Raw genomic sequence first — 60,948 nt, 5'->3', positions numbered from 1 at the left:
ACAAGTGCATATACTCAATGCTAAGTGTACACAGTTTTTAAAATCTATTTTAGATTATCTAATTTTCATTATAATTCAGGATCATCAAGAACAGTATTTTGATGTCAGCCAGAGTTTTTAATAACTCCTTTAAGCCAAAAGATGGACCTTTTCCCAAGTAATTTGTAAACTTTTGGGCTGAAGCAAAGTGTGAGAAAAGACTGGGAATTTTAGAGCCGCTGATCTCAATAAGGCAGGACCTGTTCCATTTTGGATCACTGACTTTCTAAGTTTTCTTCATAAAGATGGATATTGTAACAATCCAGAAAGTAATTTAGTTTCTAATGGAAATTTAGACTTAGTTAAAAAAATCCCACTGATACAAATCTAAAATTAAGTAATTTATTTATAAAATAACAAAAATTTATGAATAGATCTGTTTATTGTATTGTGAAAATGGTCTCAGTACATATGAGAAACATTATATACTTTCAGGACAGCATTCAGAACTATTAAGACAAAAGACAAACTATAATTTTTAACTCATCCTTGATTTAGGGGAAAGGCTATAAATTACAAGCTGGAATGCATTCAGCATGAACTCAGAATCCTATATAACATAAAGTATGAAAAGAATACAAAAGATGCTGAAGTCTAATAAGCCCACACCTAAATTTTAACCATAAACCTCCAAGGACTTTTTTATTCATTCTTATAGACTAATCTTCTTTTGAGACAGGTTGATTTTATCTCCAAGGCTCAAAGCCATTCCCTGTAAAGAAGAAAGTAGATGTTTATTTGCTTTATCTAATTCTGTGATGTTGGGGACTAACCCAGGGCCTATACACACTGCGAGAGCACTCCCCAAACTGAGCTATATTGCCAGACTCAACAAAGATGTAATTACTGAAACAATGCCCAAATAGTAGTTGACAACAGCTTAATAAGGCTCCATTCATTCAATGATATCACATACAACATGGAATCCAAACACTTTTAGTGGGTTGATTTTAGTGATGTTGATGCGTACTAGATTTATTTATGCCATACCTGTCAAAACTCTGAAGAATCTGTTCCACAAACATCACACAGGAATCAATGTTTTAGTAATTAGAGTGAGCCGTTTTAAATTAACATCAGCTAAGAACACACACACACACACACTCTCTCTCTCTCTCTCTCTCTCTATATATATATATATATATATATATGTATTTTTATCTCAAACAAAAAAAACATGATTATGACAGAAGACATTAAACTATTGAAATAAGAAAGACACGAATTCTTCCTCCCTTTATTCAGCTCAGAGATGTTCTCAAAAAAGAGATTGTTACCTGACTCTTTGCACGAATTCTTATATGGCCAGTAACAGCGGCATCTGGTCCCTGGTGAACTGGCTTCTCAATGCTGACATTTGCAAGTGCATCCTCTCCAAATATAGAACGAGCGTACAGGTTGGCTGCCATAAAGCCACAATAGCCAGAAAGGGCCTGGGAGAAATGTGTGATAAATTCAATACGTTCCTAGAGAATTACACGCTGGCAAACACAAGGAAGCTATTGTTTAAAGTCTTCTGTGTTAGAGGGTATAGGATCGTATGAACTTACCAAGGCTAAAAACAAACATGTATGTAGAGAGAATTCCCTGTGCACATTACATTCAATACACCTGACTCTGAAGAGAACACTTATTCAAATCTGTACTTACGTATCCAGTGCTTATTTACTTATTTGCCTCTTGCACCAGGCTTTTAACTTCAATAAAGAAAGACTTCTTTTGCTGCAATTGCTGCACTTAGTAACTGCTGAAGAAACTAATATATGAACTAAAACCTACTTGTTTGGCAGTAAACATGTTCGTTCTCTCTCTCTGTCTGTGTGTGTGTGTGTTAGTTATTAGATGTCAAGCAAACATTTTATCACTGAGCTACAGCTACCCAGCTGACAGCAGACTCTTTCAGACTTTAGAATTTTCTGGTAAAATTTTACCTTCTCTGGAGTCAGGCACTTCATGTTGGTTGACTTTAAGATATGCTGTAAATAGTCATTTAAATCAATCATATTGGTGCTAACTGTCACCTGCAGAGGAGAAAAACTCAATAAATCTTACAATGAAAGTTGTGGATAATTGTATTTCACCCTAGAACTGTCTTCCAACTATTTAGGGGAAGAGTAGGCAATAAACAAGTGACCCCCACAAAATGGCCTGCATCAGAGCAGTGCTTTCAGACACAGGTACTCACTAGACCACCAGGAAAGAGAGATCAAGGAAAATCAATGGTCTGGCCACAGACCTCACACAGCCTCACAACATTAGAGCCAATGGTAGATTATCAACCAGACACAGAAGAGGGGGAATCTTGTCTACACTGTCTCCTATTAGTTACAGTAACAACTAGCTAGGCCTGGCGATCACACCTGCAGTGTCTGTGTTTAGAATACAGGGGCTGAGGGATAGGCACTGGAGACTTTCCTGGACTACAGAACATGATACAGTCCCAAGATTCGAAAAAGAACTGCCAATCTATTTAATTCACAACAGCGAATCACTAAAGTACTTGCATGATTTCTAGTTAAGTTAATTCACAGTACAGATAATAAACAACCGTTTGCTTTTCACTTCTGGTGCTTTTTAGTGGGAATTATTTCAAAGAACTCCTATCACTAGTCAAAAGAAAGACAGGTAAAGAAAGCCTCTCAAGGACTAACTTTATTTTCCCATTCAAATTCGGCCCACATCTGACGGAACTCAGCATCAGTGCAAGTTGCAGGCTGGATATAGTCCATGATGTCAATGTGGATGTCACTGAGGACCACACAGTTCCTGTCACTTGCTGCTCCAGACACATCATAAACTGTAATATACATACAAAAAGATCCCCAATCAAAGGGTAGATGTTGGTTAAAAACTACAAATAATTATGTACTAGCAAATATTTATATATACCAGATTCTAAGTGCTTTATAATTATTATCAACTGACCAGTCCATCAATCCTACCTTACCGTTTTCTATCTCCCAGATTAAGAAAGCAGAGTAGTCAAAAGTTGCCCAGGTTTCGCAACTGATAAGCAATAAGACTTACAACTAAGGATTTAGGCTCAGGCACACTTTGCCTTTTGTTGTTAAACAGAGTTCAGTGGCGAGAGTGGGACAGGTACTGTACTAGACACACAGTAGTCCAGTATTCTTATAGTTGGGACCTAGCTAGAAAGCTATTTTTTTCTAATACTTGGATCTATGTTGCTGAAAGTTGGTAACATAAGATCATCTGTCTCGATGATGGTCTTCCATAAAAGACAGTCTGGGACCACTGTGACGGGACATGCCTATAATCCCAGCAGCTGAAGCTGGGGAAGTGGTGTCACTTTACTTGAGGCCAGTCTGGGCTACCCAATGAGACCCTGTTCCAAAAAGCAAAACAAAATAAATTTTAAAAAGTTATGATCTGATCTCCTGAGTAAATTGGGAGCATGGGTACCATGGGAGAGGATAGAAAGGGATGCACGCCTTTAATTCCAGCACTTGGGAGGCAGAGGCAGGCGGATCTCTATGAGTTCGAAGCCAGACTGGTCTACAAGAGCTAGTTCCAGGACAGGCTCCAAAGCCACAGAGAAACCCTGTCTTGAAAAACCAAAAAAGAAAGAGAGAGAGAGAGAGAGAGAGAGAGAGAGAGAGAGAGAAAGGGACAGGGGAGTATGTGAGGGGAGTAGAGAAAAATATATAGCTCAATAAAAAGAATTAAAAAATGTCACCGGGCAGTGGTGGTGCACGCCTTTAATCCCAGCACTCAGGAGGGAGAAGCAGGTGGATCTCTGTGAGTTCAAGGCCAGCCTGGTTTATAGAGCTTATTGTAGGACAGCCAGGGCTACACAGAGAAACCCTGTCTCAACAACAACAACAAACAAACAAAAACTCTATTAGGGTCTACTTTTCTTTGAACTTCTTTTTACTTTCTGGGAAAACTGAGGGTTACCAAGAATGTTTTCCTTTAGTTTACAGCCCATATCTAAATGCATACCCCTAAAGGCACCCTCACCGTCTCCCCTTTATTTTCTTCTCAGCTATGATCCTTCCCTGTGTTCAGGATCCCACTCCACCATAATTATCTCTTTTAGTCTTACATCTGTACTTTTTTCCTTCTGCCAACTTTGTTACCTGCAGTCTATTCATAGACTGCAGGATTTCTTAATTTGTTCACACTTTTTGCTGGTGTGGTTGCACACACGTGCCTGCACAGCACTCTTCATCCCCTGCTCAGTCTCCAACCACTGCTGCCCAAGACAGACCACAGACGTGGTCTATGACCAGTGCCAACAAACCCGGACGCCTGACTTTCAAGTTCTGTGTTTCTTCAGGTACTTTGTTGAAAACTTACTTTTCTAGACAAACTTCTACCACGATACCAACATCCCCACCCCTCCTATTAAATATTTATAATTCAGATTTTTTTCAAATTCCAGACTCATGTATTACCTCCCGTAAGTATACTTAGATTTGAATACTCAATTTGCTTAAGATCAACCCTGTGCTCCTTTTTCCTTTATCAGCCATCTAATCGGCTATGTAAGGGCTACTTGAACCATTTCCTCTATGCTCAATAACTGTCTCTTTAATCGACTGCAGTCAGCCTCCTCTTCACTCTAGTCACTGCTCCTCGGTTTGGGCCTCTCCCCGCATTACGTTTCTTCAACAGCCCACACAGGCGATCTTTCTGCATCGTCACAGAAATAGTCACATATCTCATTGGTAATCCTCCAGTGTCTTCCTGTTTCATGGATAAATGCTTAAATCTTTCACAGGGCAAGCAGGGTACAACTTTCTCTGACATTCCTAATTTATCTTTTCCTAACCACTTTCAGACCCGTTCTAACTGCCAGGCTATCAATTTGTTCTGCCTGCACTCGGAATCATCTGTGGAACCCTTACTGAGCGTTTAAAATCCAACTCAACATGAGCTGGGAAGCCTTTCCTAACTTTTCCAATCTCTCTCTCTTCACATTTTTCAAGACAGGCTTTCTCTGTGTAATAGCCCTAGCTATCCTGGAACTCGATTTGTAGACCAGGCTGGTCTCAGACTCACAGAGATCCACCTGCCTCTGCCTCCCAAGTGCTGGGATTAAAGCTGTGCACCACCACTGCCCGGCCTCCCTCCAATCTCTTACACCAATCACTTTGAGGACTGACAAATCCCTTCATGGACTCACACACTGCTTCTCATACAGGCTTCTTCCATAGCGTTCAGTATTATGTTTGGACATAAGTGTTTACATATCTGTTTTCTCTTACTTGACCTTAAACTATCTTAAGACAGATCTGTTGTTCCTTACTATGGTAGATTATCCTTATAATAGAAATTTCTAGAAAATATATATATATATATTTTTATAAAAAAAAAATATATATATATATATCTTCCTTTTTACAGCTTCTCACATGATACTGAGCCCCGAAAGTATGTTGTGTATCAACCAACCCTAATCACATCTTGTCATTATTTCTGTCTCCTCATTTTGACTCATGGTTTCTTGAGTACCATGAGTCTATGTGGCTCATTCTGGTATATCTAGAATATAATTCAAAAGCTTGGTTACCATAGAGAGTACCTTATGAATAAACAGATTCAGGTTCTGCCCTCAAGCCATGTCAATGGCTGCATACTACCACATTCTTTACTAAAAAGTATTCAACTATTATACACTATATAACAGAATCATACCTATATTGCCAAAAATTATTCCATTTTCTGTTGATGCTACCTTGACATTAGCTTTAATATTTGCAAAATCATGAGGAGCAAGAGTCAAAGGAGAAGGTTTTTCTACAAGTTTCAGATCCCCTAGGAGAAAAAAAAAAGGTTTGGATATAGTTAAAAACACATATATTAATCATAAAACAGTATCAGAATCTTTGTAAGTTAATAGTTTCTAGAAAAATCGGAAGTGTGTGATTCAAATATTATGAGAAAAAAATCAGGAAATACTCTAATATCCTAGGCAATCACATTAATCTTCATAACCTCTATTAAAGGGTAATAGACATAATTCTATATTCTACAAAGAATAACTATATTCAAGAGTGGGAGGGGTACTTTGAATATATCATTTTGTTTTCATAAATGAATATGAGCTTCTCAGAAAGCTTAACCCATATACAAGATAGTCTAAGCTATATACATCATCACAAAGGAGTAACACACCCTGCTTAAGTTTAAGTTTTAACTAAGTGAACTACTTGGTAAATGTATTTTTATTTATTTGAGACAGGGGGCTGTGTAATCCAGGCTGGTTTGGAACTGGTTATGTAGCTGAGAATAACCTCTAACTCCTGAAATTCCTGCCTCCACCCAAGTGATGGGCATACAATCTCGCTGGGTTAATGTGATGCTGGAGATGGAGCCCAAAGCCTTAGGCACGCTAGGCAAGCAGTCTCCAAATTCACACAGCTACCAGATCAAACTCAGAACTGAACCAAGAACACAAGTCAGTCAGTATGACAAAGGTTCAGAAAACTGGTAATTTAAGGAGACAAAATTTTAAACCTTAAACTAAGCCTTGATTAAACAAATGCCATAAAGCACTGAAAGCTCTGACCCTTTCTCAGTAATTCATCATGAAGATCTGTCGTTAAGATACAGTTCCTCACCTAGAGTAGCTAATTCTAACGTGCAGTTCTGCAAAGTATCACTGGTTTGGTTTACAACAAGAACATCCAGGACAATATCATACTGATTGACATGAACATAAGCTTCTGCATACACAGGATCCGAGAAACCTGTCAACTGGGTGACCTGACAAAGCAAAAATAGACATAATCAAATCAATGAAACAATTTAGCCTGCTGAGTTCAATCCCCAGGATCCACACAGCAGGAAAGAACTAAATCCTATTCAGCTGTACTCTAACCTCAGATGCCTGCCAGAATGGTGGCCCAGTGGATTAAGGGACTTGCTGCCAAGCTGGACAATCTGAACTCTACTCCTAGAGTATACTCCCAAACCCACAAAACAAATAAATAAATGTTAATAAACAAATTTTTAAAGAAAATTCTGTTTAAATACTGTAAACATCCTGAATAAAAAAGACATCATTTTATACTCAATGAAAAATTCCAGTCAAAAAGAACAAAAACACAGTGATTCCACTTGTCTGAGCAGTAGTAGTTAAAATCAGAAAGAGAAAGTAGTCTGGTAGTTGCCAGGAGCATCAGGAAATGGGAATGGGGAGCTACTGTTAAATGGGTATAAAATTCAGTTTCACAAGATAGAAAAGTTCTGGAGATGGTTGTATAATTTTTTTTTTTTTTTTGTTTTTGTTTTTGTTTTTCGAGACAGGGTTTCTCTGTAGCTTTGGAGCCTGTCCTGGAACTCCCTTTGTAGACCATGCTGGCCTCGAACTCACAGAGATCCGCCTGCCTCTGCCTCCCGAGTGCTGGGATTAAAGGCGTGCGCCACCACCGCCCGGTTGTATAATTATGTAGACATAAGGAACACTACTGAACCACATACTTAAAAGGTCTCAAACAAGGGTGCTCAACCTTGTGTGCTGGGTTCAACCCTCACCAGTGGAAAGAAGCAAAACAAGACCAGGTTAAAACAGTAAATTTTATGTTCTATAATTTTTATCAGATTAAAAGAGAAATCTAAACCAGGTGTGGTGGTGCATGCCTTTAATTCCAGCACTTGGAAGGCAGAGGCAGGCAGATCTCTGAGTTCGAGGCTAGCCTGGTCCAGAACAGTTAGTAGAGCTATCAAACAGAAAACCATGTCTCAAAAAGACAAAACAAAACAAAACAAAACAAAAGAGTGAGAGAAATCTAAAATATGTGTAAGTGTAACACTGTTGCTAACAAGTTCTAATTTGTTTTTTTTTTTTTTTTTCAAACAAGGTCTTGTTCCAGGCTGGCCTCAAACTTGAGATCTTGCATTCTCAGCTTCCCAAATGCCAATTCTCAGTTTTGAAAAAAAGCTTTAGCAGAGACAGACGGATCTCTGTGAGTTTGAGTTTCAGGACAATCAGAGCTGTAACACAGCTCTCAAAACCCCTGTCTTGAATTTCCCCCTCCCCCAGAAAGAGAGAGAGAGCTTTAGCAATTCCAATTATGCTACTGATTTTTATTTATGATAGTCAAATCAACTTTAGACCGTTAACTCATCTGACAGGTAAGGGATAACTAGCTCATAGAGTGTCTTTTTGCTGGGTAGCTCAGACTGCCCCTGACCTTGAAATCTTTCTCTAAATGCTGAGATTATAGATGTGTTCCGCCAGTCCTGGTTCAAATAAAGTCACAAGGACTTGGTAAAAATGGATACTAGGACTGGAGCTCCAGTTCAGTGGACAGTGTTTGCCTGTCCTCATTAAGACCCTAGACACACAGCACATGCTTGCATGTGCGCGCACACACATGCCCACATATATCCCTCGATTCTATATAGCTAGTTATTTAATTAAAACAACAACAACAACAAAATCACACATGCACAGCAGGACCAGCCACTTCCTGATTACTATATTCTTAAGTAGCCAATTTAAATAACTTTTCAACTGGGCATGGTAGGACAGGTCTTTAATCTCAGCACCTGGGAGAAAGCTCAGCAAGTGTCTATGAGTTTGAGGCAAGCTTGGTCTACATAGCTAGTTCAGATGGACAAGGGTTACACAGTGAGACCCCCACCTAAAATGAACAACTAAACAACAAACAATTCATATTACTGATACTGCGTTACCTTATTAAGTTTGGATGCTAGGGGATCTGCTGCCTCTTTCCTTTGTGTATTACCCATTGCTGCCAACAAGCTCAGCTGAAACTGATCTTCCTTGCAGTTTATTTCATTCTTGGCAGTTAGTTGCATGAAGGAAATGGGGTCATCAGGTTGTACTGTTACATTCCTCTTCTCAGATTCTTTCTGTGTTGGAGAAGCAATACACACGTCTTTGTATATGGAAAGAAATTTTTCACAGGGACAGACTCATACACATACAGACTGAAAAAGCATAAAATTAAGGAAAAAAACCAACTTATAAAGCATTTTATGGACTTATATATCCCTTACCTTTTGGGATAGCTTCTCTTCTTCAAGTTTGGCAGATAACATCTGGGAAAGAGACTGCCGGCATTCCTTATTAAAAATGTCATTCATTAAAGGTGAACATTCAGACAAGACCTTGAGGCACAGGGAAATTCGGTCTACATCATCATCAGTAATTGGCTTCTTAGGAAGAGAGGATTTTCCCAAATGAAGGATAGTTGCCATGAGCAACATAGCCTCCGCAACAAAAGACTACAAAAATAGAGAAATTGATTATTGCTATGATTCAACTGCAGTAAAGTCACTCAAACATAACTGTCAGACAATTCAAGAATTCACCAGAATTAAACCTGAAATTGCCTAGATTTTATTTCTCTTGTTATTCCCATATCCTTCTACCTGCTTTGTTCTGGCAGTTTTCTAAGGCTTCACTGACTCTTGGTTGAAAAATAGCAAGGACTTTGGAACGATTTCCTCTTTAAACACACCAAAACAGCTGAAAGAATAATGCACTCCAGCAACTGCTGACTTTTTAACCACACTTGCTTTGTGTTCATGTTCATGTGGGTGGGTGCACGCATGTGGAGGCAGAGGTCAACCTCAGGTGCTGTATCTTAGGTGTCATCTTGCTTTTTGAGACAGAGGGTGTCACTCTGAGACTTGGGGCTCATTGATTAGGCTAGGCTTGCTGGCCAACAAGCCTCCACTCAGATTACAATCAGTCACTGCACCTGACTTTCTACATGAGTGCTGGGGGCAGGACCCAGGTCCTCAGGTCTGTGTGATAAACACTTTACTAAGCTAGCTCCCTGATCGTCCATATTTGCTTTCTTATCAACTCATATACATACCTTTGGTTGGCCATATAAAAATAAGATTCTTTTTTTCATAAATATACTAGCAACTATTTACTAAGAATGAGGACAATTTCCTATAAAAACAAAGTATTGATTTCTTACTTGATACTGAACAAGGTCCAAATACTATACTCTGAATTCAAATAAATCTTCCTAAATCACTTTGAAATGTTTTTATCCTACTTTTAAGCCAGCATCAGCTTCACACATTTTATCAACTACTATCCAGTCTCTTTTATACTATTTATCAGTTTCCTGTTTTGATTAACTTTTAATTCAATCTTTGTGAATTGTCTATCATGCACACCAATCGCACTCATCTGTCCATCTGTACACACCTTCTGCCCTTGCAGCCTCTCCCACAAATGAAAACAAAACAAAAATTAAAATTAAAAAATGCAAATTAAAGAAAACCAACATTTCACAATGGAAGCTGTGGTATGTCACAGTATGTCACACAGTATACCCTTTTGCTCAAATAGCTTTACTTGCAAATGTTTGTTGCAATGAGTCTAGTTCAAGGCCTCTGGTTTCTGCTACATTATTAATACAGAATCTGTACCGGAATCCTCTTGGATATCCTGTTGTTGTGTCATGAAGATCTTGCAGCTTTGGATCTGTAGGGCTGGCACCTCCATGAGCTCCAGAAATTCTTGGATAAGGTAGACTTTGGATCTGAACCTGGATGGTAGCTGAGTCGGTCAGTCTGCCTGTTCTCCGATGCATGTACCACCAGGGTCAGCTCTCCTACTTTGTTCAGAGGAAGGGAGGAGCCAGCTCATCCAATCTCACACTTTCCTGACCAGGTCTCCCAGACTGTACAGATGAGGGGCAGGACCAGTTCTGCACTCACACTGTTGCACTCAGGGAGGGGGGGCCAGCTCACTGGCATCCATGCTATAAGGGCCAAAGAGGGGGACTTCCTCCCAGACCCTGAATTAGACACAAACCACACCCAAACACCTATTTCCAGAGAGAGAGATCCTTTATTAAGCAGGGAAGAGAAGATCTCTTCAGGCGCAGCACGGGGAAGCCAAGGCAAGCCCCTGGGCACAGCTCTTGCTGGTCGATGATCTTTGTCATCGTCTTCCTCAACGTCGATGAGGAAGCAAAGGCGCGCCCCGGGCACAGCTGTCGGTGGTCCTGGGTGTCACGCACCCCAGGCGAGCCGTCGGTGGTACTGGGTGTCGAGGCGCCGTAGAACCGGGAAGCCGAGGCGCAACCCACGCGAGCCGTCGGTGGCACTGGGTGTCGAGTCACCGTAGAACCGGGAAGCCGAGGCGCAACCCACGCGAGCCGTCGGTGGCACTGGGTGTCGAGGCGCCGTAGAACCGGGAAGCTGAGGCGCAACCCACGCGAGCCGTCGGTGGCACTGGGTGTCGAGTCACCGTAGAACCGGGAAGCCGAGGCGCAACCCACGCGAGCCGTCGGTGGCACTGGGTGTCGAGGCGCCGTAGAACCGGGAAGCCGAGGCGCAACCCACGCGAGCCGTCGGTGGCACTGGGTGTCGAGGCGCCGTAGAACCGGGAAGCCGAGGCGCCGTAGAACCGGGAAGCCGAGGCGCAACCCACGCGAGCCGTCGGTGGCACTGGGTGTCGAGGCGCCGTAGAACCGGGAAGCCGAGGCGCAACCCACGCGAGCCGTCGGTGGCACTGGGTGTCGAGGCGCCAAGGCGCAACCCAGGCGAGCCGTCGGTGGTCCTAGGTATAGAGGCACCGTAGAACTGGGAAGCCAAGGCGCGCCCAAGGTGAGCCGTTGGGAGGCCCTAGGTGTCAGTCGCCCTCGCAGTAGCACTGGGAAGCCAAGGCAAGCACTGGATAACCAAGGCAAGCCCCGGCGCAGCCCTAGGAGAGACCCCGGCGCAGCCCTTGGTCGCCCTTAGCTGTAGCACAGGGAAGCCAAGGCAAGCCCCGGGGGCAGCCCCCAGTGTCGTTGCTTCCTATCTCATCTCTTTGGGCGCAGCACCTGACCCACTACAGGGTGGCCCAGGTGCAGCCCTTGGTGGTCGTCGGAGTCATCACTTCCTCACTACCAGCCGAGGGGTCCCTTGGGTTTCGTGTCTGCTGCTTCCTCAGTGTCTCATCTCTTTTGGCGCAGCACCAGGACCCCAAAGACACGGCACATATGCATGTGGTACATATAAAGACAAGCAGGCCATATATAAACATAAATTAAACAAACATCTGGCCTGGGGAAGCACCGGCAGAAAAGAAGGTAAAATAAGACTCCAAGTTTGTATCCTGCCTTCAGAAGAAGGAAAAGAGGTAGGAATGTTAAACCAGTGTCTGAAAATACTATGACTAAAAATTTCCTAAATCTATGAGAACTGTAAACCCTAGACCCCAAAGCTTAATGAAGTATAGGGGGAACATAATGAAAACTACACTAAGCTATGAACAAATCAAATGTTAAAAATCCATGATAAGAATAATATAAAGCTGGGTGGTCATGGTGCACACCTTTAATCCCAGCACTTGGGAGGCCAGCCTGGTCTACAAAGGGAACTCAAGGCCAGCCAGGACTACTATACAGAGAAGCTCTGTTTCAAAAAACCAAATAAATAAATAAAAATAAAAAATAATTGACTTTTTGGGTTGAGACAGGGCTTCATTCACATAGCTAAGGCTGACCTCCAGCTCCCTCTCTAGGGGAAAACGATCTGGAATTCCAGATTCTCCTGTCTCCACTTCTCAGGTAACTGGGATTAAAGACAGGTGCCACCAAGCTCAGCTCAAATAACTGACTTATTTATGACAACGTATAAAGACAATGTTACAGACACACACACACACACACACAGTACTTTAATTTAGCCTTAAGGAAGGAATCCTGATATAAAACATACGAACCATGAAGATATTAGGACAAGTGAAAGGACAGGTTTCCTGAATGATTTCTTCTAAATACTGTACCTAGAATAAGTAAATTTCTACAGATAGCTGAGTTGGTCCTGTAGGTAAAAGCACTTGCTATACAAGCTTGACAACCTGAGTATGGATCTTCAGAACTCACATGAAAAGCTGGACACAGTGGTAGAGGTCTAATCCCAGCACTCCTACCAGGAGGTACCAGGTTGAGGCAGGAGAATCCCTTTAAAGGCTGTGGACCAGCTAACCTGGGGCGTGAAATGCAATGGTAAACAACAAGAAAGGCCTACCTCACACTTAAGGTTGTTTTTTTGATCGCCACATCCATGCCACAGTACACACGGGCATATACTAACACTATACCACAAACACACATGTAAATATTTAAAAAATATAATATAATATAATAAATGTGACTGGGGTCAGGAAGCAATGCAGAGTTACTGTTTACTGTATATAACATTTCCTTCTGGGATGATAAATAAAAGCACCAGGAGGGATGATAGCCATGACTGCTTAACATGTGAATTTACTTAAGGCCACTTAACTACACAATTAAAAATTGTTAAAATGGTAAGGTTTCAGGCCATGTATCTTTTAACCAGAATCTTTAAACTCGGGAAAAAGAACTTTGGAAGGTGCTTGAATTTTGTCTTGTTCCCAGCTCTCAATATCTGATCATTTCTCATCTTGATCCAGAAAAAAATATTGGAAAAGGGATATTTATATTTTTCCTTTTTTTTTTTTTTTTTTGGTTTTTCTAGACAGGGTTTCTCTGTGGTTTTGGAGCCTGTCCTGGAACTAGCTCTTGTAGACCAGGCTGGTCTCGAACTCCCAGAGATCCGCCTGCCTCTGCCTCCCGAGTGCTGGGATTAAAGGCGTGCGCCACCACCGCCCGGCTATATTTTTCCTTTTCTCCCTGAGACCAAGGAAGGCTGGCTTTAAACAGACTTTCCCACCAAAGCCCTCTCAGTGATTTACAAGTATGTGCCACCACACTGGCAAAACTTATGATACTTTTCTAAAAAAAAAAAAAGAGGGTTATGAAGCAAAATAAGCCAAACTCAGAAAGATAAATATACTATGTTTCTCTCAATATGGGACCAAAATTTAAAATGTATAGTGTGTGTGTGTGGGGGGGGGGGTTAATAAAACTGGAAAGAGAATCATGATAGGGGAGGAAAGACCTTAAGGGAAGGAGAAAAAGAACAGTGAAAGTCATGTGACATGAAAGCAGAAGGGACACATTGCTTAGGAAAAGAACCAGCCAGAGGACAGACAGGGGGCACGAGGGAGGAGGGTTTGGTCGGCGGTATGTGAGGCAGTAAATTAGAATAAATATAATGACACCTATGAAATACAATAGTGAAGTCCACTACTTTGTATGCCAACTTAAGAAATTAATTTTTAAAAAGATTTGTTATTTACAACAAAATAATGATGTATCATAAGTTTATAATGGATATGTGGGTATGAAATGTAGGACAATATTGAAAAGGGTTGGTAGTGTTTGTAAAATGGAAGCACACTATTGTAAATGAGAACATATCCAGAACTTTCAGAAGCTGTAATTAGGTACCAACTATAGATGGGAACTATTTAAGAGATATTTTAAGACAAAATAGGCAACAACAAAGATACTACGGAGAAAAAGCCATTACTATCACCAGCCAATGAGTAACCCTCGCCTACAGAACTGACTTCATAACCCCTCATCAGACTAAACATATTATTTGGATTACTTTGTCAATTTTATAGTCATGTTATACTACTGTGTCTGTTTCACCTACTAAGCCACAGCCTCTTTTATGACATGACTTTTAGCATTAACTTTGAGTTTTTCACTGTTCAACGGAGTAGACACTCAATAGTCAACTACTGGATAAATAAAGAATAAATGAACATACGTTTTGCTTTTTCTTCTCCTGAACCAACGCTACATAGCGTAACGCAATCTTGGTCAGAGTTGTGGCAAGGGAAGCAGCAACAAAGAAATCTCCATCCAGGAGGAACCCTCTCAAGGGTGGTCTGCAAAGAATGAACAAACATGAAGCTCCAACAAATCCTAAAGCAGCTCATAGCTTTTGCATAAATGGTTCAGACACTTACTGTCTCTCTTTGGTGAAAGGACATCAGTTAAATCCCTTGTTAATTCTCAAAATGAAAAAGAAAAATAGCTAGCCAGGCAGTGGTGGCTCACGCCTTTAATCCCAACACCCAAGCAGAGGCAGGTGGATCTCTATGAGTTCAAGGCCAGCCCGGTCTACACGAACTAGATCCAGAACTAGATCCAAAGCTACAGAGAAACCCCATCTCACTAACACTTTTCTCAAATAAGTCAACATTCCAAAGAAGAGAAAGAAAAGGATGTCTAATCAGAGACAGATCTCTGGAGTTAATAAGCTACTTCCAAGGGCCAGCTTCTCTGCCCATTCACAGTGCTGCTTACAGGGCTCTCTAGATCTGAAGTTGTTCTTCTTGAAGATGGAGACAGCACACACTCTCTCAAAGGGTTGCTGTCAAGACTATGACACAAACTACTTAGTAACACATAAGGAAAATTCAATAACATCGTACCCATCATTTTTCTCATCTTTTTATAAACACAGAGAGCAAAATAAAGACAAAAACCATCCAAATGCTACTTTATGGATTAGAAATGGACAATTTAGACATCTGCCACTGCTCCAGTAGGGCTCTATTTCAAGAGAGAAATGAACAATAAAGAAAAAGAAATGGAGCCAGGCGGTGGTGGCGCACGCCTTTAATCCCAGCACTCGGGAGGCAGAGGCAGGTGGATCTCTGTGAGTTCGAGGCCAGCCTGGTCTACAAGAGCTAGTTCCAGGACAGGAACCAAAAGCTACGAAGAAACCTTGTCTCGAAAAATCAAAAAAAAAAAAAAAAAAAAAAAAAAAAGAAAAAAAAAGAAAAAGAAATGGGAAAAACTTCAAAATATCTTTCTGATACTGATAAGCAAACTAAACTTAAATAGCAAAATAGCATTTCCTATGTAAGTAAAATGGTTTTTGTTTTGTTCTGTTTTGCTTTTTGAGATAGGGTTTCTCTGTGTAGTCAGGGAACTCAATCTGTAGACCAGGCTGGCCTCAAACTCAGAGATCTGCCTGCCTCTGCCTTCTAAGTGCAGGATTAGAGGTGTGCGCCACCACTGCACAACTGTAAAGTAAGTTTTAATAGAATATTTACTTCACTGAAAACAACAGGACAAAGCACTAAAATCACAGAGACAATTCATAGGGGAAACCTTATAAACGTACCTTCTTTGAAAGACCTTAAATGGCAAACACTTACATTTAAGCATCAAGAACTATTAAGAGAAAGAAACCCCAAGAATAACAGTACAGCAGTTAAGTGGCAGAGCATGGATGCTGTTACCTGTCTTCTTCTTTCTTGGTAGGTCTAGAGCTGCTGAGGGCACTCTGAGTTGCATAGGTGCCCATCTCTGTAACCAATTTCTGAACTGGCCCAACAGTAATTTCCTCTTCAGGCTTTAATTCACCAGCTTCTTTCTTTATTTCTGACTCTACAATTGGGATCTAAAAGCCAATTGAAAACTTGATTTAATAGTATCAGCAGTAAAGTTACATTGAAATAGTTGATCAACTTTCTATAGAAGACATTTTCCTGAGGGAATGTAGCACTCTGCTCTCCGTTTTCTTTCCTTTCCAGGATAGTGTAGCAGAACAAACTTTAGAGCTGAGGACTCTGATCTGAATTGCCACACAACCACTTCCTACTTATATGATGCTGAATAACATAATGAAATAATTTTGAGCGTCATTTCTTAATCTTAATGGGGAATCTGAATTCTTTCTGAATAACTCCTTAGTAGAGAAACGCATATGACAGTGTTTAGAAAAGCAGGTGTGCACTGGGCCTTATTCCTTATTTCTTTCCCTGAAATATGAATCTAAACAACACTTATCCTTTTAAAATGAAAAGTATAAATAACGTCACCAACCATCCTTTTAGCTGATCAAAGGGCTATGATACAGTTTTTTTTTTTAACACTTTACCTTAAATTTCTCATGTAGGTAAGAACTCTAAGAGTCTTTAAATTATAACTTCTTTTACTTTAGAGATTGTAACAGGCTATTAAGGAACTTAAAGTGAAGGTCTCCGAGCTAGAGCTAATTACTAACAGTGATTGGTAAGAGAATCCACATTTCTTGACAAAGTAGTCCATTGTTCTTTGTATTCTATCATGAATTTGTTTTGGTGAAAAATGTTCCAATATCAGTACACAAACAGTTTAAAGTTAGCCTTGCTCTGAGACATTCTTTCCAAACACATCAGCAACAGTAGACTTTACCAGCTGCTGCCAGGCATGGTGATGCACATCTTTAATCCCCACACCCACAAAGCAGAGGCAGGTAGATCAGTGGATCTTTCAGCTCAAAACCAGTCTACTCTATACAGTGAGTTTCAGTCCAGCCAGGGTTACATGGTGAGACCTTGTCTCAACAACAACAAAAGGAGTAGTTGCACAGACCATTCTGTTCAAACAAGATCTCACCCAAAGGTAAATAAACAATTTGAACAGGTATTATGTTTATCATGGAGGCAGAGAGCACTTCTAGTTTTCCACAGCTCCTGAGGCTTATTTATCTGGATAATTAAAATAAAATTTTCCGTGTTCTTTAGCCCAACAAAAACACAAAAGTGAACAATCACATAAATGTCAATTGCTGGTGTTTGTTTGTTTATGCTAGGCCTCGAACCAGAAATGCACTCTACCACTAAGCACTGCCAGCCCGGCAGGGTTTTCTAAAGCACAAACCAACACCGAAGTAGAATTTACTTAAGTAAGCACGCACCTCCCCAAGGGACCTGCGGACCTCAGTCATCACACTCTGAATGTCTTCCTTTGTACTACAGTATTCTCCCAGGATCCACAATGCTCCTCGATAAATCCTAGAAAAATAATATAAGATCTGAAATATAGACCTGATGCAGAAATGGTTCTCGGTGAATTTAAGCTAATGCAAGAAAACGGAACTTTGTATTTTGATGGAGGAGAGTTTTATAAAGACTGTAACAAACAGGAAGCTTTGTTTTCCTCCAGAAATCACAAGAAAAAAAAGCTATTCTCATCCACTGTATTAGACACATCCTAAAGTCAGTGAGTGAAGCAGTAAAAGTACCAAAAAATGTTTCCCACAGCCTTCATTCAGGAACAATTAAAACAAACTTAGCTTTATGAGAAATGTATTATTTGTTTTAAATTCATTACACTTTTTATCTGTAATCACTTCAAGAGAAAAGTGTCAAGCAGAATGAGAGGAAAAACAAGCTAGGGTGGGTTAGCTCACTGGCATGGTGCTTACCTAAAACATACAAGGGCTGGATTTGATCCCCAGCATAAAAAATATAGGAAGCAATGACAACCAGTTGTGTTAGGTACACATCTGCAATAGAGGCACTCAGGAGGCCGAGGTGGAGGCCAACCTAGGCTATACAACAGTGCTCTGTCACAGGAACAAAACAATTCCTCCATCCCAAAATGTTAACAAAGACAGCAATAATTTTCCATTTTAAAATGTTAAAATGACTCCAAAGCCACAGAAAAACCCTGTCTCGAAAAACCAAAAAAAAAAAAAACAAACAAAAAAAATGTTAAAATGAGCCGGGCGGTGGTGGCGCATGTCTTTAATCCCAGCACTCGGGAGGCAGAGGCAGGCGGATCTCTGTGAGTTCGAGACCAGCCTGGTCTACAAGAGCTAGTGCCAGGACAGGCTCCAAAGCTACAGAGAAACTCTGTCTCAAAAAACCAAAAAAATAAAAAATAAATAAATAAAATGTTAAACTGGATGAAATTTTGACTATCCTTTTCTCTAAGATTTTAACTGATTTTATTCAGAAAAATAAAATCAATCTCAGAAACTAAAGCTCCAGAAGATTATAATTTTTTCTCATAAATGGGACATATCTTACTACTCTCATACATATAAACAGACATACATAATATGTGTATACATGTGCAAATGTATGTATGTATCTCACATTATTGATCCAATATTGCACTGGTCTCATCCTATTTATCTAAGTAGACATAACACAGATCTCTTATGGTTTATCCATTAAATGCAGTAAGAAGCAAAGTTGTATTTAACAACCCTTTCTCATTATCAAAGGCTATCTGAATTTAACATACTGTCAAGATTCAGGATGTGGCTTATATCCTTTTTTTCAATAAATGTTAAGGGTGACATAAATAATAGGAATCCAAAAGAAGATTTTAAGTACACCACTTCAAAAATATGCTTCTTTGTCATTCTGGGGTTCACAATATTTTAGATGTAATCAGAAAAAGAGAAACCTAGTAAAAACAGTCCTATACATTATGATGGGGATGATGATGTGCAGAAGTTATTTATTTTCTACTGAATGATTCGAGATGCTCAACTTTACACTTAAATGTATTTTAAACTTACTTGACAGATTTAATGGCATGGAAGACTTCCAGCATCTTCTCAACAATCAGCATTCTCAGGTTGTCAAAGCGCTGAATAGCTTCACGAACAAACTCCAAGACATCAGCAGCTGCTGCTTCATTACTGTCACTGAGAAACTCCATGAGCTAACAGAAGAAACAGGACAAATAGTTACATAGGACCCAGAAAGTTAGGTAAAGTCAGAAATAACTAATGAACAAAGAATAAAAGATCCAACATCCCTGTGTGCAGCAAAGATTCTGATGAAGATTAAACCAAAGAAATCTGAGCTCTCACCCTAGTTAATATGGGGATACACATAAAGATCAGAAATAGACAGTAAAATTTTTTGTTATCTCAGACAGTTGCAATTTCAGAAGATAAGATGTAAAATAACTCAAAAAGAAAAATAGAAACATCTAGAGAACCTTACAGGTAAGATGATAAGAACTACACACCACAGGAATAACATTTGCAGCCATGTCTGGAAAGCGGACAGAGCAGGAATGCAGAGTCCGCACGAGGAGCTGTCGGTATTTGTCAGTGTCTTCATGCTCAGAAACATTATTTGTTTTAATTACTTCCTTCTTCAAGACAATCACCAACTGGGGGGAAAGCAAAAGCAAATGAGAATTACGTATGTTTGAGCCACTTCCACGCAGTGTCACTAAGTGTTCTCTTTTACCTCTTCAACATTCCTAGAGGAGACCAGATCCAGTGCCAACTGCAGCGTTTTCTTACGCACTTCTAAGTCTGGTGTACTCAGTACTCTGAGGATGTCCATGACAAGATCCTGGAAAAGAACAAAAACTATAGAGTGACACCAGGCTTTTTCTTTATAAGAAAAATATCCTAATTGCACCATAGTGTTTTCTGCCCTTCATCAGTCCAATCCTCTGATTAAGAATGAAATTACTAGTGTTGAAGGAAGATAATGAGACATATTGTAATAACATTACATATGATGTAGTCAAGCTGACAATATATACTTTGACTCTACCAAGTTTTAGATCCAACTGGTTTCATGAAAAATACAAGAGTCAGAGGAACAAGTTAGAGAAATAACCAGTGATACCTAGGAGGAAGAACATTTTACAGGAAAGCTGGTTTAGTTCATCTCCAACAAATCAATGTCATGTAAAAACCTAAAAGGAAATGGTGATTTAAGAGTTACATCTGGGCTGTAGAGATGGCTCAGAGGTTAAGAGCACTGGCTGCTCTCCCAAAGGTCTTAAGTTCAATTCCTAGCAACCACATGATGGCTCACAATCATCTATAATGAGATCTGGTGCCCTCTTCTGGCCTGAAGGCATAGATGCAACCAGAACATTATATGCATAATAACCAAATAAACAAAAAAAAAAAAAAAAAGAAAAAAGAAAAAAAAGTTACACCTCAGCACCTCAGTTACCCAAAATTTACACTGCCAGGCTTCAAGTTCTAGGTTAGGTTACCTACAGTGGCAAGGCTTGAGGATAGTCTAAATATAAAGGATAACAATACTTACCTGGAGAACTCGTTCATGAGCAGGATGCTCTTTTAATTCTACCAATCGGTCCAGAACTATGAGCTTTACATTGTTATCACTCTCCTTAATAATTAAATCAATGTAACACTGAGCAGCAGCCTATAGAAAAAACAAATGCATTCTGAAAATTCAAATAGTATGAAAATAAGAGCTGCCTCTTCCCCCGCCTCCCAGGACACTAAGAATCTAAAATACAGTCAGTAGTCTTTGCACTAGTATTTATGTATTTTATTTAGAGAAATATGCATGTCTTATTATTTATAATAAGCCTCAGTGTTACTCTAGACTACAAGGCATTGGAAAGATTACAAAGTGAAGGATAGAAAGGAGCTGCCATGGGTAGAAATGCTTATGGACTGTAACCAAGGAAACAGGAGAGGAGGACAGCAAATCTGAGCATGGCTATTAAATACCTTTCACATCAAGGATAAAATTTAATACGTCTCTGTATCTTTATTATAGTGATAAAAAACAATAATGTAAAGATAACCTGAGTTAAGAAATACTTTAGCATATATTTAAAACTATTTAGGAAGTAGTGCTGGTGACTGAACCCAGGGCCTTGAACATCCCAATCAAGAGCTTTAATAACCGAGTTACATCCCTAGTAGCCTACTTTCATTTTTACATAAGATTTTAAAGGTACAGTGGTTTGTAGAATGATCAAGTTTAAAAATCAAAGAAAAAATTAGTCAATCTAGAAAAGTTTCCAATAGTCAAAGCTGGAACAACTTGAACAAAAAAAAATAATAACAGTGGATTATGATCTATGAAATAAATTATTCATACTGATATAAATGAAAAAAGGAAGGGAAAGTCAGCACTTCCTTACATGGGAATTCCATAATAACTGTACAATGAGGTACTACAAAACAACCCTTATAGAGTATCTAGTAATAACTGTTGCTGAGAAAAATCTACTTATTGGTGTTAAAATTAGTGGATACCAATCTGAAGAGTGACAGGGCATCTACAGTGTCAGAGCACCTCGAATATATTTTGAATACAACGAGAAAAATCAGAACAGGGAATCAGCCCTTGACCTAACTGATCATGAATAAGGTATATAGATCCTACGTACTAAGAACATGCTACACAGAAGATCAGTTTTGTGGCATTCTTCCCCAAATGCTTAATTGCAGTGATTATGAGAAAACATGAGATGAAGTCAAGGTCTGGAATCTCTTACAAACAAACTAGTATACTTTATGAAGGCATAAAAAATAAGGAAAGTAGAAGAACCCTTACAGATTAGAGGAGACTCAGACAGACAACAAAATAAACTGTGGAATTCTAGAGTGATCATGAAACAGAAAGGGGCATTAATGGAAAAACTAAGAAAAATTTCAACAAAATCTATTTAGTTTATTTGACAATACTATTTCAATGTTAATTTAGTTTTGATAATTATATGATGATTACATAACATATGACCATTATAGGATGCTAGAAGAGGAATGTATGGGAATTCTGTTCTATTTCTGTGATTTCCCTATAAGTTAAAAATTATTTCTAAATAAAAAGTATTTCAAGTATTAATGGGTAAAACAGCAAATTCAACAATTTATATTAGCTGGCTTTGTAGAGTAATAATTCTCTGAATATATTAAAGTTTTTTGATAGTCTTGATGGAATGAACAAAAGAAAAAAAAAGCCTTTTTTTTTTTTTTCCAAGACAGGGTTTCTCTATAGCTTTGGATCCTATCTTGAAACTAGCTCTTGTAGACTCACAGAGATCTACCTGCCTCTGTCTCCTGAGTGCAAGCATACATGGAAGGAATGTTGTATATATATAATAAATAAATAAATCTTAAAAAAAAGTCATCATTATAGATCAGTGAAACTATTTTTTAGGTGTGTGGCTTAGCTGGAATAGGTGTGGCCTTGGAGGAAATGTATCACTGTGGGGTGAACTTTGAGGTCTCCTTTATTCAAGTTTTGCTAAATGTGACACTCAGACCACTTCCTGTTGCCTGGAGGTCAAGATGTAGGACTCTCACCTTCTCCAGCTCCATGTCTGCCTGCATGTCATCATGTATCATGATAATGGACTAAACCTCTAAACTGTAAGGCACCCCAATTAAATGTTTTTCCTTTATAAGAGTTGCTATGGTCATGGTGTCTCTTCACAGCAATAGAAACCCTAACATACTGTTATTCTCCATCTCTTCCTCTCTTTTTACATATATGTGTGAAAACAGGAAGAAAAGGCTGAATTATGTAAGGAGGCAAATCACCTTACAAACTCAGAAGTCTGCTCTAACGCATGTCCTCTCTGTGGCCTGAGAGCAGGGCAGTTATGTTACCCAGCACAAAACTGTACTTATTTAAAGCAGAGTATGAGTGTGTTGGGGGGTATTGATTCCCCCCCCTCTAACTCAGATGTATGGGTCTCAAGCAGGAACTTTGTAGATGTTGTGTTAATGATGTCATAGGTCGGACATACGGGCACAAGTATATCAAGCAACTGCACAATGAACTGCAGTGCCATTAAATTATGATGGATAAGACAGGATACTGAGCATCTAATCCTCAAAGTACCTTTATTGCAGTTGGTGCACTTGACAGTGTCACCAGTGTCCCAGCAGCTTCGTATTTTACAGCAGGGCTAGAGGACTGCAGTAAGTTATAGATACAGCGAATGAAACGGGCCCTTTCTGATGGATTAGCATGACAGACCTGGGAAAATAAAGCATTTAGGCTTAAGTTGATTTCAAGAACATTATTCACATAAAATATAATATGAAAGCTATGATTAATCTTTCAAAGATATACAAAAATACCAGCCAACACCGTGTGAGATATAACAAACACTGATGTTTTCAGAAATCACTGTCGCAGGAGCTGACAAGATGGCTCAAAAGGTAAAGGTGTCTGTGGAGCAAGCCGGCGACGTGAGTTCGACCCCTGGAACTCACACAAAGAGAGCAGCTCCTACGCCACAAAGTTATCCTCTAACCTCCACAGGTATGCTATGACATGTGTCTACACAAAGAAATTAAAAAGTAAATTAAAGTAACTGTCATAGCTACTCATCTCATCATAATTTACATTTCACTGCTTCACATAAAGTCTTCAGTTGGCTTATAAGAGATTTTTATATTTTAAACAAGTGAGAGAAAAGTTAGAGAAATTCACCATTCTACTAATGTAAATGACCTGAAAGACCCTTACATTTTATCTCAATTTTTGTTTTTGTTTTGTTTTTTGTTTTTCAAGACAGGGGTTTCTCTGTGGTTTTGGAGCCTGTCCTGGAACTAGCTCTTGTAGACCAGGCTGGCCTCGAACTCACAGAGATCCGCCTGCCTCTGCCTCCCTGAGTGCTGGGATTAAAGGCGTGTGCCACCACCAACCCGGCATTTTATCTCAATTTTTATTCTGGATGCCAAGCCAAAAAAGAAACATGCTGATAGTAGTGGTAGTGGACACCTGTAATCCCAGCCCTCAGAAAGCTAATGAAGAAGGACTGTGACTATGAGCACAACCCGGATGATATTTACCTATTACTATGACATCAACTCTTTCAAAGACACTGCACACTAGAGTGCAGTCAAGGCAGGAGTTCAAGGCTAGGCTGGGTTGCACAGTCAACCGTTACAAAACCCCAATAACAAAAAGGCTGCCAATGAAGTGCTGACCCTCTCCCTAGTTTTAACAGTACGGAGAGCAAATCCAGGGAGTGTGTGGGCCAGGCAGTGTTCTACATGTTCTTTGGTTTAAGCCTCAGGGCTTCCTACAGTGTCCTCTGAGAACTACCTCAGGGTTTCATGAGAATCCCCCCAACCCCGCTTTTTGTCCAAGACAGGGTTTCTCTGAAGCTTTTTGGAAGTCCTGGAACTTACCTTTTTATTTATTTAAATTATTTATTATGTACACAGTGTTCTGCCTGCATGTATGCCTGCAGGCCAGAAGAGGGCACCAGGGCTCATTATAGATGGTTGTAAGCCACCATGTGGCTGCTGGGAATTGAACTCAGGACCTCTGGAAGAGCAGCCAGTGTTCTTAACCTCTGAGCCATCTCTCTACCCCCACTTTTGTCTTTAAAGGGCAGTAGTCCCCCAAAAATTTTCACTAGGCTTCGCTTCCTATGTTCCAACACTTCTATACCGACACACAGAGACCCAATACTTTTGGGGACACACTCAAACCATATCCAAACCACAGCACCAAGTTTAATTATTTCTTGTACTTGATTCATATTGAGAGAGGTACGTCCTTTATATTCTACTTAATCCAGAGCCACTTTGGGGTTATTAGCTGGTAATATTATAAAATAATGACAGCCGGGCGGTGGTGGCACATGCCTTTAATCCCAGCACTCGGGAGGCAGAGGCAGGCGGATCTCTGTGAGTTCGAGACCAGCCTGGTCTACAAGAGCTAGTGCCAGGACAGGCTCCAAAGCTACAGAGAAACCCTGTCTCGAAAAACTAAAAAAAAAAAAGTTATCCTGAGGCACGCCACCAATCACAATAAATACATATATACAATATCAAATAAAAATTATGATAGCAATTGAAGAATATTCCAGAATAAGACTATTTACTTTTGTCTTAAGCTGTTAAATTTATTTACACATCATAAATTATCATTCTTACCTTATATATTAGTTCAACAATAACCAACTGTAGAATGTCTCCAAATGTCTGAACTTGATCAATACATGTACTTAAATAATCCAAAGCTCGATCCTAAAAAATAAGAATACATTTATCATAATCTTCATTTAGTGTAATGAATACAACTTTAGAAATATTACCCCAAATATAAAATTAGTGAAGAAACTGGGCAAAAAGGAATTACTGAAGGGAGGGGAAGTAAAAAAAGAACTAAGAAAAAAACTGACACAAATGTATATCAGGAAATTAAAAAATTTGTCAGATGGTGGTGGCATGTGCCTTTAATCCTTCCACTTGGGAGGCAGAGGCAGGCGGATCTCAGTGAGTTTGAGGCCAGCTTGGTCTACAAAGTAAGTTCCAGGACAGCCAGGGCTATACAGAGAAACCCTGTCATGAAAAACAAACAAACAAACAAAAAGCAAAAAAAATTTCTGGAATAGGTCACATATGTATTCCCTGAATTTTTATTAATTTAAGTATGTATTTATATGTATGGATGTTTTGTCTGCACACCAGTAGAGGGCATTGGATCCTATGGGACTACAGTTATAGCTGGTTGTGAGCAGCCATATGGGTGCTGGGAATTGAACCCAGGACCTCTAGGCAAGCAGTTAGTGCTCTTAACCACTGAGCCATTTCTCCAGCTCCTGTACTATCTGAATTTCTTTAGCAGGTAGATCTAGGGGAAAATCCTAGTCCTACATGTCAGGATACTCACATAGTTGAAGTAAATTAGCCATTTAAGTGTGTAGTTATTTCTAAATCAGGTGTGGTGGCACATGCCTGTAATCCCAGCACCTGAGGGAGAGGCAGAAGAATTGCTGCAATTTGGGGCCAGCCTGATCTACGTAGCAAGTACTACGTAGGGAAATTCTGTCACAAAATCCCAAAATGAATATAGAGCATAGCTATATTCCTATTACTGAGATCCAAAAGAAAAATCTCCCAACCAGACAACGTACACACAAAACTATGACCTTAAAATCTCTTCAGTAAAAATATTAATACTTTTTTTTTAAGAGATAGGGTTTCTCTGTGTAGCCCTGGCTAACTTGGAATTTGCTCTGTAGACCTCAAACCACAGTACTCCAAACCAACCTACAAATTAAAAATAAGCTAAGCATAGCGGCACATGCCTTTTATCCTAGTACCTGGGAGGCAGAAGTAGGTAGATTTCTGTGAGTTTAAGACTAGCCTGGTTCTAGGACAGCCAGAGCTACATAGTGAGACCCTGCTTCAAAAAACCAATAAAGAAAAGAAAACATGCCAAGGACCTTGCAGCATTTTCAATTTTCATTTTACTATAGAAAGAAAGTATTTTAGGCACATTACCTGATCTGCATGAATTAACATCATAAATGCATTTCTTTTGCAGCTTGCATCCTTCTCATTTACCAGGAAATCATGGATCAGTTCAGGAGCATCAGGTATAAGATGTTCAAAATTTCTTTAAACAAAACAAATAACATCCAGAGTAAATAAAAACCCACTTACTATTTTAGTTACTTTACAGACATTACCAACATTAAAACTTAACTCCATAACACAATTCTTTTTAGAACTGTACATCAACTAGAAGTGGGAGAAGAAATCACAGACTAAAACTTTATCTATTGAATTAACAAATTATTTTCTAGTTTAATCAGATAAAAACGGATTTAATTAATACATATTCTATTAACTGATGTCAAATGACTGTCTTTAGGACTATAGTATCAATCTTCACAGTATTGCAACTTTTCTTAAGAAATATATAGTGAATAAAACAGTCTGTTTTTAGCTGGGCAGTGGTGGTGCACACCTTTAATCCCAGCACTCAGGAGGCAGAGGCAGAGGCAGGGGCAGGGGCAGGCGGATCTCTGCGAGTTCGAGGCCAGCCTGGTCTACAAGAGCTAGTTCCAGGACAGGTTCTAAAACTACAACGAAACCCTGTCTTCCAAACAAAAAACAAAAACAACACAACAAACCAGTTTCATTATTTACTAACACTTCTTTAGAAACGTAAAAGCATTTGTAGTATGCAGAGTAATAAATATTAACATAAAAGAATACTATTTAGGAGCAGGAGAGACAGGTCAGTGTGGCTGCTCTCCCAGAGGACATACATAGATCCTATTCCCAGCACCTACACAGTAACTCACAACTGTCTATAACTCCATTTTCAGAGTATTTCAAACCCTCTTCTGCCATTCTTGAGCACTAGGTACATAAGTGGTGCACATACATAAATGCAGGCAAAACACCTATATACATTAAACAAAACAGTAATCATTTTAAAAAGGAATATGTAATAAAGTATATATCATAACGGAATCTGTTATCATAGTTCCAAAAATTCCTAACTGCATCATACAGCCTGATTGCTGATCAAAATTTCAATTGTCTTCTGCCTCCATTTTTATGAGCCCTGTAAATTTCTAAAATATACATAGTGCCTCTGGTAACATTTAAGAATTCAGTTACATTATCAACAAAATATCACTCTGTCAACAGAGATCATAACATTAAGATAAATGTAATTGTGCTTCAGCCAAGTAATATATTAAAGTACAAAGACGCTTATAAAAATATGCCATGGGTTTTAGAGATAGCTTAGATGGTAAAGTCCTTACAGACCTAAATTCTGTCCCTAGAGCCTACATTTAAAAACAAGCAAACAAAGAAAAAACCAAGCTGGGCATGATGGGTACATGCCTTTAATCCCAGTACTCTGTGAGGCAAAGGAAGGCAGAGCTCTGTGAGTTTGAGGCCAGCCAGGTCTACAAAGGGAGTTCCAGGATCACCAAAGCTCTTAAACAGAGAAATCCTGTCTCAAAAAATCAAAAAGAAAAGAAAAGAAAACAAAACAAAAAACTAGGCTTGATGCTGTGTACTTGAAACCCCAGAGCTGTAAAGGTGGCTGACAAGAAGATACCTGGGGACCTCTGGTCAGCCAGCATAGACTACTTGGTGAGTTTTTGGCCAATGAGAGACCTCATGTCAAAGTGAAAGGTTGATGGTGCCTGATACCTAATACCTGATACACAATACCTAATGTGGTTCTCTAGCCTGAGTATACACATATGCTTATACAAACATGCACATACACAAACATGCAAAGACACTATATATATATATACATATATATATATATATTCTGTTAAACTGGCAGTGCTAGGAATCCAACTCAGGACCACCCTCACACATTCTAGGCAAGGGCTGTTTCTGGGCTCTATCCCCCCAGTCCCACAATCTAACTGGACTGACAACCATGACTATAACAATTTAGTACTCTAGCCTCCTCTGAATCTTACAATCTCTGTTTTAAAGTTCAAAATCTTCACCTTTATTATTTCACTCTAATGATTGCCCAAGGCCTTGTTCCTGCTAAATAAACATTCACCCACTGAGGCATGTCCCCAGCTTTTTTCTTTTTCTATTTTCAGAGATTATTAAATTGTCTAGACTGGCCTCAAGCCTGTCATCCTCCTGACTCAGGCCCCCTAGAAGCTAGACTTAAGAGGATGCACCACTCGTCCAGGGCAAATTTTCTGCTGTTCTAATAACAAGAATCGCAGCCTTTTTCACTAAAAGAATTCTTTCCTCAAAGCCTCTAGTACAAGAACCATACTGTTCAAAATGAGAATTTTAAAACAAGGTTAAGATGCGGTGTAGTGAGCTGCGTGGTGTCACACCTGATGGAGATGTATAATCAACTCCTGAGATGGCTAAGGCCTGACCTATGCTATGATCACACAATGATTAACAGCTGCCTGCATATGCGTGGGCCTATGGGCAATGCCCACCTGGCAATCCGGGATTGGCAACCCATGCCTACTTAAGGGCTGGGAGAGGTTTGCCAAGAGAGAGAGGGAGAGAGGAAAGAGAGAGGAAGGAGAGAGGGAGAGAGGAAAGAGAGAGAGGAGAGAGAAGAAGGAGAGAGGGGAAGGGAGAAAGAGAAAGTGAATAAAGTCCTGGAATAAACTGCAGCAAGAAGAGCTCCGGTGGTCACGTCATTCCTTGCAGGACGAGGCTGAACGTGACAAGTGGTGGCCTCATACAGGGACATGCATATGGGGAACCTCCAAACCTCTCTCCTTGGAGCCCAGAACTTGCTGCAGTCAGGGGGTGCACCAGATAATCCTCAAGGTAAAGATTGGGGATCCACGACAAAAAGCGGGTTTTCCCGCTCTCGCCAGTAGAAGGGAGAGTGGGGGTAAGCAGAGCCACGACCAAAGTGGACGGTTTAAAATGAAAATAAAAGGAAGAATGGGATTTTAGAATGGGCGCTTCAACATCACACCTGATTTTTCTGGCTCTCAACGAGCTGTTACGGAGCGCTTTGGAGAGGTTTGTGGCTAAATGTGACAACTGCTCCTTGGTTTGCCGTCTCTGGCAATCTTAACGTGTCATCCTGGGATAAGCCTGGTAGAGATCTGGATTTTGCCGGTGAACAAGGTATGCTAAGGAAGGGAGGTTTGAATTACCGAGACCTCCAGAGTTTGTAGTGGAGTGTGAGCAGCTGTGGCTCCAAGGCCAAGCAGCACTGAGGGTCTGTGAAGCTGCAAACAGCAGGACCTGCCTTGAGGACCAACAAGGCCAGAGCTAGGCCACTCCCAGCGTGGGCCTCAGGGCATAGAAGCACAGCACGACAGGCTTGAACCTCTGTCCTAGCCGGGGCAGCCCACCTGGGGTTGGGGCCAGCTGCATCACTGCCTGCCTCTATCTCTCCCCTGGGGCTATGACCTGAGTCCTGAGTCCTAGCACGGCTAGAAAATGGCAGTAAATTGCAGTAAAAACCCATAAGAATGCAACATCCCTGCTCAGCAGGAAGTAGCCAGAGAGATTGACAAAGCCCAAATTCCCTAAAGCATGGTGTAAGCGGGGCCCTTTCAGAGCAGAAGCAGGATCAGCTGAGCTGCTAGGGAAGCCAAAGAGGTGCACGAGGGAAAAGGTGTCTTCCATGCACTCAGCTGACAAGAATGAGCCACGGGGGTATGGCAGTTGGGGTATGTTATTTAGGGGACTGCTGAAGGAGCAGTGGTTTCTGACTGCTCCTGAGGTCATGGCAAAGCCACTCCTAATGACAGGAGCAGGCAGAGGAAAGCCAGGGAGGGGAAAGCAAGATTGCCTCCCCTTCCTCTCCTCTGTGCTGGCCCCTCTGCTACCAGTTCTGACTGCCCTTGCTGCTGCCGCAAGCACAGCCGCGGCTGTGGCAATTGGCTCAGCTTGGCTGTGAATGGAAGTATCTGGGGCTGTGTGTGATATGAAAAATCTAAAGAATTGTCTAGCTATCTTTTAGGTAATTGGTCTGGTGAATTCGAACAACTGGAAAAGTTGCGAGTGACGATGGTAACTGTGAACTCCACACGCATGGATACCAGCCTGGCAGAAGAACTATCTTCCTGGATCACTCCATGGATCATCTGAGGGAGTGGGCGGGAATAAGAGCCCTAGCAAGCTTATTGGTGCTTGCCTCCCTGGTATGCCTATGGTGCATTTGCCACATAAGGGTTTCACAGCATCGCAATGCAGTTATGATCATTCAGGCCTTCACGGCCATTGAAGCAGGACAGTCCCCTCAAGCTTGGTTATCTATATTTGAGCACAGGATGTGAGGCTTGCGCACTGCACTTGAGGTAAGCATATATCAGCCTCAAGAAGAGCAAGTCTGATTGCATGTGGGTTGGTGTCTAACTCCCACCTCTGTAAAAAGGCACCGGACAGGTCTAGTGTTCTCTGAGTGGATGACACCTGGACAAACACTAGTACATGTTTCATTTTTAACAGAGATCAGACCTCTACTCTTACCTGTTGCTTTATAAAACAAAAGGGGGAACTGTAGCGAGCTGCATGTTGTCACACCTGATGGAGATGTATAATCAACTCCTGAGATGGCTAAGGCCTGACCTATGCTATGATCACACAATGATTAACAGCTGCCTGCATATGCGTGGGCCTATGGGCAATGCCCACCTGGCAATCCGGGATTGGCAGCCCATGCCTACTTAAGGGCTGGGAGAGGTTTACCAAGAGAGAGAGGGAGAGGGCTGGAGAGATGGCTCAGTGGTTAAGAGCACTGCCTGCTCTTCCAAAGGTCCTGAGTTCAATTCCCAGCAACCACATGGTGGCTCACAACCATCTGTAATGAGGTCTGGTGTCCTCTTCTGGCCTGCAGACATACACACAGACAGAATATTGTATACATAATAAATAAATAAATATTAAAAAAAAAAAGAGAGAGAGGGAGAGGAAGGAGAAAGGAAGAGAGGAAAGAGAGGAGAGAGAAGAAGGAGAGAGGGGAAGGGAGAAAGAGAAAGTGAATAAAGTCCTGGAATAAACTGCAGCAAGAAGAGCTCCGGTGGTCACGTCATTCCTTGCAGGACGAGGCTGAACGTGACAATGCAATGCCTTTAGCAAGTAAATAAACGAACTAAATGAACTGCAACAATACAATTAAAAATGATGGCCATCGCCTATTTTTTTGTTTGTTTTGTTTTTTGAGACAGGGTTCCTCTGTAGCTGTTTGGAACGTGTCCTGGAACTAGCTCTTGTAGACTAGGCTGGTCTTGAACTACAGAGATCCAGATGCCTCTGCTTCCCCAGTGCTGGGATTAAAAGTGTGTATCACCACCGCCGGGCTGGGCCCGGCTGATGGCCATGGCCTTAAAATAGAAATCATACAATACTGTTTAAATGGCACAGTTTTATCTGATTGTTGTCATACAGACACTAGTGTCCATTACTGCCAACATTTTTGATTTCTCCATGTTAACAATTTAATGATAGTAAGGGAAAAAAATACTATGTTGATTAGCAAAACATATTTACAAGTACATACATTCTGCAACCAACCACGCTGGAACCTTTAGTCTAAAACATTTAAAACAGAAATAAAGGTGTATTTTTCCTTACCTGTAGATGGTATAGATGGCCAAAACAGCGTTTCTCCTAACATAACTGTGACGATGTTCCAAACAAGCACGGATAGCGGGCATTAAAGGTTCAAGCAACTCTGCTTCCTTCAATTTGCAAAGGAAACGAAGAGTAGATCCGCGGATAAACTCATTAGGATGCTGAAGATCCTGATATAAAAATTATAGTAGGAAACACTAAGTTTCAACTTTAAAAACTTGTACATTTAATTACGTGTGTGTGTGTGTGTGTGTGTGTGAGTGTGTGTGCGGTCAAAGGACAACTTGGAGGAATCGGTTCTCTCCTTTCACCATGTGGGTTCAAGGGATCAAATTCGGGCATCAGGCTTGGCAGGAAGCACTTTACCTGCTGAGCCATCTCATAGGCCTAAGTTTCAGCCGTTTATAAAAATCAAGTTTTCAATGTAAAACTTTATAATTTGAAAAAATTAATCTTAAGAAAAAGATCTAGATCATTTCCTTCTCATTCCTCTAGAGCAAAGCAATTTTCATGCATTTCACCGGTTTTCTTAGTAACACAAAAATACATAGGAAACATAGGAAAAGCCAACAATATAAATTTTTGCAGTAATTTTTACAGGTATAATATTACAATAAGACATTGTCATCTACTAAGTTCATGCTGAGACACACAGAATACTTACCATGAAAAACAAAATCAAAATTCCCCAGTCCAAAATCTATCAAAAAGTATCAGATAATGTTAGGTTTTTATGTCGGGCAGCATTCACAGATATCCCCAGTGTCATGTACCATAATAGTATATTTGTGTGTTTAATAAATAAAGGTTGCCTGAAGTCAGATAGCAAAACAGCCATACTAGCCAGCCACACAGGCAAGAGAATAGTGGCACACATCTTTAATCCCAGGACTTGGGGAGACAGAGGCAGGTGGATCTCTGTGAATTCAAGGCCACCCTGGGCTACACAGATTGAATCTGTCTAAAGGAGAAACAGAGCACTCAGAGAGGTGATGTCAGCATTGGGATCACATGACTTTAATCCCAGCACTAGGGAGGTGGAGACAGGAGCGATATGGCTGGGCAGAGAGAAGAATAGAAACGGAAGAGAAGGGAACTCAGATGTGTGGAGTCTGAGGTTGGTGGGGAGCACTAGAGGATCGCCCTTTTGTTCGTCTGAGCCTTGGGAGAGGTAAGAATTCACTATGGCTGGCTGCTTTGCTTTTCTGATCTTCAGGCTGAACCCCACTATCTTTAGCCGGGTTTTTATTAATGGTGGAGCAGTGCACCCTCAGCCTATACATAGCCATAAATTGAACACATTTTTGAGCTTACAACTACCATAACAAATATTTACAATTTTCATCTCATCAAAGATTTAATTTTGAAAACTAAAAAAGTATCTATTAGAGCAATTTTATAATTACAAAAGAACAAAGCAAACAGTTATGGTTTGGCTTACTGTTGTAGGAGCTGCGGGCTGCGTTCTGGCCGCCCCAGCTCTGGCATGGCTAGCTTATGCCCTGAAATAATTACACGGAAACTGTATTCTTTTAAACACTGCCTGGCCCATTAGTTCCAGCCTCTTATTGGCTAGCTCTTACATATTGATCTAATCCATTTCTAATAATCTGTATAACACCACAAGGTGGCTTACCAGGAAAGATCTTAACCTGCGTCTGTCTGGAGTGGGAGAATCATGGCGACTGCCTGACTAGGCTTCTTTCTCCCAGCATTCTGTTCTGTCTACTCCACCCACCTAAGGGCTGGCCTATCAAATGGGCCAAGGCAGTTTCTTTATTAACCAATGACCTTCCTCCATCAGCTTACCTTTCTATATGCGTCACACACAAGAATCATTTCATGTAAAAGTCTCCCATCTGGAGTTGTTTTAGGAACTATCTCCCAGAACACGAGAAGCAGCTTTTTGATGGTGTGGTCCTGAAGAGGCAGCACAAAACGGATGATAGTCATCAGGAGACCAGGGAGCTTCTCCCCATTCAGAATCATGATGATTACTTTCTTCAGAGCTTCAGTTTTGGACTTCACATCACCTTTCTCTGATTCCATAATTTAAAAAACATAAACCAAAAAAGCACAATTACTTCAAATCAAAGTTCCTCACACAGTTCAAAAAGCTATGAAAACTTACTATCAGCTGTGGTAATAAGGTTACAAATCCAAATGATGTGCTTGTGGCTCTATTTTGCCTCTGAATCTCAGATTCCTTACACATGATCTGAGGTACTGGATTAGAATCCTGGCCCCTAACCAATTGAGTTAATGTAGTTTCTGGCCTATAGCTACACCACATGTCTTTGGTTTTCAAACAGATGTGGCAGCGCCATTCCCCCAATACCAAAAACAACCCAAGCAAATCCTGTTAAGTACTTCTAAACCCAAAGTAACTTAATTTTATGTGCATTTTCTCAGCTATAACTATTTTTTAAAAAGATAGCATGAACAAAGTGACTTTAAATATTTTAGATATTGTAATAATTTAGAAAATGGTCCTCAATACTCATATAACATTAAAGACTTCTTTTTCTTGTCCATCTGAACAACTGGAAAAAAATTAAAACACCGAGCCAGTAGCCACTGATTAGAATTAAGGATATAGCAAAAAAAAAAGCCAGGTGGTGATGACGCATGCCTTTAATCCCAACACTCGGGAGGCAGAGGCAGGCAGATCTCTGTGAGTTTGAGGCCAGCCTGGTCTACAAGAGTGAGTTCCAGGACAGGCTCTAAAGCTACAGAGAAACCCTGTCTTAAAAAAACCAAGGGAAAACAAAAAAGGATATGTTACTTTTAAGTTTAATGTTAGTAAAAGTAAAAACTACTCAATATCAAGTATTTTATGGAGGCTTTAATCCCAGCACTTGAGAGGCAGAGCAGGTAAATCTCTAAGTTTGAGAACAGCCTGGTCTACAGAGAGTTTCAAGACAGTCAGGACCACACAGAGAAACCCTGTTTTAAGAAAACAAAACTAAAAATTTTTTTTTAAGATTTCATGAAAAAAATTATCTATAATTTCAATTACTAAGAACATTGAAAAATTAATGGTATTCAAAGTCTTCTGGAGCTGAAGAGATGGTTCAGAGGCTAAGAACACTGGCTGCTCTTTTAGATGTCCTGAGTTCAATTCCCAGAGACCATGTGATGACTCACAACCATCCACAATGAGATCTGGTGCCCTCTTCTGGCCTGCAGGCATACATGCAGACAGAACACTGTATACATAATAAATAAATCTAAACAAACAAACAAACAAACAAAAAAAACCAAACTTCTGGGTCCAAAATTCAAAAGCAGACAGAAGTACAGAATAAGTACATTGCTACCATAATTGTGTCTATCATAAAATAAGAGCAGTTAGGAGCACTGGCACAGAGGAGCTGGATTCAAGACTAACACCCTATTCTGACCTCTGAAGACAAAACATTAATAATACCCATAACATAAATGAATCAAATATTTGAAAAAAGAGAGGACAAAGAGAAAGAAGATTTAATCCTATGGCTATGCTACCATAAGGAAAATAATGACAACTGGGTCTAATAATAAGAATGGCTATTGGCAGAGTTCTTGGGACTGGAGAGATGCTGGATAGCTTAGAGCACTTGTTGCTCTTGCAGAGGACCTGTGCTTGAGGGATTCCTAGCAGCCTCCCTCCTCATGGCTCACAAGCATCTCTAACTCCGGTTCCGAGGACCTACACCTTTTTCTGACCAATCTGGGCACCAGACATACATACAGTGCCTATACATAAATGCTGGCAAAACTTTCATAGATGTAAATAAATGAATCTTTAATACTTTAAAGGCAGTTCTTTCTGTCAAAGAGACAGACTGGACTTGACTACTTGTTAGGGTTACAAGAGCTCAAGCTTCAGAGGAATCACACTAAATAAATCAGTTGCTTGTCACTGATTCTGATGGCACTTTTCTGTAACCCAGCAAACTAGTGTGAGGCAGGATGATCGAGAAACCAAAGCCAATCTCATCTACATATTGCATAGAAGGCCAGTCTCAAAAACAAACAAAAAACCCCAAAATATCATCCTAAAGGCTATATATTACTACCCCATAGCTATATCTTCCTATGTTGCAGAATAGAGAAAATCCCCATGTTTGAGTAATTCAAACAATGTTTTAAGTGGTACTCAGAGCCTAAAAGATCTTTTGTTTCTTTAAATTAAGCTCCCTCCCTCTTTAGGTTTTGTTTTGGTTCCGGGATTGAATCTAGAACCTTGTTCATGAGTGTGCGACCACTGGGCTTACCTCCCTTTAGGATGTTTCAGGTGTTTTGTTCCCTATTCTATTTGATAATATAAAAGACACAAAGTCTAAAAGTCATAAAATTAGGTTATTATAATCTTGATGGCTTCTTCTGTTTATAAATTATTACATTTCCAAAAGTTCAGCAGACTAGGTCTCTATTTATTTATTATGTTTGCTTAATTTTCGAGACAGGTTTCTTTGTAGCTTTTGGAGTCTGTCTTAGAACTTGCTCTGTAAACCAGGCTGGCCTCAAACTAAAAGAGATCCACCTGTCTCTGCCTCCCAAGTGCTGGGATTAAAGACAAGCACCACCACCGCCCAGCTAGATCTCAGTTTATAACTATACTTTCAAAAGCAAGTTTAACACCAAACAAAAAACTTATGTCATCTGTATTTTAAACGCCCCAACTTCAATTTCCTTTTATTCTAACAACTTAAACTGAGAAATTTATTTGTTGTTCCTTTTTCTCCCACTTCTACCTTCTTAGTGCTGGGATTACAGGCATGTGCCACCATGGGCAAGTAAAATATTAAGATTCTTTAAAAACTTCAAAGTACCTCCTAAAAGGTAATTTCCAATATTTGAAATATAATTTTCATTATATTTAAAACAATGTTGGGCCAGGTGTGATAGCACACACCTTTAATCCCTGTACTTGAGAGGCAGAAGCAGGTCAATCTCAGTTGAGTTCCAGGGCAGTCAAAGCAAATACTGACATCCTGTCTCAAAATACAAAAACCAAATAAAAAAAGTGTTATCAGTTCGATTTATACTTGCTAATAATTCAACTAAGAATTAAGTATATAAAAATCTTTTCTTTAGTGCTGTGTGGTGGTGGCGCACACCTTTAATCCCAGCACTTAGGAGGCAGAGACTAGCGGATCTCTGTGAGTTCAAGTATAGTTATAAACTGAGATCTAGCTGGGCGGTGGTGGTGCTTGTCTTTAATCCCAGCACTTGGGAGGCAGAGACAGGTGGATCTCTTTTAGTTTGAGGCCAGCCTGGTCTACAAGAGCTAGTTCCAGGACAGCTAGGGCTGTTACACAGAGAAACCCTGTCTCAATAAAATAAATAAATAAACCAACCAAACAACCAAACAAACAAAAGCCCTTCTTTGACAGACCCACTTTGCACACTGGGTATGAAAGCACACACATGAAAACTGGAGCAGGAGGATCTTGAGTTAGCCAGCTCTAGGCAGGCTACAGAGTAGGACCTTGTTCTCAACTCCACACTCTAAAATTACACAGCACATATTTTTTCTCTTCTTAGTACTGGGTATTGAATTCAGGGCCTCCCGAGTGCTCGGTAAGTAAGTGCTATACTTAACAATATCCACAGTCCCTGTCACTTCACCAGGACAGGGTCCAGGGTTGCCCAGACTAGCTTTGAAAGTGGGACCTTCTGTTTCAGGCTTCTGAGCAGTTGGAACTACAAGTACACACCACTGGGAATGGCCAGCACATACTTTAAAAGGAGCAGAGCAAAGGCTTTCAAAACTCAAAACATGTTTCTTTTTACAAAAAATACTTTCAAAATGAAACTATAAAGTTGTAAGAAATATTCACGTTTAGTTCAATAATGACTTCACTTATTTGTTTATACCAACTTATTATCTACTATGTGAGAAATTATATTTTTTTCTTTTTAAAAAAGAATTGCCGGGTGGTGGCGGCAGTGCACGCTTTTAACCCTAGCACTCAGGAGGCAGAAGTAGGTGGATCTTTGTGAGTTCGAGGCCAGCCAGGTCTACAGAATGAGTTCCAGGACAGGCTCCACTAGCTACTGAGAAGCCTTGTCTCGAAAAACCAACCAAACAAACAAAAACAAGATTTTATTTATTGAGAAATCCTGTCTCTAAAAAACAAAACAAAAAGCCAAAAGTTTTATTTATTATGTATACAGTGTTGTGCCTGCATGACAGAAGAGGACACTAGATCTCATTATAGATGGTTGTGAGCCACAAGTGGTTGCTGGGAACTGAACTCAGAACCTCTGGAGAGCAGTCAGTGCTTTTAACCTCTGAGGCATCTTTACAGCCCCCAAGAAATTGTATTTTAAGAGACAAGTAATTAAATGATTTTATTTTCTTAGCTTTACTACATTAGACTGGGATATTATTGTATTTCTGTATGCCAATACTGCAAGCTTAAAGGTTAAAAAAATCCTTTTTCCTAAGATATTCTCAACAATTCTAGATGGGAGGCTGGAGAGATGGCTTAGTAGTTAAGGGCAGTATGTGCAATTAAAGAAATCGAATTCAGTTCCTAACACCCACATCAGATAGCTCACAAGCACCCGTAACTCCAGCTCCAGGGGATTAGATACACCCTCTGACCTGAGGGGACCTGGATTAATGTGCACATATGCACATACAAGCACACATAACTTATTGAAAGAAACTTCTAACAAAACTCTAGAAAAATCAAGCACTTCTAACTATAGGGGAACGTGAAATGTCGGTGGGACCTAAGGTTTACCTCTGGACTGCCATATAGTTACACAGAACATGCACATTATCTGCACACACGGACACATAAGAAAGAAAATACTTCCTCAAGTGAAAAAGGGATTGAGAGTGGAAAGTTTTAAGATGTACCAATCTACATTATCACAGAAGTTGAAAGTAAAAGCTGATTAATGGCCAGTCTTGGGAGGCTGAGGTAAGAGAAATGAACTTACATGGTTTGAGGAGGCCCTGGCCTATTATTGAGTTCTAGGCCAGCCTAGGAAAAAGAGTATGACCTTAATTCAAGAAAGAAAAGAAAAAAAAATGGGGGTGGGAGGATGGTGGTTAACTGAGGCTGGGGAGATTAAGAAGGAAGAATGGGTAAGGATGACCAATGGATGAGTAACAGAAAAGAAGTTCTGATATGACACGAGGAAGATTGCTAAATAGTTAACATATATTTTTTAAAATCTCGATGAAAGTTTTTGAAACGGTTTCAGCATAAAGAAATGATGAATGATAAGGAGGCAATTATATTTGACAGGATTTAAATACTACACAATATAGACATGTGTAAAAAACATTAATTTGTCCAGTCCTTAATGTTCTTAATCTATCAATTAAAACAATTTCCGATAGAATTGAGAAACTATTTACCCAGATCATTTTTTAAGCTTATTTCAGAAGGGGGTTCTGAATCCATGGGCACGTTAATTAACGTATAACACACGTTCTCAGCTGCCGTCATGGTTTCTGGTTATAACCAACCCGACACAAGACAAAAAGGACGAAAGGTGCCAGGAAAATCTACAAAAAATGAACACAGGTATCAATTAGGAAAACAAAACAAGGCAAATTTCGCAAATCAGTCCTGATCTTTATACTGCCTGAAAGTTCTTTCCGTATGGCTTCTGCGGATGTCAATCTACAGTGCTCGCCCTCTCTTCCACGAACTCTAGTGAGAACCACACGGTCCTGATCTGCTCCCCGGCCCAGGGTGTGGAAAGCAGTGGAGTCGAGGTCCACACAACAGTGACAACCCGGAGCACCACGTCACAGGGCAGTGATTTCCAACACAACACAGCCCGATCACCGCCCAGGAGGGCAGCCCGAGAGCAAAGACGCTGCGGGTCCCCGGTGGGTGCGCCCCGGCCGCCCCTCCCCGACCTCCGTCCACGCACGGCCAGGCCTCGGGCTGCTCAGACCCCGGTCCCACAGTCCCGGGGCCGCGGCCCAGCTCCCCGCCCCCACCGCCTGTCGCTGCGGCCTAGTCAAGAGCCCGGCGTCTCCCCGGCCGGTGGCTCGCCGACACCGCGTGACCCACGCAAAACCACGGCTCGGGGCTCAGGCCGCTACCTGGCTCCGAGGGGCGACGGCCGGGAAGGAACCGCTGGACCGTCGACTACGGCTCCAGCCAGCGGCTGCCGGGACGGCTCCACCAAGTCCTTGGCTGACGTGGAAGGAGGCGGGGAGACGAGGAAGGATGCAGCCACAGATCCTGTACGGCGGCCCAGAGAGGCCAAGCCTTCTCCGTTCTGCGGCTGCGCGCTGGAAGGACGTGCTGTCTTCTTCCTTTTTCAGGAGTCGTTTTTGTCTCAGAGAGAGCAAATATTTTAGTTTTTTTCCCTTGAGTCCCCTGTGGTCACTTAACAGTTCCTAGAAACTAAAACTTGTACAAAAGAGAAACAGAAGTCCAGCGGACTCTCTTTTTGCTCTCACTTATAATAAACTGGGAAATTAACTGATTATTTGGCAGATGAGTTTAGATATTAAATTTAATAAAGCAACTAGGTTATAATATGAAGATATACTTGAGGGCTAACACTTCTGGTGATCTGAATCTGACTTTGTTCTGTTGTCCTGGAGTTACGTGGATATCAGAAACTGCCTGGCCACTATTACTATCTACTCTTTATTCAGGAACGACCTCTTTCAATCCTCTCAGAGCTCCCAATAGTTTAAAAGGTTTTATGCATCAAGGGAGCTAGCCTCAAAGGATTTTCCTTTGTCTCCAGAGAACGAATTGTTACAGCTACAATTAGATGTATAGATCTTGTTCATTTGTGGTCCCATAGCCCACGCCAATGTCCTAGTCATTATTAATAACAAAATTTTGGAAAAGCACCATAGGGTCTACCCAAATTACCAGAATGGTCTTCAGAAGGTGGCTTTCCGTTTCTAGGCAGTTCTAACTACAGGCGTGTGTGACATGGATACGTCCTGTGTGTACAGGTCTGATAGGACCTGTTCTGTTGACCTGTTCACCTCATTTGGGGACGCAGACTACAAACAGCATCACCTACACAGAATACAGCAATTCTGACATTTCTCTTTTCTGAAACCATTAAATTAAAAAAAAAATCCCTCAGCACTTAAAATATCCTAGAGACACTGTATGTCTACAGCTCTGTAAGAGTGACCTCTCTGGTGGTATTTTTGATTTTAGATGGTCTCACTTTGAATGCCCAAAATGACCGTCATCTCTATCTACTGTCTCTTGCCTGGGATTACAGGCACACGGAATCACACCTGGCATATGCATTAAGAAAAAAAAAATTCTCCCCCCTCCCCCATTTTTTTTTCAAGACAGGGCTTCTCTGTGTAGATTTGGAGCCTGTCCTGGAAATCGATCTGTATGTAGACCAGGCTGGTCTCGAACTCACAGAGCTCCACCTACCTCTGTCTCCCAAATGCTGAGATTAAATGTGTGTGCCATCACTGCCTAGCTTAAAACATGTTTTTAACCTAGCTAATTGTGGGATAGAATTATTCTGACAAGCCTTCTGGTCATCCCCCAGTCCCTCTGTATCATGAAGTCATCTTGCAGGAAACTGACCTGTATCCTTACTGAGAGTCCACCGGTTTATATACTCTCATTTATGTAATTGCTTCTAGACAACAAATTCAGTTTTGTGTGATCACCAACAGTCAAGATAGAGATCAGTTCTACCAGCGATCCCTCCTGTGGTCCAGATACTGTCACAGCCATGTGCCCACTTTAACCCGGCAACTATCTTTCCATTCCAGTGGGTCAATAGAATCATCCAATGGAATCTTTACGATCAGCCTTCTTCTACTCGGCATTATTCTCTGAGAATGACATGCAGTCAAGAATGGTCCTTTTGTGCACTTTTTTTTCCAGTTGTTTCGAGACAGGGTTTCTCTATAGCTTTGGAGCCTGTCCTGGAACTAGATCTTGTAGACCAGGAAGGCCTTGAACTCACAGAGATCCGCCTCCCTCTACCTCCTGAGTGCTGGGATTAAAGGCCTGTGCTACCACTGCTGGGCTCTGTGCACTCATTTTTTTTTTCCACATGGAATGCAGTCATTGGTTTTCTAGACTCACTTGAAATTACATCACACAAGCAGAGATCAGGTTTAGCAATGAGAAGGCTCAACAGTTTAGGAGGTGTAGACTAACCTATCCATTATGTTAAACTTTAGGATTCTTCATGACTGATTCACTAAGGGAACTTAAAGAATGACAAGATAGCATTTAAGGTGTGCACCTGAACTTCCCACTGGTAATGTGTGTGGTTTTGCTTTTTAAAACTTGGAGTTTCTTGAGATTTAGCAAGACCTTATATAGCTTCACTAATTCTTTTTTTTTTTTTTTTTTTTTTTGGTTTTTCGAGACGGTTTCTCTGTGGTTTTGGAGCCTGTCCTGGAACTTGCTCTTGTAGACCAGGCTGGTCTCGAACTCACAGAGATCCGACTGCCTCTGCCTCCCGCTTCACTAATTCTTATATAAACTATTTTGGGAACTTTTACCCCTAACATACAACCTATCATTTTGAATACTCTCCAAATAACAAATTATTTCAGTGTAAAAACTTTGTATGTCAAAATTACATAAGAACACAAGTCAAGGGCAGAAAGGACTAGAGATTTGCTCCAAACTGCTTAACGGTCAACAGTAAGAGCCATTTTTCAGCTTTTTATTTCTGACTGTGCCAGCTCTTCAGAACTGCACGTGAAGATGCTCAGACTCCAGATGACATCATCTGTGTCCGTAGGAAGACTTCCATGACACTAGGGATCGTCCTGTTCACTTATTCAGCAGACTAAACTGAGTAACTGAGCTCAACAGACTAAACAGACAAGGACATCACAACAAACTCTGTAAGGTCCTTAGAGTGGAAAAACTTTTGTGTGAGGCACACGCATCCGAGTGGAAGGCCAGAGGACCATAAACACGCTGGTCTATCATCCTGATTTACTCTTCCAAGACAGGGTCTCCCTGAACCTGGACATAGACTGGCAGACAGGAAGCAGCAGCAAGCCTTGTGTCCTGTAGTGCTAGTTAGTGGTTGCACAGCATGTCCTTCTAACTTGGTTTTTATATTTCCAAAGTGGAAAGGATTTTTAAAATCCATCTTGAAACTAAAACCACATACATATTGAGAAAAAAACAAAAACACAACTTTTAAAAAGCCAACTTATTTGCCAGAGTCCAGTTCCACTGAGTTCAGAACTCAAAGATGAAGGGTGGAGTCAGTGAGGGGAAGGAGACTGAGGCGAAACTGGGATAGCCGCTACTTTATTCAGAGGCTCTACACCGTTTATACTCTAATACTTGCACAGAGAGAAAGGGGCATGTGAGCTGGGCTGTGCCTTGTGGTGAGGAATTGGTGAAGCTAGCATGACTTTGACAACAGGCACAAGTCGTGTTAACGGAGGGCCCCAAGTTCTTGCCAGAGATAAGAATGACTCCCTTTTTAGCAAGCAGACAACTTTCTTCAAGCCCCACAGGGAATGAGAGCTTTTGTCTAAATGACTGACCTTGGGAAAAGGACTTTCTTGGGGAGACCAGACACTCCATTATAGACTATTGCAGTTTTTTTTTTTAAATATGGCTTAGTTTATCAGAATAACTAAAGTTTAAAAAGTAAGCAAAGATGAAGCTCGACAAATATTAGTGTGAATCTGAGCAGACCTTAGGAATTTATAATTCTTTATTATCAAATATGCCTTAGTTATCAAACATGTTATTTATCTAAATTTGCAAGCATCTTGCTGTTAATTTGTGTGGGAACAGGAAGTTATCATGCTACATGGTTTCACAGTGGCAGGGATTTTTTTTTTTCCAAAGAATTACTTTGTTTAAAGAGGCTACCATTGTATACATCCTTGTTATGGAATAATCTTTTTTTGTACACTGTAAAGATGTATCTTGGTCAAGGTGCCTTCTGATTGCTTTAAAATGCCAAATGGCCAGTAGCTGGGCAGGGAGAGGTTAGGTGGGACTTGCAGACAAAGAGCGTAGAGGAAGAAGGTGGGGTCGAAAGCCAAATGCAGAGGAAGCAGATGAACATGCCCTGTTGAAAAGAGGTGCCACCACGAGGTGGAGAGTAAGATATATGGGCTAATTTAAGATGCAAGAGAAAGTAACAAACCTAAGTTATCAGCCAAGTATTTATAACTAGTAATAAAGTGTATGGTTTTTTTGGGAGTTGGCTGGTGGGTCAGAAAAACCCTGCCTACATATCCTTATCCTCCATTGAAGCCCATGGAAAAGGCACAATAGTGAGAATCATTAAAAATGAGAGTAAAGGGTGCTGCAGAATTGTGATCCAAAGTCAAAATGCTGGAACCTTGTCAAGCAGCATGGTCACTGTGAGCTCCATACCACCTACTAAAGCTGTCCTTAAAATTAAGGTCAATAGGGGCTAGAGAGATGGCTCAGAGGTTAAGAGCACTGCCTACTCTTCCAAAGGTCCTGAGTTCAATTCCCACCAACCACATGGTGGCTCACAACCATCCATAATGGGGTCTGGTGCCCTCTTCTGGCCTGCAGGCATACACACAGACAGAATATTGTATACATAATAAATAAATATTTAAAAAAAATTAAGGTCAATGTAAAACACTGTCACTTTTTAATCTTTAGTTGACTTTCAGCCAAGTAATAGTTTGTATTTAGGAAACAGATTTTAAAAAATAGCACGATTCTTATTTCTTAACAACAAAACCACTCAGCTAAGTGAGAAGAGGACAGGGGAAGAAATTCACGTTATTAATTTTAGCCTCTCTTAAACTCTACACCAAAAGTCCAAGAAGTTAGGAACTCTGTAGTTTTAGTGTTTAGCATGTGCTTGGTGCAACTCTACAGTAGTTCAGTCACATGGTACTGGCGGTCTGTTCCCAAGCTTAAACAACAGGTGTCCGAGGTTGTGTCCAGTGCAGAGACTGACATCATACACCCGCACATAACCAGAGATGATGATAAAGCTGCTGGGTTGTGTGTGCGCATTTTGTTTATATAGTAGTCTCCCTTCAAGAAGTTATAGAGGGATCTAAGCTACTGAGTTTTTTTTTGTTGTTGTTTATTGAGACCGTTTCTCTGTGTAACAGTCCTAGCTGTCCTGGAACTCACTTTGTAGACCAGGCTGGCCTCGAACTCACAGAGATAAGCCTGCATTTACCTACCAAGTGCTAGGATTAAAGGTGTGAGCCACCAAGACCCACTACAAATTATCTTTAAGATTTATTATGGGGGCTGGAGAGATGGCTCAGTGGTTAAGAGCATTGCCTGCTCTTCCAAAGGTCCTGAGTTCAATTCCCAGCAACCACATGGTGGCTCACAACCATCTGTAATGAGGTCTGGTGCCCTCTTCTGGCCTGCACATATACACACAGACAGAATATTGTATACATAATAAATAAATATTAAAAAAAAAAAAGATTTATTATGTATGCAGTGTTCTGCCTGCATGTCTCTTCTGCAGGCCTGAAGAGGGCACCAGCTCTCATTAGATGGTTGTGAGCCACCACGTGGTTGCTGGGAATTGCACTCAAGGACCTCTGGAAGAGCAAGCGTCAGTGCTCTTAAGCTGTGAGCCATCTCTCCAGCCCCCACAAATTCTCTTGACTACAGTAGTTCTTCAAAGGGCTTCTCTATGACAGGAGGACTAGGTGACTTACCTGAATCCTAAATCAGCTTCTTAGGGAACTAGGTCTATACTCTGGGTTACTATCCATACAGAAGGCTCTCTTCTCTAGAAAGGGGTGCGACATTTGGAAGTAACTCCTCCAGGCTAATTAAGTAAACATTTTTGTTCTAAAAAGGACTTCCTCTGATTTTACTCTTCATGGCTTAAGATAATGTAGCAGGGAGGTAGTGACTTACACCTTTAATCCCAGCACTTGGGGAGTCAGAGACAGGCAGATCTCTGTGAGTTCGAGCAAGTTCTAGGACAGCTAGAAACTCTGTCTCAATGAAGAAACAAAATAACAACAAAAAATAAAAACTGTCTTGCTAACTCCAAGCAGAAGGCTCATGAGGGGAACAGAAGATAAGTCTCCAGATCATACTAGATTTGTAGTAAAAAGTTTGAGATGAAAACATCTTTTCTGCTACTTTTGTCAAGTTCCTCAGAGCCCAGAGCTATAACTATTGCAATCTGCTGGCTGGATGCTCATTCTAATAACTTGCTTTGGTGGGGAAGAGGAGGAAGTGGGGTGACTAAACCTAAGGTGACCACAGGTTAAGTGTGGATCTATCTCCAGCTCAATACTCTGCTTCTGGTGGAAGTGGTGACGTCTTACTACGTAGACAAAGTCTCCAACACCGTCGGTAGCAGAGCATGGTCCTTAACTCCTGATCCTTCCGCCTTTACCTCAGAAGTGCTGGAATTAAAGCCTGCACCCCTATGCCTGGCTTGGCTTCTCAGTTTCAATCGGAACGCATCCTGAAACCTGTATTTTGAGACCATCTGCATGGGTTTGCAATGTAGCTAGTCTACATACTAGCAAATTTGAATGTGTTGGTAAAAGGTATTTTTCTGTATCACAAAAAAAAAAAAAAAAAAAAGAAAAAAAAAAAGCAAGCCAAAACAAAATAATCAGACAGATAGGACAAATGACCATTATAACAATGTCAATATGTCAATAGTTGAAACTACTTAAAAACAGAAACTTGATACAATAGGAGGTGAAACAATTTTATTTCACAGTTGTCTTTAAAACTGCAAAGACACTATTTTCTTCATATAAAAACATTGGGATAGACACCTATACTTTCTAGAAAATGATTATGTAGACCCTTTCAAAGAAAATGCACCCATTATATGGTTTCTGTGAAGCTGCTCGGAGAAAACTCACATCTGGACTGATTCCTAAAACCTCCCACCCCATGCTCTGCAGATGTTGGTTTTGAGCGCAGACTACTGCACCAGCGTATGTCCCTCCGTCCTCATAGCCCTGTATGCTTTATCACTTAGTGCTCCATTGGTTCATCCGCCTTTTCTGCAGGTTCATCAGCAGCCTGTGACGGCTTTAAAGAAGAAATAAAAAGATGTAAGGTGAACATTTAATATACACTCCTAAATCACAAGCATTACAATGTAAAAAAATTAATGAGAAAAGGGGGCTAAAAGATATCAGATACTAGATTTTAGTACAGCATCCTGCTAAAATTTTTGAATAAAGCTTAAAAAAAATCACAGTTCTTAAAACTTAAAGATCATTCACGATTAATTCTACATTTTATCATTTGTCTTAAGACTCTCTTTCTTTCAAGATTTTCTTATGTTACACTGCTATGCTTAAAACACAGCCAGCAGCACCTTTTAAACTTCCTTCTCTTCAACTAACAAACAGAAAAACACCAACAAACTAGATACATGGAACTCTGGAGCATTCTTCCCAACAGTGCTAATTCTTTTTTTTTTTTTTTTTTTTGTTTTTCGAGACAGGGTTTCTCTGTGGCTTTGGAGCCTGTCCTGGAACTAGCTCTTGTAGACCAGGTTGGTCTCGAACTCACAGAGATCCACCTGCCTCTGCCTCCCAAGTGCTGGGATTAAAGGCGTGCGCCACCACTGCCCGGCCAGTGCTAATTCTTACTAACAACTTAAATGCAGATTGTACCCTCCCAAACAGCACCAATAGTATATTTGTCAAGCTGAGGAAAACTCAAAGACTCAAGCTGGAAGAAACTCTACCACCACCCCCTTTTGGGAGGGAGGGTTTCAGTGTGCTGGGATATAGGCATGATCCTATAATCTGTAGGGAAAATTCCGAACCACTTTTTCTATCCCCAGCCATGACATCTTCCTCCATTAGTACCACATGTGAGCTGTGTGTGCAGTGCAGGCCTGTATCCCTACAAGCTTGGAGGCTGTGGCAGGAAGATAAGTTTGAGGGGCAAAAACTCAAATGCATATTCTTAAGAAAAATTCATAACCCTAGATTCACCATTTTGATTTTCAGTTTTTAAGTCAGTATTTCTTAATGTTTTTTGGTTGCCATTTATGGAGAGCCAACCTAAATGCCCAAAGATAGCTCCCAATAAGTATTCCCTTCCGGACCTTTCTCAGAAGATCTAGGCTGCCCTGTCTCTCACTTTAATCTAAAGAATTTGCTAAAGCGAGGTTGTATCTGTCAGTCCTAAGGTCTAGCCTTAAGAATGACTGGTAACCTTCACTTTAGAGCTTTTGCAAGCTCTGATCCACCACTTTGTTGGAGGGGCCCTCAGAATACACAGAGCCTACTCATTCTAGTCACCCACAGCCTTCTAGCTGATTCTCTGAGATACCAAGAAAGCAGGTAATAATAAAGTCATCTTAGATGCTCTGCCCCTTCTTTAATCAGACCGCAGCATGTGTGAGACCCCAACTGAAAGCAGCAGTAGAACCATTTAGTTATGCCTTGGTCCATAAGAGAACTCTGAGAAATGTGGTCTAACTCTGAAAATTTTGGGGTCACCTTAAATATGTTACAATAGAAAACCAAACTCTTCTCCCTTTTTGTGTTTATGAGATTACACTTCAATATTTTACTTGACTCCTCGGTTCTTTCTGGTTATTTCAATTATGGGCCTATCAACAAGACAAGAGCAGGGAACGGACACGGTGGTTGTGATAGGAAGAGCAGAGCCTCATGTTACAATTAGTAACATACCTGTGCTTTTCTCTGTGGTCTTTCTTCAAGACCATCCAGGAAAGGAGACACATCATCATCATCGTAGATTGTAAATTCCAAGTCTTTACCAACAATTCCAATGGAAACATTCTGAGGGTGGAAAGGGACAATTGGTGTATGATAAAAGCTGGGCAATAAAGTAGAAAATTAAAACAGCATTTAAATTCAAAATTTGAAAAACTGTATGTAGGAGTGAAAAGAGGCAGGGAACCTTCCTTTGCTCAATTATAGACTCAATATTCACTTTCGGTTATCACGAGTAGCCTCCAAGCTCCATGGTCTCTAGAAACAAAGTCTTCACCACAGCAGTGGCTCTCAACCTTCCTAAGACTGCGATACTTTAATAAAGTTCCTTAGGTTGTGGTGACCCCCCAACTACAAGATTATTTTGTTGCTACTTTGCAACTAATTTTGTTATTGTGATGAGTCAGAAAAATATTTGATATGCAACCCGTGTGAAAGGGTTGTTTGACCCTCCTCAAGGGGGCGGTCATAGCCTACAGGCAGACCACAGAACTAGATACTAAATAGTAATTATCCAATAACCAACCAATAGCTGTACAATGCTATCACATTTAACTGTAGTAAACCCAAGTATACCTCCCCTGCTCTTTTATGTGAATCACACAACTTAGGACCTACACCATCCCACCTCCCCTCTTCCTCCCCCAGTGCTGAGGACTGGCGTCAGGAGCACGTGCTTTATCGCTGAACCACACCTCTAACCCCAATCTCTCATTCTCAGACATTTCCTTAACACTCTATTCTCCTTCAGCTGGAAACCTGGCTTTCTATTTCACTGAGAACACAGAAGCAACTGGAAGACAGACAGGTATCTAGGTTTTTTTTCTTCTCATTACCATAAAAAACACTCCAGTTTTTTTTCGTGACAGCCATCTTTCCACTTCTGTGTTGATAAAAGACATGATCTGGCCATTTTCCTCACATCTTTCCTATATAACTATTTTATTTTACACCGAATTATTATAACCATACAGTAAATGTGACATAATTTCTTCCATCCTAAAAATATTATCATTATTTAGTTTTTGGTTTTTTTGAGGCAGGGTTTCTCTGTGTAGCTTTGGAGCCTATGCCGGAAATCGCTCTGTAGACCAGGCTGGCCTTGAACTCACAGAGATCCTGGGATAAGTGGCGTGCGTGTGCCACCACTGCCTGGCTGCCATCCTAAAAATCTTAAACAATGAAAAATATTTACCTCATCTTCTCCCAGTCAGTACTCCATATTTCTGGGATATTAGTGGAAAAACCCCTATCTCCTCCAAAGAGACATTTCAGTTCCTCTTCTCTAGATTCCATTCCTCTCAGGGCTTTTCTTTCCCAAACAACTAAAACTGCTGGTCAAAACCTTGGGGTACCACTCTGAACACAATGGGCAATTTTCAATTTGCATCTTTCTTGGTTCCTTAGCAGTTCTTCATTTGTCTTCAAGGATGCCTCATTTTCCAGGATTTTGTCTATCTCTGGTTGTCTGTATGAGTTTCTTGCTGATACCTATTAATCTCTCAGTCTCTTAAAAGTCAGCGTGTTTGGCCTAGTCCTCAAAGTCATTATCTATTTGATGTCTTTAGACTCCCAACATTTTAAACTCTAATCTGGACCACTCTACAGAAGTCTGGTGGGCACTGAAAATTGTTTCTTTATCAAATACTGGACAGATAGGCATTCAGAATTTAGATAAACTAACTTACCTTTTTCTATGACTTCTACCCCTAAACCTGTTCCTTTCACTCTCATATCCATCTCAATAAAATTTAACTCTCTCCTCTGGTTTATCAGGTCAAAAACCTTGAAAGCATTCTATTTCAAACCTAAATGCTAATTCCCCAACATCTGACACTGGATCACTCTCCCATCACCGTTCCTGAACACACACAATGAGGCCTCCACTTCAGCTCTGACTTTCTGCCTTCTCATTTTCGTCCTGTTCACTGACTCCACTCTATGAATACTGGGGAAATTTGGCCTGAAGACTTTTTTGCCACATGTGTTTGCTGGAATAATCTTACTCCAGACACCAGTATGACTCACTCACTTTCTTTAGTTCTTTTCTACAAATTTCACTTTGTTCATGAGGCCATCCTTGATCACTGTTTTAAATTACGTTTATTACACTAATGACCAACATTCGATTGCTCATTCTTTCTAGTGTGTTTTTATTCCGTCAGCATTTGTCATTATCTATGTATATAGTTTACCTTCCCATCAGACTCTAATGTCAATACCTAGAGAATGCCTGTGTATGGGAAGCACTCAATATATTTGATAACAACATTAACAATACAGAAAGGGTATGGTGGTGCTGGCTTGTCATCCTAGCATCTCTACAGTGAAAGAGAGCAGGAGGATCATGAGTTCAAGATCATCCCTCAGCTACACAGCAGGCTTGAGGCTAGCCTAGGTTATAGGATACTTGGTTTAAAACAAACAAAAGTAACAACAAACTAAAGACAAAGATATGACTATCTTCTGAAAATAAAACTGAACATTCATACTTACTGATTTTATTGCTGCATGAACTCTCACCCCAATTTAAAACATGACATTTCAAAACCAGATCCTTTTGTGAATAAAAAGGAAATACAAGCCAAGGCAGCCCAATTAAAATAACTTAGGTACATGCTATTTTATTAGTTGCCATTGAGAATTAAACTGCACTGTTAATACCTACAATAAGAACCATGAGTTACCTTTGTGGTCAGGTCCTGCTCTGCAGGGAGTGTTTCTCTTAAGGCACGCAGACCATGTTTAACCAGCTCATCCAAATTGCCTGTATGCAATACATTAAAAATAATCTAATTTCAATATCATAAAATGCTTCTTTTAATTATCAAGTCTATAGTCTGAAATTGTGGCTTGAGCGACATACTGTACAGAATAAAATAGCCGCAAATGTAATGTTAGCCATATAATCTAATCTAATACCAACCAATATCGATGATTTGATGTCTTTTATTAATAAATATGATACTCTTTCACTAGGTTAAATAAAAGTCTTGGCTCACAAATGCCATTCTAGTTTTGTAAAATGTGTTTTATAGAACACTGTTTTTCTTTTTTGGACACAGGGTTGGAGGATATGAGATCAATATAAAATTATCAATTTCTTACAATGGGCAGCCTGCAAATGATATTTCTTAAAACATCATGAAAAGAATAAAATGTGAATGAACTAAAGAAAAAAAACCACAAGACATAAACTGAAAATTACAAGATTCAGTGGTATCTTAAGTAGATATAACAAAATCCCACGTCTAAGCATAAAAGACTTGTATAGATGTTGCCTAACTTACTATCCATAGTAAACACAAATGTTAAGTAAAATGTTCATTCAACACAAGAATCTTGCTTACCAAATGTTATAGCTTAGCAATATGTGATTGTGTGGCTGGCTGAGACCATGTTGCCTGCCTCCCTGCATCATGATAGAGGATCCTACCAAATGTGGATAACCCAAAATTCTAATTCAGGAGTTCATTTCCTACTGAGTGCATGTTGGTTTTGTACATCATAAATTCAAAATACCCTGAGCTGAGGCATCATAAATCAGCGTCATCTGTACTACAGTATCCGAGTAATACTCAAATGCTCTGCAGATTTGGATAGAAACACACATAGCTGCTGTGACATTCACAAGGGTGGGAGCACGAGGAAGCCTGTAGATACCCAGCTTGTCTTTTCCTTCTGTGACCATGCAATGCACCCTTATCCTGCTCCAAGTCTTAGTCAAGGTATGACTACATGCTAAGTGCTTAGCCCTTGAAATTTCCCAAGAAGCAGGTGATCTTGTGAATGTCCAGTTGAATTGTAACTCCTATATTCACTAAGCCTCAAGTATTTCCTTCAAAGAATACTATACTGCCACAGGAACTCTTATAAGACAACCAAGAGAAATCTTTAAAGTCTGGATATTAACTCTTCTTCTAATGCAAAGCAAACACCTGAAAACCAGCTCATCGTCTTATACCCCTCACCCTCTTTTCCACAGCTATATTGCCTTTACTTCTTTATGGGCCACTTAAAGCACAAATTCTATGTGGCCTAAAGTAGAAACAGAAGTACAGACCAGAAGCTGTAAACAGAACTTGCAAACAGCAACTAGTATAATGGTTTCCAGCTCTGACCAAATGCATCAAGAATTCTCAAGGTTGGACACACACACTGTTTCTTAGTGTTTTCAAGACAGGGTTTTTCGGTGTAGCCCTGGCTGTCCTGAAAGTCACTTTGTAAATCAGGCTGGCCTCACACTCAGAGATTCACCTGCCTCTGCTTCCTGAGTGCTATGATTAAAGGCGTGCACACCTGGCTTGACACATTTATGTTTTGGTAAAGTTCTCTTAGTAGCTCAGAAGTACAAGTTAGTATGTGTTACATCAACAACAGACACTTTATGAACTTATTTAGGATTATTAAAAACTAAAGTCTAATAGTTTTTCTCATTTAGGATTGATTTACTAACTATATAAAGGCAAAACAAAATAAAGTGAGCCAAACTACACTTACACTCCATAAATTCAGACATATGTCTCTCCAGGTAAGTACGAGCTGATTGAGAACGGGCTCCAATAGACATGGCTCTGCAGTCAAAATAGTTGGCGGATGGACAAGTTTGGAAAATGTGAGGGCCCATATCCTATGAACAGAAAAACATGCTATGTAATTCTTGCCTTCGGCTGACCTAATAAGTGCAAAGTTTCTAGGCTTTAAACGTTGTTAGGATATAACTGTGGTAACTGATGGTTAATCACTGTTAATCTGACTAGATTTAAATCACCTAGGAGACGCACCTCTAAGTGTGTCTGTGAGGGCATTTCTACAAAGTTTTTTGTTGTTTTCTCAAGATGAGGTTTTTCTATGTAGTCCTGGCTGTCCTGGAACTCACTCTGTAGATCAGATGAGCCTCAAACTCAAGAGATTTGACAGCCTCTGCCTCCCAAGGGCCAAGATTAAGGGTGTGCACCACCAAGCCCAGCACCAGACAGGTTTCAATGAAAAAGAAAACTCACTCTGACAGTGACTAGTACCATCTCATGGGCTTTGTCCTGGACCTAAGCACAGGAGAAATAAGCTGAACACCAGCACTCATTTCTTCCATCATTCTAAGTGGAATGCAGCACGACAGTCTACCTCAAGTTCCTACCATGAGGAACTTTGTCTCTCCTTAGGTTATTTATGTCAGTTATTTTCTCACAGAAACAGGAAAGTAACTAATACAAGAACAACACTCTATGAACTTACATCATAACCAGCAATAAGCAGTCCGACACCATATGGTCTCCGGCCATATCGCTGTGTTGGGATCTGGGTCTCTGAAACTAGTTAAGGAGCCTGTTTCAACAAGGAACAAATTAAAGACTTCCAGTTTCTTTTTTTAGTTTTTCTTTTCTTCAAAACAGGGTCTCATTATATAACCCTGACTGTTCTGGAATTCTCTCTATAGATCAGGCTGGGCTCGAACTCACAGAGATCTCCTTGTCTCTGCCTTCCAAGTATGTGCGCCACCACTGCCCAGGCTCTTTTTAGCCTCTTAATTGTTCCATAATCTTCTAGAAGTAATAGAAAGGCATTCCTTTGGCCTAATATCATACAAAGTTTGAATTCCACCAAAGTCAAGCATGAACACTAACAGAATGATCTCTTCCTATATGGGGATTTGTTTTGGATATAAAGGTCCAGAACTCTGGGGGATAACTAGAACCATTCAGAAACTTTCCTCTCTAAGATTGACGATTGAACAGTTTCCTTAAATTGGGCTTTTGTGTCTGGGAAACATCAACTGTTTATCACGGTTAGTAAAAAAGTGATCCGAAACCTTTACAATCTGATTTACAGTTTATACTACCACATTCCAAATAATTAAGACAAACTTTGTACCAAAACCCTTTACAGTTTACATTTATAAATGCCAACATAAAGGATACTGCTTCCAATTAGAGACACAAGGCGAGACACCGGAAGTGGTCTGTCAAATACAAATCTGGAATCCAAACACTCCTGGCGCATAAAATTACTAAAAAGGAAAACAAAAATTAATTAGTTCATATTTCAAAAAATAAATACAATCTAAACATTAAAAGCAGTTTGATTCCAATTTGCTTGACTGCAAACATTTTCATGGAGTATATTCATAAAAATCAGAAAGATAAGATATAGCCAAAATGGTTCCTCTCCCTCTCTCTCTGTGTTTGTGTGTGCATGTTCAACTCTGGAGCCAAATGAAGATTTAAAAAAAAATAAATAACCAAGTTAGGCAAGGCATTTGGAATCAAGCTTTTAGAAAACGAAGGCAAGAATTCTGAAACTAGTTTCATAATATAAAATGCTTAATACATTAAGAACTAAATAAATGACTGCACTGTTCCTCCGTACAAAATCTTGGACTACAGAGTTCCTACAACTACAGAGGCTGAGCTAAGAAAGCACCCTCTTTCTCCTTGTTCTTTCCACTGTCAACAACCCTATGCCTTAACTTTAGGTTTCAAACCAGAAAAAAAGAGGAAAAACTTTGCTTTTTTCTTCAAAGCAGACAGTTAAGTGCCACTCTAGAGGAGACACAAGCCATCCCACGGCTGAATCTCACTGGTAATTCTGACAAGATCCAAGCTAGGTAAATATCAAGAAGAAAGCTCGTGACTATAAAAGAGGAGCTGTGCTCCTTTCTCTCCACACTGGTTTTCTAGTATATGCAGGTCACAGCTGATGACCAAATTTTCTCTGGGGTGTTTTTTTGTATGTGGAAGTCAAACCCAGGCCTCAAAGGAGATAGGCAAGTCTCCTGATCTCCTGGTGTTAGTATTCAGGCATCTGTACTGGCCTGCCCTTGGGGTCCTAACCAGATACTTCCTCAGCTGCAGCCACCACTAGCACCTCCTCTGCACATTCACTTATGCTCCCTTTTAAAAGAGTCCCACCTACCTTTCATCTATCTTTCTTTCTCTTTCTGTCTCTGCCTCTCTCTTCTTTACTGCTGCCTCTGTCCCCAGAGGCTGGTCTTCCCCCCTCTTTTTCCATTCTCCTACCCCCAATAAAAAACCCCTTCACGTGAGCTCTCTCGCATGGGGTCTTTCTCATTCTGCTTTTTAAAAAATTGCAACACCTGGCCCTCATTAAACGCCGACCATATGTAAATATTAAGCTGTTTAGTATTTTAAAGTCAATTTCCTAAGGCTTGCTAAAATTAAACTACTTAACATGGCAAGGACTAATTACATGTGGGCCTAAGGACTTGGAAAGCAGCTAACTAAAATGTATTTTAAACAAAAGACAACACCAACCCACTCACATCTTAGCACTAAGGCCCTCACACTAATGAATGATGGCCTGGTAGTACTTTAGGTCTGAGTTAGCAGCACTGTGAGCGCACGCCAGACTTCGTATTCTGAGAGCAGAAGCACAAGCAGCGCCGCTCTACTTCTGACCTGGAGACTGGCTGAATAACCTGAAAGTTAACCCATGGCAACACGGCCCTTCCTCTAACATTCTCTTAATCAAACCATGACGGACTAAAGAGATTGCTTTGGCCACTTCCACTCCCAGTCCTCTCCACTTTCTGAAAGCCGCAGTGTTAAGTGTTTTACACGTTTGGGAAAGATTATGTAAGTAACTAGCCCAATGTCAGATACTAAGTTATGAGGTGAGAATTCAATTAGTATGACCTCAAAGTCCTACCACTTCATTTATGTGCTATTTCTAAACAAGAAATATCCATCTCCTCGGGTTAGTCAAAGAAATTTGCCTATTACTCTCTATTTTGCACCTTCTGTTATAAATAAAATAGGTTTATGTTCCCTGAAGACAAGATCTATAATTGAGTCACCTTTCTATACCCATATTATATACTACTGAGCTTTGTGAAAACAAATGTATAATAACTACTGATATAGCGAAGAAAACTAGAATGGTCAGGTCATCCTGGAACAGAGGAGTGCCCAGCTCTTAGGCATACAGGGCCTGAAACAATACACATGCCAATAACTATCTCATTCAGGGACTTTTCAAAAGCATTAGGATGTTTAAGAACGCTATAAGAATAAGGAAACAGGAATACTTAGTAACGCACTCAAATATTATAAATTATAATATACTAGGGGCTGTAGAGATAGCTTAGTTTCTCTTTCAGAGGACGCAGATTCGATTCCAGTATCCACATGGCAGCTCACAACCTTCTGTAACTCTAATACCAGGGAAATCTAATGTACTCTTCTGGCTTCTGAGGGAACTGGGCACACACCAGTACATGCAAACATACACGCAAAGTACCCATAAAGATAAAATAAGTAATTAAAATTATAATATTTTGGGAAACAACTTCCTAAACTATGTTAGTAGGGTATTTTCTAGAAAAACGAACCATTATCAATCAAAGGGACACTTAATTTTTCATGGCCATACATACCATAACAGTCGAGCATCAGCAGTCAGACCAGCAATCGAGATACCAATATGGTTATCAACATGGAGAATTTTCTTCTGGTGAGCTGCAAGTTCTGACTGTGCCCTCTAAATAGAGACAGAGTATGACAAATATTTTAGTTTACAGCTTCATTATTTACCAGTGAGGCTTACATTAATGGTTCTGTTTCCCGAAGAAGAAAGACGGGATTATCATTTCACTCACCTTCAACGCAACCAACACTGCATGTGTTTTTGACTTTAGACCAACTGTGGCAGAACCCTGTTTAACAGCTTCCATTGCATATTCAATCTGATGAATCCTGCCCTAAAGACAAAAAGAAAAGCACATCTTAATGCCATCTTAGAAGATGCTTTTACAAATTCAAAGTTAAAAGTTTCCAGATCTCAGATGAGCATAATTAAATTTCATTTTAAAACCAATTAATCATTTTTCTTTTCTTTTTTTCTTGAGACAGGGTTTCTCTGTGTAATGTCCCTGGTTGTCCTGGAACTTCCTCTATAGACCAGGCTGGCCTTGAGCTCAGATCTGCCTGTCTCCGCCTCCAGAGTGATGCGATTAAAGGTGTGTGCCCCATCACCTGGCTAACTAATTTTAATTCTAACTTTACGTTCACAGCCTATAATTTCACAAGTTTTGTTTCTCTGTCTTTTAAAGGCATGCCCCATCACCTGGCTAACTAATTTTAATTCTAACTTTACGTTCACAGCCTATAATTTCACAAGTTTTGTTTCTCTGTCTTTTAAAGGCAAGGTTCTACTAAGTGCTCAAACTGGCCTTCATCTCCATGATCTTCAGCATCCTGACCAATAAGGATTAAGATAAGCAGCACCAAGCCCAGTTTACACTCTCACAAGCTTCTGAACCTATTCCAGCCACGAAAAGCCACTTCATAGATATGGCACAAAACATTTTACCTGAGGGCTCCAAACGGTGACATCATTGTCATACTGGTTGCGAAACTGAAAGTGGAAGAAAGACAGATTACTATGAGAACATTATAACCCTCAAATTTTAACATTCAGACGTGTCCTTGCATGTGTTTCTGTTCAACTGTTAAAGCCTTTTTGCTAGGGCAACTTTCGTGAGACAGCACTCAGTTTGTAGGTCAATTCTACCTTAACCATGAGATGCTGGGATGAGAGGACCTGGGTCTTCCTAACTTTCTATTCTGCTCCTGTCCACAGCACTCCCCCTTGGCAGTCAAGTACTAAAGTACATACACACTTACTTATTTTCTTTCTCTTTGCTTAAACCATTCTCTTATACTGGGCTCTAAGAATTTGCCAAAGACGTTTAATTGACTCAAACGTCTAAGTTTCATTTTTTTCCTCCAAACTCTCAGTATATCTACTTGTTTTTGAGACAAGCTCTCATGCACCCCAGTTTGGCTTTCATTTGCCGTGTACCTGGGAGGATGACCTTGGGGCCCTCCCTTAACCTAGCAAGCGCTGAGACTACAGGTGTGTGCTTTGGCGCCCAACTCTGTACTTTTTTTCTTTGTAGAGGGTCTCTACACTCTGGCTGTCCTAGAATTCATTACACAGGTCAGAGGCCAGCCTCAAACTCACAGATATCTGCCCGGGTCTGCCTCCTGGAGTGCTGAGATTAAATGCGTGCGCCAACACACCGGGCTTTCTATACATCTCTTTTATCTTTACAGTATGATTAAAGTTATGTCTGGTTTAACTTTGTGCTCTCTCTTTGCACCTTGTCACCGAATGAATTAAGATATACACAAAACCTCAGTAAAGAGGTGGGCACAAACAGTTACAGTGGCAGAACTCCGACAGTTATAATGTCATTACTAAAGCCAGTGTCTGGGCACTTGGGAGAATACTGGTAAGAGTGAGAAAGAAGAGTTCTTATGGCAGACTCGACTGAAGCAGTCCAGGCCCCTTACGTTATAAGCCTTAATTCCATCACTTCCTCTCTCATCTATAACTAGGTGACCAAACTGTCTGAATGGAGTCGTTTCCCATAACACTCAAAGGAGTCGGATAAAGCCAAATGGACCCACGAGGAAGATGGGCATGTTCTAAGGACCTGATTCAGATCCGCGCTAGTGTTGCTTAGAGGCTAAGGGCACCCCCTATCCTCTCGCTCCAATGCAGTCATGAGGGACCACAGGAATCAGCCACTGAAGTAAACTGAGGGGCGAGGGTGTCTAGCTGGCCGAGGAAGAAGCGCCTGGACCCCGTGTGAAGTGGAGAAGCCGCGCGAAAGGTCGCCCCGGCTACCGAGCTCTCCTCGCCGGCCAGGCCGCAGATGCTGAATCACTGCCGGAGTCCGTCCGGGAGCCAAGCTCCCTCTCCCACCGCCCCGCGCCTCGCCGCATGGAACAGAGGCAGATCCCCGACCCTGTGGGCGGACCTCAGCCCCAAACCCTCCGAGGACCCGGGGCTCAACACACCATAGCTCCGGCGCAGCGACAATCACACCCAGCAGCCGACCCAGGAGCACGGACCCAACTCCGGTTCGGTGATCGTCAGAGACGCCTGCGAAGTTTTGACGGCAGCGGCGCAGGAAGTAGAGTCTATCCCAGAGCCACGGATCGGCGTTTAACGCTTCCCCGCCCTCTAGCTCTGGGTGGGCGGGGTCTGGGAGGGCGGAGGAACTGGGATTGGCGGGAAACCCTGGGGCGGGACTGCCTGTGCGCGGAAGGAGCCGGGGCGTGGCCACACGGCGTGCACTGACTTTCCTTGCTCGTTTCCCGGTGGATTGCAGATTCCCGCCAACTCTCCAACTGCCAGGCTGTACACCGCAACCCAGCTCGGGATGACGCGGCCGTGCTGCTTATCATCTGCGGAGCTGCCTGGCTAAAAGAGGCTGCAGAACCGTAGTGTGTGTGTGTGTGTGTGTGTGTGTGTGTGTGTGTGTTGTGTGTGTGTGCTGTTGTGTTAGTGTTCATATTTCTGGCCTCGAAAGAGGCTGCCGAACCGGTGTATGTGTGTGCGGTATGTGTTTGTGTTCATATTTCTGGCCTCGATGGCGAGCCCATCCTTCAGGGTTCCCTGGTCGTTTCGCTCATTTTATGATCATTACTCTCTAGTATCGGACTTTGAACGTCATCAGGGTTCTGTTCTGCTATTTGATGATTCGCTGTTCACAACTACATGCCATGCCTGGTAGATTGGCCACTAGGGGGAAGGTGCGAGTTTTCTTAGGAATTTTTTTTTTTTTGGTTTTACTAGACAGGGTTTCTCTGTGGTTTTGGAGCCTGTCCTGGAACTAGCTCTTGTAGACCAGGCTGGTCTCGAACTCACAGAGATCCGCCTGCCTCTGCCTCCCGAGTGCTGGGATTAAAGGCGTGCGCCACCACCGCCCGGCTTCTTAGGAATTTTTAAAGAGTGTCTTTTGATTTGTCCTCAAATGAAATGGAGACAGCTCTGTGCTCGCTGCCTACCTGACATCTACAGACTGCTAATTCTGTTGAAGGATAAGTACGGAGATTCGGTTGAGGGTCCTTAAAACATGAACTTTGAAAGCAGAGGAAGACATCACTTAAATGTTAACGTTCAGAGCAATTAGTATCACATTCTAAATATTTTCATGAATATATGTATAATATATATTTGCTTTTACGTTTATCTATTTATTTTATGTGTGTGTTTATGTCCCTGTGTACATTTATGTGAAAGTCAGAAGATAACTTGAAGGA

At 40.8% G+C, this 60,948-nt stretch overlaps 2 protein-coding genes across 2 annotated transcripts; both read right to left on the bottom strand.

Annotated features, from left to right (window-relative positions):
• Positions 1-367: 367 nt before the first annotated feature.
• Copb1 (COPI coat complex subunit beta 1) lies at positions 368-40,421 on the bottom strand. Its single transcript, XM_041666378.1, has 22 exons — positions 40,289-40,421; positions 39,590-39,739; positions 34,033-34,262; positions 32,224-32,393; positions 26,662-26,776; positions 25,309-25,401; positions 23,255-23,392; positions 20,693-20,812; positions 19,871-19,978; positions 19,644-19,790; positions 19,186-19,331; positions 17,569-17,665; positions 16,127-16,287; positions 14,641-14,761; positions 9,034-9,261; positions 8,707-8,886; positions 6,627-6,771; positions 5,701-5,820; positions 2,691-2,836; positions 1,971-2,060; positions 1,317-1,472; positions 368-751 (listed from the first exon to the last, which is right to left on the bottom strand). Exons 2-22 carry the CDS (start codon positions 39,678-39,680, stop codon positions 692-694), a joined length of 2,862 nt encoding a protein of 953 aa, XP_041522312.1. The 5' UTR covers positions 39,681-39,739; positions 40,289-40,421; the 3' UTR covers positions 368-691.
• A 6,440-nt stretch (positions 40,422-46,861) lies between these two features.
• On the bottom strand, positions 46,862-59,818 carry Psma1 (proteasome 20S subunit alpha 1). Its single transcript, XM_041666753.1, has 10 exons — positions 59,701-59,818; positions 58,205-58,249; positions 57,492-57,593; positions 57,270-57,373; positions 54,796-54,884; positions 54,113-54,183; positions 53,378-53,507; positions 51,565-51,644; positions 48,833-48,943; positions 46,862-47,207 (listed from the first exon to the last, which is right to left on the bottom strand). Exons 1-10 carry the CDS (start codon positions 59,701-59,703, stop codon positions 47,151-47,153), a joined length of 792 nt encoding a protein of 263 aa, XP_041522687.1. The 5' UTR covers positions 59,704-59,818; the 3' UTR covers positions 46,862-47,150.
• Between the last annotated feature and the right edge of the window lie 1,130 nt (positions 59,819-60,948).

Source organism: Microtus oregoni, unplaced genomic scaffold, assembly GCF_018167655.1.
Source record: "Microtus oregoni isolate MIOR12 unplaced genomic scaffold, Mior012 000016F_ref0000370, whole genome shotgun sequence".
Lineage (NCBI taxonomy): Eukaryota > Metazoa > Chordata > Mammalia > Rodentia > Cricetidae > Microtus > Microtus oregoni.
The sequence above is the reverse complement of the archived record's forward strand: the minus strand, read 5'-3'. Positions and strand labels throughout refer to the sequence as shown.

Coding starts and splice junctions, on each gene's coding strand:
- Psma1 (XM_041666753.1), bottom strand. Junction 57,374..57,491: donor CAGTGTTGGTTGCGTTGAAG/GTGAGTGAAATG, acceptor GTCTCTATTTAG/AGGGCACAGTCAGAACTTGC. Junction 53,508..54,112: donor TGCTTATTGCTGGTTATGAT/GTAAGTTCATAG, acceptor TTCTGTTCATAG/GATATGGGCCCTCACATTTT.
- Copb1 (XM_041666378.1), bottom strand. CDS start 39,680: ATGACGGCAGCTGAGAACGTGTGTTATACGTTAATTAACGTGCCCATG. Junction 17,666..19,185: donor CATGCCATTAAATCTGTCAA/GTAAGTTTAAAA, acceptor TTATTTTTCTAG/GATTTATCGAGGAGCATTGT. Junction 9,262..14,640: donor AGGAGAAGAAAAAGCAAAAC/GTATGTTCATTT, acceptor CTATTTTTGTAG/TCTTTTGTTGCGGAGGCTAT.